The following is a 65,112-nucleotide window of genomic DNA, read 5'->3' on the forward strand; positions in this document are numbered from 1 at the left end:
GGCGGCGCGTTCAACTCCTGTTGAAGGCGCCTCCAACAGCTCTATAGCTCCATTTTAGCTCTTCCACTGCTCCGATCGCCTGAGTGATTTCGACTAACCGAAATAGGGCTCACCCGAACCCAATTTCCGGCCTTTTCCTCAAGCAGGCTTCTACTCTAGCTTCTCGCCCCTCTAACATCGCGCACGTCCTCATCCACCTGTGTACTCTTTCGTAGCATCTCGTCCCTCGGATGCATCGAGCTCGATTGACTCCCTTCCTGTGCCATCCTTCTCGCTAGCTGCGTCTTCTGCTCGACTTCTTGTGTTTCTAAGATCCTGTACACTTAGACACAAGGGTTAAATACTAACAGGACCTAACCTGACTTTGGTTGATCATATCATAACTATCACGGGGTACCTTCCAAATAGAAGCTCCCAAAAAATGTTTCTTTTCTTGCACAATCAAACAATGTATTTATTTATCTCATCAGAATTATGCTGAGATACTAGTAGGAATCTATAACTGTCTATTAGGTCAATAATTTCTTCACCTGACTTGTTGGCGGACGTTTCTGACTACAATATTCTTAATGAAAATTTTCTTATTTCGCTAAAAAGAGCGTTCAATTAGTAAAAAATTACGGTGATTATCAAACCAAGATACCTTTCCACTGCAAGGTAATAAAAATACATATGACTCTATCATGTAATGTGGATATGCTAATTTACTAGCGGTGCTCTATCCTAACAATATTAAGTATGCTGAAAAATCACTTATCACCCATAATAAGACAGCATGTAATGTAAAATTAGTTTTATTTGCAACATTATAGGTCTGCCTACATTCCATAATTCATTCAACTCTACAATCAGAGATTGTAGGGAAACAAATATCTTTTCTTTTGAAGTCGTTGGCCTAGAATAAATACAGTAAGGAACATAAATTATCTTTCATACACATCCATGGCAGTAAGTTATAAGGTGTTAATATAATTGACCAAGATAAATATTACTATATTGACTGACCAAATGACTAAAATCCATCTGCAGAAAGTCTCAGTCTCACATTACTTAGTTCCACTGCAAAGGAGAGAAATGCTGTATCAAGATGTGTTCATTCCAAAGGCTAGTAGTCGCCCGTGATTTTCCTCCTCCATGTTGACTCTGAGACGGGTTGGCGGGGGCGTTGAGGGCGAGTGTATTCACCTTTTGCCACTATGTTACTACCTCATGTGGCTTGTTGTTGCAGCAGATGCATACAAGCGTTGAAGTCTAGCAGTTAATGAAATAATACATAACTTTTCATGCAATCTTTTTCTTCTTCCCTAGTATGTGACTACTATGCTTATAATGAGGATAAATACAAATTCTGCATTCAATCATTTCACAATCTTTATTTCAAAATATCATGCAGTTGTTTATGCAACAATCAATGTTTTCTATAGGCAAACCTAAATCTCTCACTAAATGTTTTATACTGTAGAAGTTATCAGTTATTAGATGATCATAGGGAACAACTCTGACATCAATTGACAAATATCATTATAATACCGTTTTGAGAAATGATGCTCTGCTTTGATATTCAATAACCTTGTAGTAGCTGATATATAATTGAGAATGACCAGACGGAATATCTTCTCACACTTTTCTTTTATTAGCCTTTAACATGCTATACAGTTATTGAACTTCAGGTGTTGGTATTTCATCCATATTAAAATATTAACTACATTCATCCCGACATAAACCATTGATTGCAATGCATTCTTATTAGACGATGATTCCTCTAGAGGAGTTGTGCCAGATGAAGAAGCAACCGAAGTTCCAATACGATGAGGCAAATAAGGCTCTCTGTAACAGTACCAGTTGTAGTAATTTTGAATAAATCCATTTTTTACATAGATGTACTTTTAGTGTCCTCATCACGGAAAGCTTTATCTCTACATCTGGAATAATTACATAGATACGTAACTCAACACTATCCATACATTATGGATGAATCTTTGTAAAGTTCACAAACTCTTCGACTCTATCAAAATATTCATCTAATTTTCTAATCTATTATACATTCAATCTTTGTTCATGTACATTGTATCCTAATAAGTATAAAAATGACAACATTATGAATACAAGATTGATTACTTAGCAATTATGCAATTAATACCAGAGATGTACTATAATATGATTCCATGTATAAGCGAGGTAACACAAAGCTTAGCATATCATTAAGCATACATCCATCAATATAAGAAAGGTACTACACACATTATTCAATGTATTAGTTAAGCATGCCATGAACACAAAAAAAAAAGTATACAAGAAGTTGCTCAATGAAAGCAATGAAATTAGGTTAAAATTCTACAACTTATCAAATTAGGTTAAAATCATCAAGAATAGAATTTAGATTTGTATCCTAAACCTTACTGCCAACTAGTTGGCGGAGGCCTTGTGGCCAAGGCTGACGTCGCAGCCGAGGTAGATCTGGCCAGCCAAGCACGCCAAGTTCTTGGTTACGAGCTCAAGGCCGGCCAAGTTCGCGACCGCGAGCTCAAGGCCGGCCAAGCTCGCAGTCGCGAGCTCAGAGCCGGCCAAGATCATCGTTGTTTGGTTAAAAATGAGAGGAGAGAAGATCATACTTGCACGATCGCTGGAGGAGAGGACGTCGTAGATGGGAGGGCACAGTCGCCGAAGGAGAGGACGTCGGAGATTGGAGGCCATGATTATCGGAGCGATCCAGAATCGCCAGAGTCGGAGAGCACTTTGGGAGATCAGGGCCAAGCGATGCCCTAAATCCCGATATTAGCGACAGATTATTTATTCCGTTGTTATATAGCGACAAATTAATTTATGTCGTCACTAATATTTAAATACAGTAGTAATATTAGCAACGGAATTTGAAAATTCGTCACTACTTAGTGATAGATATCTTATTTCCATCGTTATTAATTTCAGATTAAATTATTAACAATCAAATTAAAGATAAAAATATAATTCCGTCTATTCAGAGATGAACCTTTAAGTCCGTCTCAAGCTTCAGCCAAAGAAGAAGAGTGAGACTTTGCAGGGAACCATGTTGACCAAACCTCGCTCCACAAACTAAAACTATTCCAAGACTAGCATACTGAACCCAAACTCGGAAACCCTGTCAAGGGCAGGCACAATCACCTCATTCATGTCTAATAGAGAACAAGTATTAATTTCCAAGGCCGATGTGCTAGTTGCATATATTAATGTTTTCCATAAAATTAAATTGCTCTTTTTTAGTGAATAGATTTATAGATTTATGGAAGGAAACGGCTAGCAGAGGCATCACAAAGAATGAGAAAAGTCCCATGGAAGAAATTGGTCCACGATTGAACAATTGAATAAGACCCCCAAATGAAAGCCATCTTTTGCACAGCTTGAGCTTATCATCGCCCACAATTAAGCTGCATTACAAGTTGCAAAGTCTCGCATTTTGACCAGTAATTTGTTTCTAGTTATCAAATTGTTGTCTCAAGTAGAAGTTAACTATTCAACTATTCTGAGTGAAGCATTAATTTTCTGATAGGAAAGAAAATAAAGCCTAGTTGCAATTGGGACCATTTATTGTTTGACTTGGAGCACGCAGCCATTAACTCTTGTGATGGTGGAAATCTGAGAAAAAATATTGTCCATTGTTATTAGGCAAGAATTGACGGAAACCAACCAGTGAAATTTATGGTGACTTCTTGAATTATTCAAATGGTTGGATATTTTTTCCCCCCGATATTTTGTGGATGAGAAATACTGGTGCAATGGAAACATGGGCAAATAGCAACTAAAGGTCTGACGAATCTGAAAGTAATGGGGAGGAATGATGCACAGGGAAAGCACCTTGAACTTGATTGCTGACTGCCGAGTGCTGAGATAACATCAAATCGTTAACCAGTGGAGAAAACAAATAAGCATCATGCAAAAAGAGAGGAAAGAGATCAATACACCAAGTTGAATCCGTCGTTTCTTATTTGAAAATTGAAAGCCTGCAAACAATGATTCGTGTTATTCACATGGAGTCCAAGGTTGTCCTTCATGTCTAGATCATATGGTCCATGTTATCGTCCATTGATACACCAACGTGATTCAGATGTAGCTTTTGCTGCTTTTAGTTGATCAAGATAAGCATTGAATTCTTTCTCCACGGGACCTACAAACTTCTAATGTCTTGAATTTCTCTCAACTAAGAGAGGAAGGAAGCCCTTGAGTAAGTTGTTTCTCTTTGATAGGGAAACCACAGCTTTGTTACACATCCTGCGAGCTCACAGTGTGCAAGTCATGTGTGTTTTTAGTCTATAATTTATCACTCTAGCAAAACAAATATTTGTTTGATGCATTCCAAACAGCAATAGGATCACTTCTATCAGATGCTGCTTCCTTGGAATTCAACCACAACAAAATTGTCAAGGTTCAATGGGAAGAACAAACTATCCTTCACTTTAGCCACCATTTCAGTGGCCTTTAGGCATCAGAAAACGACCCTTGATCGCAACTCCAAAATTGGAGGAGCTAAATTACTTTCCTGAGCTTCATATACATCATTTGTAAAGGAAATGTAACCTCAAGCATTATTCTCTTGTCTCTATATATTTTACAGAAAAAAGTAGCCAATTAGATTTGTTTATCTCTGCTCAATATGCCTCCAAATCTAGAAAACTTTCTTCATAAAGAATTTGCAACCTTTGACCAGCTGCGGTCACTGTTTTTCATTTAATTTGAAGCCACTGGCTCAGAATCACGTAGACATTTCTGGCCATTCACGAAGAACATGGAATCAGTCAATCAATGCCTTCCTTGCCCTGCGCACCTGGATGTGAAGGATATCTAACCAGAGACAAGTTTAAAGTGCTCAGAAAGATTCCAAAGAAACTTAGATTTCTTTATCAGTGTTGGAAAGCATGACACATACATCATTCACAACTCATCAGGATAAGGTTCATCATCAGTGCGTACTCGAGCGAGCGAAAAGAAAGCATTTTTATTCATAAAAGTAACGAAGCTTCCTCCTCAATTAATCTCCAAGCTACACCAGTGTCAGATCAATTTTACAGTTTTCAAAAACATAATTCAGGGAACAGAGTCCTATATATATTTTTGCATATATATATATATATATATATATATATGAAAAGATTGAAAAGTAGTATGGAGCTCTAACAAAGTCATGCTTTAATTATTCCTGAAAGGGTCTCTTTTTCTTTCATTAATGTGATTTTTCTTTTTCTCAATGGTCAGTAATTTGGCATACTTTTCTTTTGAATTTGTGCAGGTCCACTCAATCTATTGCTGTCATAGAAATTATGCAGGAGCACAAGTTGGTACCTGGCTGAGTTCCTCTTCATGTGATGGATGAGGATGTTCAAGTTTATCCTCTTCCATGCCACGCCATGTTTATTTTGTGGCAATCTGTGGGAGGTTCAAGTACAATGGGCCATGGCCTTTCCATGTGAAAGAATGTGGGGAAAGGAGTGGAGATCTTCCTCTCATGTGTTTGCCTCAGATATTGTTCCGAGCATCATCATTTAAACTCACTCCCTGTAAGAAAATTAGATGAACTTGGCATCTCGCAAGTTTATGGTCAAAATAATTACTTTATTATCTCAAATATATATCATTAGTTATGTCCTAAAAGTGAGTGACAATTGCATTACAAGATTAAACATTCAAAGTAATGTCTGGAAGGATCTATATGTGAGAACAGGAGACAGGTCCCCATTCAGATTCATTACTGCAGAAACGTGAGAGAGAGAGAGAGCGCACCACCAGCCACTGCACCAGCAGCAGCCATGTCTGGAGCTCAGGGGGGATGAACTTTAAATAGAGAAAGCATGATGGTCCACACTCTTCTCCACCATTTGCTCATCAACTTGCCTCCTCATGTTCCCATTCAAATCATTCATGTGATTAATACTCTTCTCTCGCACACATACACACGTATATAAATCTAAAACTGACCAGTCGCCAAGTTAACGTAGTGTGGAAGAAGATTCTTCTTCTCACAACCAGATGAGCTCGAGTTGACCCACAGCAACATCGCCCATGCCTTGAGATGTCCAGTATATATCGCACCAGTCCAGAATATGATTAAATAAATCCACTGAACAACAAGTTGCCAATGGCTATATGTAGATTACTCCGCATCAGGCTCGTCTGTTAATTCCAAGTCTTTCTTGGCCTTTTGATCTCTTCCTTGCTGGTTGGAGCTCATGGAAGTGGCGGGTAGCGGCGGGAGCGACGTGATTGATCCGGAGACTGGCATGGAGGTGCATTCCGCGCGCGGGAAGCTGCCGTCGTCGCGGTACAAGGGCGTGGTGCCGCAGCCCAACGGGCGGTGGGGTGCGCAGATCTATGAGAAGCACCAGCGCGTGTGGCTCGGCACCTTCAACTACGAGGATGAGGCGGCGCGCGCCTACGACGCGGCCGCGCAGCGCTTCCGCGGCCGGGATGCCATGACCAACTTCCGGCCTCTCAGCGACGCCGACGACGACGACGCGGCGGAGCTGTGCTTCCTCTGTTCCCACTCCAAGGCCGAGGTCGTCGACATGCTGCGGAAGCACACCTACCTCGACGAGCTGCGGCTGAGCAAGCGCTCGATGAGCTGCCGTGGCAAGAAGGAGGCGCTCTCTCTCGGCGCGGTGTCGGCGGCGGCGGCGGCAGGGGCGGGGGCTGAGCGGCGGCAGCGGCTCTTCGACAAGGTGGTGACGCCGAGCGACGTGGGGAAGCTGAACCGGTTGGTGATACCGAAGCAGCACGCGGAGAAGTACCTGCCTCTGCCGAAGGCCGGCGGAGGCGACGACGGGAAGGGCCTTCTCTTGAGCTTCGAGGACGCCGGCGGCAAGGTGTGGCGCTTCCGGTATTCGTACTGGAACAGCAGCCAGAGCTACGTGCTGACCAAAGGCTGGAGCCGGTTCGTAAAGGAGAAGGGCCTCGAGGCCGGCGACGTCGTCTCCTTCGAGCAGTCCACCGGCCCCGACAAGCAACTATTCATCGACGCCGTCTCAACCGCAAACCGCCGCTGTAGCGCCGCCGTTGCGGCCGTCCAAGTCGTGAGGCTTTTCGGCGTCGATATTGCAAGGAATATTCCGGCGCCGCCGCCCATCGGAACAGGAAAAAGGAACAATGAGCATACGGAGTTAATTTCCTCGCCGGTAATCAATAAGAGACAATGCGTAGAAGCCTCGTAGCAATATTTTGCTTAATTAACCTATAAATTTCTCTCCTTTCTCAAATGTTTCATTTCAAGATCTTGTGCATAACAAAACAGAAATGGAAATTTCCAATCTTGAAGAATGAAACCACAGCATCAGAATTTTTGTCTCCTGCTTATCCAGTTCCTCTGTATTGTTCTTCACCCACTTCACCACTTAACAAGAACGAACAAGTGGATGAATCTGATGCTAAAAATTAAAGTAACTCGATGTTAAACTATAAGAACCAGCCAAATTGTTGAGCAAGAACAATTGGACCTTTCTGCTAGGCAAATAACTTATACAAAAAGTTTTATTTTAATTATTTCTTTGTCGGCAATTTACTGCTCCTTGAGAAACGAATGAAACAACTGCTGAGATCTGAGAGTTATCTCAGAAGTAGGTTGTGGTTGGTTGAAATGGCCAAGTTCACATGCATTATAAGAAAAACAATAATAAAATTGAAGGACTGAAGAACAACTGCTGGCATTCATGGAAGCCATTGACAATAAGCCTTGGAGCATTTTAAAAAGACCAGGTCTCCCAAGTACACATATATTTCCTGTAGCACTTATGATAATTTAAGAAATTTGTCGATAGCAGTGCAAGTGACTGCTCGTTGGCTGCTTCAGGAAGAGCTGTCAGTCTCATGGCCTACGTCAGAAAAATCAGAGCAAGAAACTTGAAGCCCCTGCTGCTAGTTGAGCAAAATATCATTCAGGTTCTTATTCTATTTCATGAGCAACAGAGTAGAAACACTATGGACACACTACGAAGACTAAGTAGATGCTAAGCTGAACAGCTCAAGCTCAACCTGGAACAGCAATGAGGAGCTTCATGTCAAACAAGATCTTTTTCCTTTGTTTTTCTGGCACCTGCAATTAAATCTTCTCTGAATTGTGTGCAATAGTCTTTTTGTGAGTATATTTTCTTATTTGAGTGGCAGATAGACTTCCCAAAGTCATAAGCATTCTTTTATACATACGACATGTGATAAATATTACAGCCATTCTTTTTGAAAGTAAACTCCTGAGTTCCCAAGCCAACACGTCAATGCCATAGAAAAAACAAAGAAAAAAAGATTCACACTCAAGTTTAGCATTATCAACTAGTTTTCTTGGCACCATGCTCATTTCATGAACATGACCTATTCAATTTATAGATTAACTAAATAAAAATGAGCAGTAATTCTTCCATCTGCATTTTCTTGACCTCTTCTTGCAAGTCATAGCCAGGAATTGTAGCCATCCTTCTTATATTATACATATAAAAAAAAGTGGAAACACCAAGAAACTATCAACTCAAGACTATGATTGAATTGAATTGAATACTTTAATAAAGAGATACTAAGCTTTTGTTGGCCATTTTCAACTCCCATCATAGCTCACACAAGACTAATTACAAGTCTGCAAGCCTCAAAAGTAGTAATAAAGTAATGAAGAAAGTGTACAACAAATAAATAAAAAAACTTGAAAAAAAAGAGCTATGAAAATAATTAAATACGAACTGTATTTAATCCTTTTCTTTAACTCTATGAAACAAAATTCTGTCTGAAGGAACATATTTGGGCCAATAGAAGCCCAAATTGGGCCGACCCATGAAGCCCAATTTAAACAGTTTAGAAATGTGAGGTAACATTATTCTGAAGTAATATAACGGGCGTTACGTTAATAGTAAACCAGTTGTTGGTCCAGATCTATCTATATCGATTCGCGGTCGCATTTCGTCTTCGCTTCGATCTCAACGGGGCACGATCTCCTCCTCCGCAATTTTCATGTGATGCGAGAAGATCACCGAGGAGCGGATCCGTTTCCATTTGAAGAACTGAGACGAGGCGGCGGAGGGCGGAGATGGGGGATCCAGCGACGAAGCGGGCGATGGACGTGGATCGCTCGTCGCTTTGCAACTGCGTGGTGAACTTCCTGCTGCAGGAGAACTACCTGCTCACCGCCTTCGAGCTGCTTCACGAGCTGCTCGAGGATGGGCGGCACGACCAGGCCATCCGCCTCCGCGACTTCTTCGCTGACTCTTCCCTCTTCCCCCCGGATCAGATCTCCCGCTTCAACGCCCTCCGAGGTTCGACCCTCCTTTCATCGCGGGATCGATTGTTTTTGAAATGCGCGCGGTTGTGTGACAAGTTCGTTGATCATTAGGGTTATTGGTAGGGTGATGTGTGAGAATGGATGATTGATATGTTGTAACTTTTGTATTTGTTAAAACAATTTAGGTGATCATATTGCTATTTATGCTGCAATATTAATTTACTCTATCATACCTGATAATTAGTTAGTCAGTAGTTTGATTCTTTCAAGCAAAATAAAAAAGAATGTTTTGGGGGTTCAAGCATGCTTATCTGGTCACCAGATTTACAATGTCGTTGCATTCTCTGATTCTTTGCAACTCATTAGCTGGACCTTTTCGTTTCTGTTACAGTAGCTAATTTGAGTTTAAAATTTTATGACATCTTAAACATTCTTTGTCTAGGAGAAAGTTTTAAGTTACCTAAATTTTGTTCTCACTTGAGTTATATTTTTCATGCAATTTTCATTACTGATAGGAAACTCTTCACTTTGTTATCTTCTTCTTCTTCTGTATATTAGCTCCCATTAAGAATTAGATGCATATTTATACCACTAAAAGTATTCAGATCTTTATTCTTCCAATTGAATTTTCTCGCGAATAGTATGGAACTGGTTATATTTTCCACTTTTTTTCAGATGCAGATCCACAGAGTATGCTAGAAGAGAAAGTAATGGTGGAAGAAAAATTATCTGTCACTGAATATGAGCTTCGTTTAGCTCAAGAAGACTTGTCAAGACTGAAGGAGGAGTTTGCAAAGCAAAAACAATTTTCTCGTGATGAATTTAGTGGTTTGTATTTAACATTGCCATTGGAATTGAGACCATTATGATTTATTCATTATCTGAAATTGTTTATATATATGTGTGTGTGTGTATGTGTGTGTGTGTGTGTGTGTGTGAGAGAGAGAGAGAGAGAGAGAGAGAGAGAGTATATAAATCCTACTTTCAGCAAGCACTTAGATCTTTCCTGTAAGCTACTTCTACACAGCTAGCAGGAGAGTACAACATGTTATGTTTGTTCTTGTGTAGAAGTTGAATGCAGATAACTATAGTGAGCTCAATAAATAAAATCAACATGGTATTAGAATGTTTTTTGTTTTTGTGTTGTATTACATTTTGTTTCATGCTAAAGTAAATTCGTTATCCTTGTTCTGGATAATGCATAAGAATCCTGGAGGTTTTGGCATGCATGATTGTGCAAGTTTCATGGGTTATATAGCCTTTTTTTCTTCTTCCCCCTATCATCAGACACATATTGTGATAATTGGCAAGCCATAAATGAATGATCTGGAAAACTGAATGAATATTGGAACATATATCATTCGTTTATTTTGTCCCTTGGATGAACATTAAGCTTCTTTTGCATGGTCTATCTATACCTGTTGTCTCTGTATTACATGGCATAGTGGAAGATGAATTATATGTTGGTAACTGTTTTGTTTCATGCTTGAGATCCACAACACCATTTTCATATTTATTTTACATTTTTTGTGTTTTAATTTTAAGTTATTTTGCTTACAAAAAAATCATATTGATGGTTTTATGTTCTAGTTCAGGGTCCACTTCTGATTTGTCTGTCTCTGATGACCCTACAAAACAACAGAACAAGAGGCAGTTCTCTTATGTCTCTTTAGGACCTTTGAAGGACACTGAGCGCATGGATATAAATTGTGCTGTGAAGGAATATTTGCTCTTTGCAGGGTATCGTCTTACAGCTATGACATTTCTTGAGGAGGTGAGGAGGATGTTGTTTGTGTTATAAACTAATATTTTGCTAATGGAGTAGTTTTCTTATTCATTTCAATTTTGATGGTGCAGATTCATGATAAAGGTCGTTGTGGTCCCTTTTTGCTTATTCTTTTCTTGTCTACTCATGTACTTCTGTCATTTGGGTTGTCTCTATTTTCTGCAAACTGACAGTTTATGACCAACCTAGTGACGATTAGTCTAAGAAATTTGTATAACTTTACTAGATTCATCTAAGATACATACTGATAGTATATGAAGCAGTATTTTTTTCATCTTAATTGCTTAAGAAATTTGAACTATATGATCATGATTTGCTATGATTGCTAAATTGCAAGAAATAGCTGTATGCAAATATAGTGATCTAAGCTTTAGTTGGATATCAACGAGGCAGACTTTACCCTCTAAATACACATTTTTTAATTTAATTTTGGTATTTTTAATTTCAAAGGGGGAAACTTTTCCCATTGGCACAATGCCTCCTGTTTGAGCTTTAACATGATTTCTTGTACGTAAAAATTTTCAATTGTATGACATTTCAGTATTTTGGTATCACTTGACTAATATTATGTTGCAAAAAATTGTGCTTGACAATATTTATCTTTTTTTCTTTGCCCCTTATCTAGCTGTACTTCTATGGAGGTAGATTAGTTTCTTAAATTCATTTTATATACATATTAATTGGCCTATCATCTTCTTCAAGTTTTCTGTTTTCTGTTTCTGGGAAAAATGAAAATTGAATTAAAAATTAAAAAAAATCCTTCAATTTTTTGGTACTATTGTATAATTTTTACACACTAGATGCTTGATCTTTATTAAATATAAGAAAAAATATTATGACAAACATTGGGAAATAAAATATGAGAAAAAAACAGGAAATAGCAAGCTGTTTCCATAATGAAACAACTCTATCTGTGCATTTTGAATTCTTCATTGCTGATAAAATGCTTAAGTTCACTTTATTTGCTTTGTCATTTTGTAGGTCACTGATCAAAATCTAGATGTGTGGCCACAAAGTTCAGCTTGCGTTTCTGATGCTTTGCGTCGTTATTATTATCAGTACCTTTCATCCTCCTCAGAGGCTGCAGAGGTCATTTTTCCCATATAGCTTGAACTGAAGTATTCAAGTTATTTGATTGTGGAATGAGAACATGGATGACAAAATAATTTTTTATATTTTATTTATAATCTTTTCTGCCAAATACTTTATTTGGTCTTGTACTCTATAGATGGCTTTAATTTTCTCACACTTCCATTCTTTAACATAATTGTTTTATAATCTGCAAGTTTGTATGCCAATTTACTTTTGATACCATTGCCAGATATTTTTTTACAAGAACAATAGCCCAATAGTTGAGAGATATTGATCAATTGCTTGATTCATGTTTATGTGTGGAACACCCACCCCTTTGCATCTGTTACATAACCACTATATAACACATTAACACTACATCCTCCAAGTTCCACTTCATCAACCAACCAAACCATTAAAGTTCATAACATGAGTTACAGTGTGTTTGTCTTCAAGCACCAAGGATAGCAAGTCTGCAGCAGATTCTTCAGAATTCACACTGTTGGTAAAATTTACATGAATATTCACCAGCCAAACAACCTATGTTTACCAATTAGTTAGGTAACATAAATCAATTTGATTTAGGCTTGAAGTACATAGAGTGATAGTGTAGCACCAAATACTTTGTATATTATGCATAAAATTTCACCATATCTATTGAGCAGCATTCCCAGTTTGGTCCTCTAATTCCTATGGCCATATTATTTATTAAGTTTTTCTTGTAAGGCTGCTGGGGGAAATGCAATAATGTATCTTCCTGTTTCTCTTATTAAAAGAGTTCTAAAAAGGAATTTATCTTCATAATGATAGTGATGCGTTAGGATCCTGTGAAGATTTTGATGCTTTAATAGGCTGCTCTCTCTCTATATAAGCATATGTTTGTAATTTTGCATGTCTACTCTCAACCAGAAATAAACAGAACAAAAAGCTTAGGCACTTATTCCACCTACTTGTGCTTGTAAGCGTTAACATGGAAACAAAGTCAGTATCTAGAGTTGGTGAGAACAAGTGAAAGATTAAGATTTGTATTTTCAGACCATGTTTTTCAAAATCTCCAATGTCTCCAGTTTCTGGAAGTCGTGATGAAGATTAAATCAACAATGTTTATGTGGGAAACTTTGAAAGCAAAATGAAAGGTTTTAAAAACAATGTATTCATGGTGAAGCTTTGGAAGTAAAAGAAAGGTTTTAAAAAAGATTTCCTCTACATGGCTTTGGAGATAGTTGGATGCATGCTATTGTAGTTCAATTGCTGGCATGGCTATGACACTGTGATTTTGGAAAACAAGAAGAATCTTCAATCACTTCTTTTAGATGTAAACATATTCAAGCTTACTTTTGCTATTTATCTATTAATTTAATAACTTTGCAATAGAAGGTTCATGTTGGATTTTTCTTTTTCTTTTTTTTTTCAAGTGACAGTGGAATCTTGTTCTTGGTCACCAAGTTGTATTCCATGATTTTGTTGGATTTTATAATTTTAATTGTAGTTTATGTTGATTTGCTCCATTCCTTGTTCCCAGCAAATGAAAAGTGTTTATGTTTCTTTTCAAACATAGAAAGAAAGTTGGTGTCATTGAATGAATCCTTATCTCACTGCAGGAGAAAATTTCCCTTCTTCAAGAAAATGAACAATTGAAGAAAGACAACAAAAGACTTATTGATGAGAAGGAATCCATGCGTAAAAACAAGGAAGTGACTGATAATCATATAGTAACTCTAACTAAATCCTTGGAAATTGCACATAAGGATTTAAAAGACAAGGAGAATCTGGTATTATTCCATCCATAGTCTTTATTGTAATTACCTTCATAGAATATAGCTGACATCTGTGTGATTTGAAGGTACAAGATCTTAAGCAATCTGTGGATCTGCAGAGAAAGCAGCTAAATGATTGCAGAGCTGAAATCACGGCCTTAAAGATGCACATAGAAGGAGCCCAAGCTAGCAGAGGGTGGACAGTCAGAGAAAATGAAAACACCAAAACTTCTTACAGTGGCAACTCTAAAGAAGCAAATAAATCTTCTTGCAGTGAACTAGAAGAATTGAAGAATGTTGATTCTATATCAAGAATCCCAGAAGCTACTATATTTGTCAGCGAGGATGCACAGACAGAGGAAAAAGTAGTTGAGATCAATCAAGTTGCTGTTGTATCAAATTCTGTTGAATCAACATCTACCAAGTCTGATGAGAATGGTCACCAGACTTCTGAGAATGTCAAACATCATGTTACTGATTCAACAATAGTTTCTTGTAACGATATTGCTGAATATCAAGATGATGCTTATAGTCTCATTTCCGATCCACAATCTCAGAATGAAGTATCAAACCAAAATCCAGGGAGTCTCAAGAGGGAAAGAACTGCTGAAAAGATGGTAATACTGGGAAATACATGTTTGTATGGTGCTAGCATTACTAGTTTTCATTATGTGGAAGTTTTGTGCTTCAAAGGTGACTTCTTTCTTGCTAGGCAATGGAGACCATCCAAATTCTTTCAGATGCGTTACCTAAGATTGTTCCTTATGTTCTGATCAGCTATCGTGAGGTTCAAATTGAATCTTTTTGCATTTACATTATCTTGAAATGCTTGATTAAATTAGTTATTCCATATGGATGCAGGAACTTCTTCCGTTGATTATGTGTGCAATTGAGCGTCATCCTGATAGCACAGTGAGAGATTCCTTGACACATACATTGTTTAATCTTATAAAAAAGCCTGATGAACAGCAGAGACGTATTATAATGGATGTGAGTTTTTGAATTTAATTTTGCTCTTTAATTTTCCTCATCATTGAAGAATGTAATTTAAGAAGTTGCTTGTTTACTTTTTTCCTTTTGAATTTAGTTTTGCTTCTTCAAGTTTCCTCGTCATTGAAGAATGTAGCTTAAGAAGTTACTTGTTTACTTTTTTCTCTTTGAATTTAGTTTTGCCTCTTCAAGTTTCCTCATCGTTGAAGAATGTAGCTTAAGAAGTTGCTTGTTTACTCTTCTTCCTTCAGGCATGTGTAAGCCTAGCTAGAAATATAGGACAGATGAGAACTGAAACAGAGTTGCTTCCTCAGTGTTGGGAGCAGGTAATCAGTAGTAGGCTTAATTTACTTTAACTGTTTTAGTATGCTTTCTCTTTCTTTCATGTTTTGTTGATGTAATGAAATCCATACACAGATCAACCATAAATATGAGGTGCGAAGAATCCTAGTTGCTCAATCTTGTGGAGAACTTGCAGAATTTGTTCGACCTGAGATTCGTGATTCTCTTATTCTCTCCATCATTCAACAATTAATTGAAGATTCTGCTACAATTGTTCGTGAAGCTGCTGCTCATAATCTGGCGCTGTTGCTACCACTCTTTCCAAATTTGGACAAATATTTTAAGGTCAGCCTCATTAATGCTCAGAGGACATCATGGAGCAGAAAATTGAGTTCACAGATTTGTCTAAAATGTAAGCTATATGATAGGCTGGAACAAATGGCTCCAAGGATGGCTGAGGGGCTTACTTCCTGGTCAAAGAAAATTCACTTATCTGAGATTCCTATCTGATATTTGCCCTTTTGTTTCTAGGTTGAAGAGCTCATGTTCCAGTTGGTATGTGATCCTTCAGGAGCAGTTGTTGATACTTCAATCAAAGAACTCATTCCTGCAGTGATAAATTGGGGAGGCAAACTGGATCATGTTCTACGAGTTGTTCTTTCCCACATCTTAAGTTCTGCTCAGGTATACATGTTAGACCATTAGCAGATTTCTTCAACCTATATTGGATATGATCGCTAACACACTTGTTAAGAATTTGTCAGCGGTGTCCACCTGTATCAGGGGTTGAAGGTTCTGTAGATTCTCATTTACGAGTTCTTGGAGAACGAGAACGCTGGAATATTGATGTACTACTAAGAATGCTGAAAGGTTTATTGCCTTTTGTCCATCAAAAAATTATTGAAACATATCCTTTTAGTCCAGCGCTGGGATCCTCTATCACTTCAGAAAAACAAAATTCCTCCATTTCTCTTTCTTTGCTTCAATTATACGCAGGGTTAGCTCCTACGACTTCATGTTATGACTATTGGCAAAATATTGCTTTATACAATTCTTACCTTGATTAAACATTATCTTATTTATGCATGTTTGCTAAATGACAAAACTACGCTTGGATAGAGGCCACACTACACATACAATTTGGCCTATGTTTGATTGGATGCACACGGATTGCTTCCCTGACTTAATTCAATTATCATGCCTCTTATCTAACAAGGAAGACAATCTAAGAGCTCGAATTACAAATGTGAGTTTGTAGTAATTTTTATTTGGTTGATGCAGTTTGGACTATAATGTCTCTCATCTCTTTATTTCTTGGTCTGTCTCTCCATCTAGTACCTACTTGACGTAGCAGAATTATTTGGGGAGCAATATCTTACACACATAATGTATCCTGTGTTCTTGGTGGCTGTTGGCGATACTGAAAGTGCAGATTTGTCATTTTTTCCTTTGACGATGAAGGCTAGAATCAAAGGTACTAGAACCTTCCCACTTGTATGAATTATCCTTTAATTATTTGCCATTTGCCTATCTTATTTTTATGCTTTCATGAGGTTGCATTAAGACAATTAAGAATATCAGTGACTACTCACCTCATGGGATTCCTCTCTTTGTTTAAATGACATTGGTTAAGAACCTAAGAATGTGTTTGCTGAAGCTTTGATTAATGGAAATTTTGATGACATCATCCCTGGAAGATTAGTGTGTAGGCAATTGCATTGTCACTGAATGAATGAATTTGCTGTTTTCTTTGTTGCAGCACTTCGGCCTAAAAATCCTGTGGCAGAGAAGCTTTCCCTCTTGTGCATTCTTCCCTTATTGTTGTCTGCTATATTAGGCGCACCAGCCAATCGTGAAAAATTGCCAGATTACTTGAGAAAGCTGCTAGTGCAGAACAATAACAATGAAAGTTCTTGGTTTGTTCATCGAAATGCTGAGTTGATTGAGGCAGTCCGCTTCCTTTGGTCAGTATTTAGTTGTTCTAGCTCCTTTTTAAAATATATCACATGATTTGACTAACTGGAATTATTCCAGCATATTCGAGGAGCATCATGGAGTCATTTTTAACATTCTTTGGGAGATGGTAGTTAGCGCCAATGTGAATATGAAGACCAATGCAGCACTTCTTCTGAAAGTCCTAGTATATTACTAACAATGTTAATGCTAGTACTACTCTTTTTGCATCTATTTCTGGTTACAACTCCATCTATGCAAATCATAGGTACCATATATTGATGTGAAAGTTGCCTCAACCCATGTTTTGCCTGCCCTTGTCACTCTTGGTTCTGATGCAAATACAAATGTGAAGTATGCAAGTATAGAAGCATTTGGAGCTGTTGCACAACATTTCAAGAATGACACGGTATTAAAGGATTGCTATAACTATACAATATTCTTTTGGTTCCAACAAATACTCAGATAATCAAGCATCTCTTCTCAGATTGTTGACAAGATACGAATACAAATGGATACTTTTCTTGAAGATGGATCACATGAAGCTATTGTTACTGTGGTTCGTGCACTACTTGTTGCTGTGCCACATACAGCAGACAGGCTGCGAGAATATATCCTTTATTTTCTGAATATCATGATCTTTTTTGTTTGTTTGTCCGAGTCAGCATTTGTCCTTAACATTTGATACATTTGTTGTCAAAGATTTTCCAACTCACTTCCGTCTCATCTAATGGAAATGATATCACATGCCGCCATGAGAAAGCAAATGTATTTTGCGAAGCTATCCGTGCTCTGGATGCCACAGGTTTGCTCTATTCTCGACTTTGCTTTGTTTATTTCCTTTGGAGGGAAGTATTTGATGCATATGCTATTTAACATTATGTATTGATAATTATATACCAAAGTGGACAATCACATAGCCTTTTACTTGAATTTATTTTGGTTAAGCTAATTATCTGACAATCATATTGACCTTTGTATAAACTATCTGGGAACTGTTTGAGATCACATCATATGAATATATGAGACACTTCAATGATCTTATATACATATATAAATACAATTAAGGAACTCATTCTGGACTGTTTTTGATTCGTTTAGATCTGTCTTCAACCAGCATCCATGATTTCCTTGTACCAGCAATACAAAACCTTTTAAAAGATGTAGATGCTCTCGATCCTGCCCACAAGGAAGCACTCGAAATTATACTGAAGGAGAGATCAGCTGGAACATTTGAAAGCATCAGTAATAAGGTAATGGGTGGCAATCTGGGCATTGCATCCACTGTAAGCAATTTCTTTGGTGAAAGTGGCCTTCTAGGAAAGAAAGAAAGCAGCGACTTGCATGAAACTCCTGCTTCTCCGAAACCTACTCCACCACCAGTGCAGCAAGATACAAGATTTCAGAGAATGATGAGAGGCGGTTTCAGTGAGATACTGCGAGGTAAAACCAAAGGGCCCGACGAAACAGGCTAGGACCTCTCTGCCCGTGTAGCTATTGTTTTTTTCTTCTTTCATGGTCCTTGGAGATGCTTTTGATCACTAGGACATATTTTCTTCTGTCAATCTTTCGATCCATGTCATCTCCAACCAAATTCCTTTCTTTGATATAGCAGTCCTCTCAGAGACCATATCAAATGTTGACCCTTTTTTTGTTAGAGAAAATTGACTTATTATTGGTTGTGAGTATTTGATTAATGGTTAAGACCAGCTGCATTTATTCTTGGATAAATTACAGTATACTCATAAATGTAAATCTTTGTCATTGCTCCTACGGGCATAGTAGACGAGTTAGTACTCGGTAGTTGATGCTTCCTTTATTTTTTTTTTGGCTTTATTTGTATGCACTGGAAGCTAATTACTATCATCTTCATTATTACCATCCTTCTTAGAATTCACCTCAATACTTATCAAGATGGTCATAAATCCAGTGAGTTAAAATAAATTTAACTCGCAGAGTCTGCCCTTGCATTGAAGTTTTTCTTCCTTCCGATCATTTCTAAAACCCAGCCTTATTGGAAGAGATCACTCTAAAGCTCTGATGATTTTAGTTCATGGCAATATACCTTCTCGTCTCTCCTATAGCCATAGTTGAGTTAGTTAATACTGACTTTTTGCAGGCATTCAAAATTTTGGAGCGAAAAACTAGCTTGATTTCTTTCGCAATATCATACAACTTCTTATTTGAGTTTATTACACAATTTAGAACCCTCATTGATCCCTCCAAACAAAATCCAAGAAAACCAACAATGTTGGCATGGGAAGTTCTATTGATGCTGGCTACCTCATTCATGAACTCTTTTCTCCATTGCCTTTAGATCAACTTAGGATTCCTCCAGCAACCAAATCGCCATCTGGGTGGGAACCCTTGAACATGAAGCCATAACCTCCTTGCCCAAGCACCCTTGAACATGAAACCAAAATGGCCTCAGGTTCGCCCACACCGACCACCTGAGGTCTCTCAGTCAGAACAATTTCCGGTGGTGTCCTCCGTCCAGTTAAGCTTCAGCCCCGGCAGCAATACTCCTGCATGCTCTCTCCGGCTGGCTTAAGAGTTGAACTTATTCTCCTTAAAGTCGAATTGTCCGGTCTAATTGCTCGCCAATGGATGCCGATTATCTCTCAACATATAACTCCCTTGTGAAAGCATTCCATCTATAGTTTTCCCTCTCAAATAAACAGGAAAAGCATCAGTATTCCACCCATTTCTAGTTATACTTTTTTTTCATCTTCAGTTTCTCAACTGTAGAAAACAGGGCCTAGATCAAAGGTTTATTTCTTCTCATTTTGCAACTTCCAAACATGGATTAATTATATATAATTTCACTACACATTCATGGTTACTAGAAATCAATTAGCAATTGCAAGTCCAATAAGCACTCAAGTAAATGAAGTGCAAGGAATATGTACATCAAAACACTAACACTTATCAACACTATAAACACATGTAAGCTACGCGCGTCTTCAAACCTTAAATTTTTCTAGTTGAGCGCAAGGAGTTCTTTAGCTTAGATTGTTTGGAATAGTATTGTAGGAACTCACATCCATACTCAAAGAACATTCAACATACACAGTGGGATCAACTTTTCAATGAGACTCAGGAGAATTCTGGTTTTGGTGGCATTTGCAAGACACTAATGCCGCCTTCCAACATGTCGACTACCAAACTAATTGAAGGCCTATTTTCTGGTTTTATCTGTATGCACCATAAGCCAACCACTATCATCTTTCTCACCATCTCTTCAGTCTCAGAATTCACCTCAGGGACTGTCAAGTTACAATAGTTATCAAGATTATCATAAATCCAGTGAGGAAAATGGATTTCACTTGTATGATCGGAACTCACATTGAAGTTGTTCCTCCCTCTGACCATTTCTAACACCAACATTCCGTAGCTATAAACATCAGACTTGCTCGATATCGCCCCGACACTCCTGCAGGAGACTTCTGGGGCAATATACCCTGGAGTTCCTCTCACAGTCATTGTTGAGATAATACTATCTTTTTGTATGCACATCTTAGCCAATCCAAAATCTGAAATCTTAGGACTGAAGTCTTGATCAAGCAAGATGTTATGAGGTTTGATATCAAAGTGAACGATCCGAGTGTTGCATCCTCGATGTAAGTAATCGAGACCTCGCGCGATACCAAGCACAATATCATATAACTGTGCCCAACTTAGTTTGTTATTTTCTGTATTTGGTTTATCATCAAAAATATACTTTTCCAAGGATCCATTGGGCATGAATTCATAAACTAGAACCTTCTTGGATCCCTCCAAGCAAAATCCAAGAAGACCGACAATGTTGACATGGGAAGTCCTGCTGATGCTCGCTACCTCATTCATGAACTCTTTTCCGTTGCCTTCGGATCCGCTTGGGATTTTGACAGCGACCGAGCGGCCATCTTCGAGTGAACCCTTGAATACAGAACCATAACCTCCATTCCCAAGCTTGTCACTGAAAGACTTGGTCATTCTTTTTATTTCAGAATAAGTGTATCTCTTTGGAATTGTAGACTCGTACTGAAGAATGAAGTCTTCAATATCTTGTTCATTTTTCTCGTGTGGCTCTCTAAGACATAGAAGGTAGCTCGAGATGAAACATGCAAGTGTAACGCCAATCATTGTCCCTGCAGTTTACCATGTTTATCTTGATTATTGAAAATGGAAAAAACATTCAGTTTGAAGTAATTAACCCAGAAAATAAGTGTTTTAAACAATATAATTCTTGTAAAACCTTTTTTTTAAATACACATCCTGTCTTATTTTTTCAATTCTAAAGAAGCAAGAAGGAAATTCAAGTAAAATCAATCTTGTGCTTTCCAAGTAATCCTAAATGAAGAACAAAAATTCATTGAATAAAAGGGTATTTTATTCACAAATAAGAATATTGAGCAATTTTTAACCAACTTATTACTTGCCTATTGCAACTCCAATTTTCAATGCATGCTTCTTCCTTCGAACACCTGCAACAGACAGCAAGAAAAAATCTTTGAGAACATCAGAAATTTGATTAATTGAACAGCAGCAGGGGAAATTCTAAAATGCTCAAGTAAAAAAAAAAAAAAAACAGGGTGTAAGATATGTAAACGTACCTGAGTTCTTGCAGTGAGAACAGTTTGCGTTGATGTCTCCCGTCCAATGAAGCTCGAACCCCTCACACAACACTGCTGCATATCCTTCCACAAGCTGATTACCCACATGGGATTCCATGGCCGGCCAAATCACGACTTCACTGCAGTCTGTAGAGGAATCGAATTCGTTCGGAATGCCCAGGAAGACATAACTACGCATGATGTCTGTTCCGGATCGATTAAATTGAAAGCAGGGGATCATGTTACTCGACCATTTACTGTCGGAATTACTGCAGTTGAAGAAGAAGGTGAGATTGTTGTAGGTGTGAGCGTAGGATAAAGCTACGTTGGAAGGCAAGGTGACATTTTGGCGGAGTCTGGGACAAGACTCCTGCGCGGGAGAGAAGACATCGTCGTCGGCGAGGGAAACGACTGTCCCAGTGTAGTTGATCTGTAAGACCCTGTAGTTGTGGTCACCGAGGCTGAGGATTGGGATGCCACTTTGGCAGGTCAACATGAAGCCGTGGTAGCCGCAGTAGGGAGAGGTCTGGTTCGCATCATTAGACAGCCAGAAGGGGTAGGAGATGCTGGCGTTGCCGCAGGGCGCCGACTCCGAGTTTGGGCAGGAGGAATCGCCGCGAGAGGGAACGAGGAAGAGCACGAGAAGGCAAAGGACGAGGACGTGAAGAGGTAGAGACACTGCCGCTCCCGACATGCTTGAATCTAGCTAGTGGCTATTTTGTTTAGGAAGGAATTGTTGTGCGAGTACTGAACTTGAACACCAAAGGCATTTCATCTTGGATCGTTGACTTGAGCTTGGAGTTGACTAAGGAGTAGAATTGGATTAGGAACTGATGGCGGGCGTGAATTCGGTGGTTAAATGTCAAGGGGCCGTGGATAAAGATCAGTTAGCAATTTCCAATGGTGGGTTAGTTATATATTGTCATTTATTTTCATACTTTATTATAAGGAAAAAAATTTACATGCAGTCTCTATTAATAAAGAAATCTTTTTATGCAGCCCACGTCTATAAAATTTTTTGTTTCCGTTCCCTAGTCAAATATATTTACCTAATTACTCATTATACTTTACATATAAAAAGTCCAAAAATCAGTATAATTCCTCTTAAATTCAGTATATTAAATTAGAATCTAGTATATTTTCTATTAAATTAAGTACGATTTTTTTTCACCTCAATTGGATGAAAAATATACTAAATTTTCTTTAAATAATACTCAATTGGATGGAAAATATACTAAATTTTCTTTAAATAGTAAATGATGCTGAATTTATAAGAAATTATATTAAACAGGTGAAAAGGCGTGCTCAATTTAATAGAAAATATACTCAATTCTAGTTTAATGTGTTGAATTTAATAGGAATTATACTCATATTTAGATTATTTGTACTGAAAAAATATGAGAGTTAATTTTGATAGAAAATATACTCGATTCTAGTATAAAGTACTGGATTCTAGTGTAAAGTGCTAAATTTAACCGGAAATATACTCGTTTTTAGATTTTTTATACCTAAAAAAACTGATGGCCAATTTAGGTAACAATAGTTGCATGAGGGAGTTGAAACAAGTAATACTTTACATGCAGGGAGTGGAAACAAAATTTTTTATGATTAGGAACTACATGTAAAGTTGTGATTATGATTAGAGATTTTTCTAATTATGATTAGGGATTTTTCTTTATTTTACCGTTATTATAATCTCACTGCACAAGTTATATATTGTCATTTATTTTCATATTTTATGGTGGGTTAGTGATCCATTTGACATGAACTCGTAAACCAAAGCCCTCTTTGATCCCTCCAAGCAAAATCCAAGAAGAGTAACAATGTTGACATGGGATGTCCTACTGATGCTTGCTACCTCATTGATGAAATCTTCTCCATTGCCTTAGTTTCACTTGGGATTTTAACAGCAACCAAGTGGCCATCATGGAGTGAACCCTTGAATACAGAACCATAACCATCATTCCCGAGCTTATCGCTGAAAGACTTTGTCATTCTTTTGATTTCAGTGTAAGTGTATCTCTTTGGAGTTGTGGGCTCCTACTGAAATATGAAATTTTGAATAGCTTGGTCTTCTTTCTCGTTTGACTCTCTAAAACATAGAGAGTAGCTTGAGATGAAACATGCAAGTATAAAGCCAACCATTTTTCCTGCAGTTTACCATGTTCATCAGGATTATAAAAAATGGACAAACTATATATATATATATATATATATATATATTTTGATCCTGTCCGAACGCTGAATCAACGGACGCTTTGCACGTGGCGCTCTTCGAACTGCTGACGTAGATCTTCGACACGTCGTATGGACCTCCGGCGAACCTGTAAGAAAGTCGGGCCGGGAGGGGATTCCCGGCGACGACCCTCCAACGCTCAAGTCAGGCAAGAGGAAACTAAGGAAGTGGCTTCGAAGATCCAAGATTACGTACCTCCGGTGAAGAATGAGGACCCTTATATAGAGCCAGGAAGAAGCTCATGCACACATACCGAGGTGAATACGTGTCCTCTTACCATACCTCAGTATGGGCTTGTCAGAGGAGCTTGCCTGACACTATACCGCTACAGTCCGAGCACCTCTCTGATGGGACGACAGAACCTTCTGTCGTAAGGTTTAGTGTATGACTTGGTTGCTGGACATGCTTGTTGTCAGAAGATATTTCCCGATGTTTTTCTTGTCCTTTTGTCCCTTCTGTTCCCGCGCCAAGCGTCCGGCCGCTCGGCAGTCCCCTTGCGTCCGACCGGACATATGTATGGATCCGTTCGGGAGATTCCCGGTCATGTGCTAGGCTAAGACTGTTCACAGCATCGCTGCTTTGTGTCTCGGCCGAGCGGGCCATCTGCTCGGCCCAGCGACCTTATTCCCCATGAGCGTCGAAAACCCGACTCTTCGCCGGGTTATCTTTGATTCTGTTCTGATCGGTCCGGTCGGTTGATCCGACCCTTACCCGACCGGCCGAACCTCATCTTGCCCTTGGACTTTGACCTCTACGTATCATTGACTTCCCTCAAAAGGGGTCCCCGTTCTTCCTGCAGGATCATATATATATATATATATATATATATATATATATATATATATATATATATATATAAAAGAAATTATAGATATGAATGATCTATTTTGGAAATTCGCTAGTTGTATTTTGTCCATAAGTATTGATTGAATAAAAGGTTTTTCACATCTACCAGAACTTAAATAAGAATACTGATTAATTTTGAGCCGACTTGTTACTTGCCTATTACAATTCCAATTATCAATTTTGTTTGCTTCTTCCTTGGAGCACCTACAAGAGAACCTGAAAAATTCTGAGAAGATCAGAAACAAGAATATCTATTGAGAAGATTGTCAAATCATTCTGAACCTGAGAAAGAAGAAATCATGGGATCCAAATACGTGAGCTTATCTTGCAATTGAAGTTTATATATAACTATATCAATGGCCATCTCCATATGCTTTAAACCACATAATATGTTTAACTATAGAAATAACTGTTGCTACTTGCTCAAGCCTTTAGCATGTTAACGCACTGATATAGATACCAACATGTTGCTTGTAATAAATATGTTATATGAAGTTTTGAAGGATAAATCATTCTTATCGAGTGAATAACAATGGTAAGAGGATCTGTTTTTTCTGTTTTGATAGTGGAAGTCTAATAGCTGGATCTGTTTTTCAGTTTTGATATAATACTAGAAGGCTAAATTATCTAAGACAACAGCCAGACCCCAAAACAAATGTCATCATACACTCAAATGAATAGAATTTATGGTGATTAATTGTTCATCTCAAGATCTCCAAGGTGAATTAATTCCTTGCATACAACCTTCGTCTCAGTCCAGTGGAACAATCAAAGCTGTGAACGATACTTAGGACTTGAATTCCCTTTTGGACTCATCAAATTCATGGCAGGGGGTAACGGAACTCGGCCATCCACTGAAAGTGCTGCAGTTGAAGAAGAGGGTGAGTTTGGCTTCAGCGACAGCGTAGGATAAAGATACGTTGAAAGACAAGGAGACATTTTGGCCTCCTCATTTTCATGATACTAAGAAACAACTATTTACAAAGGAAGTTGTGGTCCTTGAGACACCTGCAAGAATCTACTCAGAAATGATACAGATAGAAAGATTAAACACTCAAAAAGCAATCAAAGAATCAAAATTTGAATTTTATTTCTAAATATTTATAAATTGTAGTTCGAATTGATCCGAACTAATATTTTGTGTTTACGATTGAGAGCATTGTCATAAGCACTTACATAGCTCCTCTAAGCTCAATGTAACTTCATCATAAAACACATTAGAAAAAAAACACAATACTGATTCGAGGTACATATAATGGAAGCCTTAATGTTCTTCAAAGGCATGCAACTCAATAAAGTTCTGGTTTCGGTGGCATTTGCAATGCCCTAATGTCTCCTTCCAACATCCCCACAACCATGCCAATTGAAGGCCTATTTTCAGGCTTTGTTTGTATGCACCATAAACCAACCACTATCATTTTTCTTGCAATCTCTTCAGTCTCAGAACTCATTCCAGAGATCTTCAAATTACAATACTCATCGAGGTTGTCATAAACCCAATGTGGAAAATATTTTTGACTAGAAGTGTCTAAACTTGCATTGAAGTTCTTTCTTCCTCCAACCATTTCTAACACCATCATTCCGTAGCTATAAACATCAGACTTACTCGATATCGTCCCAAAGCTCCTGGAGAAGAGTTCCGGGGCAATGTACCCTGGAGTTCCTCTCATAGCTATAGTTGAGATAATGCTACCTTTTCGAAGGCACATCCTGGCCAATCCGAAATCTGAAATTTTGGGACAAAAGTTCTTGTCTAGTAAAATATTATGTGGCTTGATATCAAAGTGAACAATCCGAGTCTTGCATCCTCGATGCAAGTACTCGAGACCTCGCGCGATGCCTATTGCGATGTCTTGTAACTTCTCCCAGCTCAGTTGGCTATCCTCCATGTTCAAATTCTTGTTAAAAATGAACTTGTCCAAGGATCCATTCGACATGAACTCGTAAACCAGAGCCCTCTTTGATCCCTCCAAGCAAAATCCAAGGAGAGCAACAATGTTGACATGGGAAGTTGTACTGATGCTGGCTACCTCATTGATGAACTCTTCTCCATTGCCTTTAGTTTCACTTAGGATTTTGACGGCAACGAAGCGGCCATCGCGGAGTGAGCCCTTGAACACAGAGCCACAACCTCCTTCCCCGAGCTTGTCACCGAAACACTTGGTCATTCTCTTTATTTCAGTGTAATTGTATCTCTTTGGAATTGTGGATTCGTACTGAAGTATGAAGGCTTGAATAGCTTGGTCTTTTACGAGGTAGATTAGGAAGAGACATGCAATTACAACGCCAACAATTACCCCTGCCCTGGTTATATATCACAGTTATTGAAACAACAAATGTGTGTACTCACATAGCAAAACCAACATTATATTACTCATCCTAATCTTTAAAATATGAAAGTCTTAATTAGTGTTTAAAAGATCAATTAATGTAATTAACATTATATTTAAACTTACAAATGACATCTCCGATCAGCCATCCTTTATATTGTTTCCTTCCACCACCACCACCACCACCACCACCACCACCTGCACCATATACAAATAATTTCCTTTATGATGTGTGTATCGATTTAAAGCAGTAACCACGCAGAAGAAAAGGAATCGATCACATTAAGAGGTTGCTGAAACTAATTTATCTAATTAGCTAAGTCTAGACCTAATATATATGTACATACATCAACCATTACTAGGCCCGAGCATGGCTCGGCTAAACAAGAACCATGATCTGGGTCAAGCATGGACTAAGTGTAAGCCTATCTGTCCCAAGGCGATCTTTTTATTTTATTTTTTCCATTTTGAAAAGTATGAGAATTTTTAAGTATTAATGTTTGGATGAAATTAACTTTTAAACTAAATTCAACAGCTTTTTTATCGAATCTAAGTTTGTAAATTTTTAAAATTATCAAATCACGTAGGATAGTTTTAAAATTATCAAATCATGTACTTATTTCCTATTTTATTCTTATCAATCGATTGATATTTTAGAACAGTCAAATTAATTTAGTTATGTACAGAAACGTCAAAATTTTAAGTGTTGATTGAGTATTTTAATCAGTTGATTGATTTTTTTTTTTATCAAAATTGGTTTTAGGTAAAATTGATTGATAGACTAAACAGCTTCAAATTGACATGGAATTAGTTTTTATGTGTTCGGCTATCTCTTCTCATTATATTCATTTCCTTAAACGTCAATTTAATGTTTAGTACATCACTTGGTTTTTGCATAAAACTGGCTGATTTACCTAATGACATTAAACTAATTTCTATGTGCTCATCCATCTCTCCTGATTATATCTATACTCTTAAATATCAATTTGACTCAATATACTGAGAGCAATGATTTTTTGAACACGAATATATTTGAAAATTTTTATTTGTGTTTAAAAAATCTGACTGATGGACCAAATGACCTTGGATTGACATAAAACTAAATTCTATATGTTCGGCTAGTTCTCCTGATTATATTTATACCCTTAAACATCAATTTGACCTAATATATTGAAAGTAATGATTTTTTAAATATGAATTAAATTTTTAAACATATTCGTATTAAAAATCATTGCTCTTAATATATTGAGTTAAATTGAAGTTTAAAGGTATGGATATAATTAGGAGAACTAGCAAAATATATAGAATCTAGTTTCATGTTAATTAAAGATTGTTTGGTTTATCAGCCAGATTTTTTGAATATGAATTGAATTTTTTAAATATATTCGTGTTAAAAAAAATCATTGCTTTTAATATATTGAGTCAAATTAAAATTTAAGGGTATGAATACAATCAGAAAAACTAACTAAACATATAGGATCTAATTTTATGTCAGAGGTTGTTTAGTGATTTTGTCATATCAATTGATTTAGCTAAATTGATTGAACTATTTCAAAATATTAGTCCACTTATAATTGTAAAATAAAAATTAGATATACAATTTAATAATTTTAAAATTATCCTACTAGATTAGGTGAAGAGCTATAAACCCAATAATACGACCAAGTCAAACGCTGCCTTTGGAAATTGGAATTGTAAGAGAAGTTGGGCACGAGGACCATTTTGTATAGAATGGTCAAAAAAAGTTAGATCAGGCTGATCAGCCATACAAGTTAATTAGAACAGCCATCTCCTTTTTAATTAGTGCAAAAAGGAGATGGTTGTTACCTGAAAATTAACTTGTCACGGTCGACTTTGATTATGCACAGTCTGTTCAAGCGGAATGATTGAAGAAATAACAAAAAAAATTAAGAACAGTGATCATATATACGTACACGAGGAGGCACCGATCGTCCCGTCAGGACAGAAACAGGCGGAAGCCAGAATCCCATCGCCGATTTTGTTATACCCACAACGGCCACCTGACCTCTCGCAGTAGGCACAGTCGGTGCCGGCGTTATCCCCCGTCCAATAAAGCTCGAACCCATTCTTCAAAATTTCCGCGTACTTAACCGCCAGCAGAGTCGCACTTGAGTCGGACACACTGGATTGCAGGGCCGGCGAAACCACCACTTCAGCGCAGTTCCGAGGGAGAGAGTTTTCGTTCGAGATTTCCGAAAAGATATAACTCCTATTTCCCTTAGCTCCGTCGTGTTGAAGGCAGCGAATCTGGTTATCTGACCACCTACTGTCGTTGTCGTTGCAGTTGAAGAAGAAGGTGAGATTGGCGTCGGCGTTGGTGTAGGCCAAACGCGTATTAGGACCCAGGGAGACGTTACGCCAAACTCTGAAACAATAATCATCTAGCGCACGAGAGTAGGTGTCTTCGTCGACGAGGGAGATGGATCGGTCTGCGTAGTTGATGTCTAAGACTCTGTAGCTGTCGTCGCCAAGGCGGAGGATTGGGATGTGACTTTGGCAGCTCAACATGAAGCTTTGGTAGCCGCAGTAGGAATTCATGATCTGGTCGGGCTCGTCGGGGAGCCAGAAGGGGTAGGAGACGGTGACGTTGCTGCAGGATGAAGACGGAGAGCTTGGGCAGGAGTAATCGCCGCTCGATGGGATGGGGAAGAGCGCGAGAAGGCAACTAAGGACGAGGAAGGCCAGAAGGGGAAAAGATACTGCCGCTCCCGGCATGTCTGGCGATCGATTACTTTGCTCAGGTGCAAAAAGTTGTAGATTAGGATACTTGGATATGGATTCCGACGTACGGAGGGATAACCAAAGATCAAAAGCAGGAGGAAGGACTGGTGGTGGCCATGGATTGCGCGGTGAAGCTGCAATGCATGCACTTGACTATGATTATGTCTAAAAGCCGTGAAGATAATGTATTGCCCGGATGACTTTTACGTTGACTTAGAAGATAGACTCTACTGGGAAAGACGACACTCTTTTCAGCTCCTTTCGCCACGCACTCGGAAGAGTAAACAAGAGATAAGGACGAAAATTAGAAAAGGGGTTCGATCCGGTCTTCTGATGCTCTAGAAGATAAATAGTAAAATATAAGTACATGTTCTAGAAGATAAATAGTAAAATATGGTGTATCGTTATCGTATCAACGAAGAGAATCTTCCGTTATTACTTCTCATAATCTTTGTAATATTAAAGTGATAAAAAATATTCGATGTCATAAGCTATTCGGTATTGGAAGATGTACGGTTTTCTTCTAAAGAATTTTCCATTACACATATATAAAGAGTCTGTTGTAACCTCCTAAAAGTTGAGTAGTCACTCTCATAAGAAGGTTACATTGTCTATATGTAACAGATATCAAAATATTCCTTGATGAATAACTTATCAGATTTATTGTTGTGATTTCCTAACAATATTTTCTCCTAAAATAATTCGGTTGAACCCTTATCCGATTGACTATATGTAATAGGAGACCAACAAGGATGGGAAACTAAGTCCCTCCAGTTCGACCGACAATTAGGATGACCGGGCTATATACTGAACTGTATTATAATAGTAAAAAATGAGTTGTCCTCTAAGTTTGAACGACGTTGCATCCAACCGGCTGTATATTGAGAGTGTTTTTACTGAGAAATGAGGAGCTCAATGGTCTGTCCGGTAGCTTAGACCAAGCAACCATATATAATAAGACTTGCCCCTACACTGCTATGCTAAGATCTAAAAGTCCGACTGAAACTCATACTGACCGACACTAAACCCTATTCACCCACTGACATGAAGGTCATTCGGATTTAACTTGTATATCTTAGCATCAAGTGGAACGATAAATCCTCCCAATCCATCCGGTCTTTAGGGTTGATCATCTTTATACTGAGAGTCATATGTAAGACTGATAAGACCGAGCATGTAGCCTGAAAATAATATTGCAAAAGTGACGAACTGAGACTAAACAAGGTTATTTTGACCAACGTTGCAACCGACCAACTTATGTAGGAGATAGGGATGTTGAGCCCTCTAAACCTGACTAGCTTTATGACTAATCAATTGTGTGAAGAAGGACTAACATATGAGGAATACACTAAGGCCCATAGGTTCATCCAACTACATACTAAGGGAATACACTGTAGCAATGGAGAACTATATCTCATCTACTCGATCGGCTTTGCGGTCGTTCGGTCATATATTGAGAGAGTGAATACTAAGTTTAGTTATGCTCGGCTAGTCTTTGAGATAACCGTTTATATAATAGAGTTATATAGTATGGGTCATAATTTCGATCAATCTTTGTGTCGGTTGGTTGTTCACAAGCAGAGCACTAGATCCTTCAAGTTCCACCTGCTATGAGTTCAGTCGTCCTTATACTGAAGGCCTTAGTGCTGAGTGAGGAGCTAAGCTCTGATGAGGGTGACGCTTTAACTGTTATCTTATCTTAACTTTGATCATCATCTTATATTGATTTTTAACTTCCACATCATCTCTGGATCCGCTCATAATATCCCATATCAACTAAGTTTCATATACACGGTTGCAGGAAACACCAAGTATTGTAAGACAAGTGTAGTAAGTTTGGGTTCAGTATTAATGAATATTTACAATAATGGATGGTTGGGATTTTTTTCCTCTAGATAATTTCATCCAATATTAGTCAACAGATTTAATAAACAGGAATAGGAAATTACACAGCCCCCACGCACCAGTACTTCATCTTAAAACAACCACGTTAATTATGGTGTTATAGCAGGCTAATTGAAAGTATTAACAAACACTAGAACACACGAACCTGGACTTCAATTAAGGGCAGACCATAGCAAAATCGTATTCCGGTTAAATATTGAAGATAACTAAGCCAATCTAACACGCATGCGGAGATAAAGAGGATCCATCAAACACGAATCCAATATAAAGACAGCAGTTAAAAGTTAAAGTTCAGACGGTGAACATGATCAATAGTGGTCATTAATTTCATCCAAGTTGACCTAGCGAAAATCAATTTCAACCGTTGATCAGACCTGAAGTGTTTGATCTGTCAAGCGGTTTGTCTGAGCGGATAGCCATCTTGTTAGGAGCACTATGGCAATAGCATCATACGCTTATTACGGATTGAATGAACACTAAGATGATCGAAGCTTTTGTCTGATCCGACGGAAACAATCTACTGAATCAAGTCACTACGAGGAAAAGTAGCAGAGGTCGATCGAGCGGATGAGTCTCGATCGAGCGGCTACCCCGCTCGGTCGAACAGTGGAACCCTTCCCATATCTCTATGCTCTCACAAATTTCTCCGGAATTGATTAACCAGTCAATTCCAACTTCCTCTCACCTTTGCGAGAAAATCTTTCCCAATCGATCGGCTGTTCGATTGGAAAACCCTCTATGCATTTTTGCGATAGCCTCCCAATCGATCGATTGAGCTTGGGCCAATCGATCGATCAATCGTCTAGTCCTATTTCGCCAAACACAAGTCTAGGGTTCCACTTCCAACATCCGGTCAACTATGATATGTTAGAACTCCTTATTGCCTAGTGTCTAGTCAACCTTGACCTACTAGGACTTCGCCACCAAATGTTCGGTCAATCCTTTAACACACTTGGACTTTTCTCCTTGTGCTAAGTGTTTGATCAACTTTGATCCATTTGGACTTACTGTCTTGTGCCAAGTGTCTAGTCCTTCATAACCTAGTTGGACTTCAAAACATCAAATGTCCAATCAACCTTGACTCACCTGAATTTCCACATACTTGGCTTCACTCACCAGGACTTCCCTTCTGCACAACTTCACTTACTAGGGCTTTTCTAACTATCTGGCTTCACTCATTAGGACTTTCGTACTGTCTGACTTCACTTATCAGAACTTCCAAACTGTTTGGCTTCACTCAACAAGACTTTCAAATTGTCTGGTTTTACTTACTAGGACTTTCTCACTACTCGGCTTTACTCATCGAGACTTCCACACCAAGTATTCGATCAGCACTGACTACTTATATTTTCATCTCGTCAACTTTGACTTACTTGACTTCTGGTCAAACTTTGACTATCAATCTTTCATATGAGCAATCTCCATATATTGTCAAATATCAAAGCTCAAATATCACAACTCAAAGTTGGATCAACTCAAGCTTAGTCAACCTGATTAACCTTAACCTAAAAAAATTATACTAACAATCTCTCTCTTATAATTTCTACATATAAAATATTTTTTGCGATATGATAACTAGTAATCTAATAAAATAAAATTTATATTTTACAATTTTCTTTCCATTAATAAAATATTAAAAAAAATAGAAATGAATAATTTACTTCATCTTGGATCGTTGACTTGAACATGGAGTTGACTAAGGAGTATAATTGGAACAGGAACTAATGGCGGGCGTGCATTCAGTGGTTAAATGTCAATGGGCCATGGATAAACATCAGTTATCAATTTCCAATGGTGGGTTAGTTATATACTGACACTTATTTTCCTATTCTATTATAATCTCCCTACACGAGTTGGGAGAACTAGAGATCAGTTAGCAAGTGCAAGTCAAATGTTTACTCTAGTAGACAAAGTGCAAGGAAAATGTTTTGACCACAACTTACATAGAAACTTGGTAGCTAAACATTGTGTTCTAATAACATTCATAACTTCTAAATGAAGATTCAAGAGAACTCTGGTTTTGGTGGCATCTGCAAGACACTAATGCTTCCTTCTAGCATGTCGACCACCATGCTGATCGAAGGTCTATTCTCTGGCTTTATCTGTATGCACCATAACCCAACTATTATCATCTTCCTTTCAATCTCTTTACTCTTAGAACTCACCTCAGAGGCAGAGACGGAGTCAGAGGCTGTCAAATTGCAATACTCATCTAGATTATCATAAACCCAATGGGGGAAATAAGTTTCACTTGTATGGTCTGCCCTTGCATTGAAGTTCTTCCTCCCTCCAATCATTTCTAACACCATCATTCCATAGCTGTAAACATCAGATTTACTCGATATCCTCCCAAAACTCCTAGAGAAGAGTTCTGGGGCAATATAACCTGGAGTTCCTCTCATAGCCATCGTTGAGATGATACTTTCTTTTTGTATGCAAATCTTGGCCAATCCAAAATCTGAAATTTTGGGGAAGAAATCATGGTCCAATAAGATATTATGAGGTTTGATGTCAAAGTGAACTATGCGAGTGTTGCATCCTCGATGCAAGTACTCAAGACCTCGCGCGATACCTATTGCAATATCATATAACTTCTCCCAACTGAGTTTGCCATTTTTTGTGTTTGATTTATCATCAAAAATGAACTTATCCAGTGATCCATTTGACATGAACTCGTAAACCGGAGCCCTCTTTGATCCCTCCAAGCAAAATCCAAGAAGGGCAACAATGTTGACATGGGATGTCCTACTGATGCTTGCTACCTCATTGATGAAATCTTCTCCATTGCCTTTAGTTTCACTTAGGATTTTAACAGCGACCAAGCGACCATCTTGGAGTGAACCCTTGAATACGGAACCATAACCACCATTCCCGAGCTTATTGCTGAAAGACTTTGTCATTCTTTTGATTTCAGTGTAAGTGTATCTCTTCGGAGTTGTGGACTCATACTGAAGTATGAAGTCTTGAATAGTTTGGTCTTTTTTCTCGTTTGGCTGTCTAAAACATAGAAGGTAGCTTGAGATGAAACATGCAAGTATAAAGCCAACAATTGTCCCTGCAGTTTACCATGTTTATCATGATTACAAAAAATATATGTAGGTGTGTCTGATAGAGAGAGAGAGAGATTGAACCCAATATAAGAAATTCACTAGTTGTTTTTTTGTACATTAGTATAGTATTGATTGAATAAAAGGAATTTCACAGTTATTAGAAACTTAAATAAGAATACTGATTAATTTTGAGCCAACTTGATACTTGCCTATTACAATGCCAATTTTCAATGTTGTATGCTTCTTCCTTGGAGCACCTGCAAGAGACAACCATAAAAACTTCTTTGAGAACATCAGAAACAATAAGGTCTATTGAGAAGATTTTCATATCATTCTAAACCCGCAAATAGATAACCAAACAAGAAGAAGAAATCATGGGATCCCAAATAGTCAACCCAAGGACGTGAATCTCATCTGGCAATTGAAGTCTATATACAACTCTATCAATGGTAATGCTCGTATCCTTTAAATCAGTTATTACGTTCTTTGATCTCTCTATACCCACCCATCACAATCAGTCAAGTTCAAGCTCAAGGAAATTTGTATTTGTTAATGAAATAATGATCAATTTGGAAGTCCAATAACTGGAAGCTAAATCAACTCACAATCCCACCCTTTCATGGTGAATTAATCTCTTGCATATAACCTTTCATGGTGAATTACATCAACTGGAACGATTATAACAATTAATCAACTTGTGATCCATATTCAAAAGGAGGCCCTAAGGGTAGTTTTGCTAAATTTTCTACTCGTCCTTTTTGTTTCAAGACATCAAATTAAAGTTTCAATCCACAAAGCAACAGAAGATGGTTGCATTCCTGAATAGATCTTGTTTGGTGATGTAACCTTATATCCCAACCTTCCACTTTCAGCTTCTCCACAAGGAATGCAGGGCTCAAGTGATTGGAATCCTAAGAACAACTAAAGTATATATTGTGCATCAACTTGGAGTTGAGAGTGGCATGGAGAATACAAAATTGAACTATTATTTGTGCTTTTAGCTTTGTGAACAAAAGTAACACGCTTCCACAATAAAATACCTATGAAAAGTGATCCCGTCCGAAGGCTGAGTCGGACGGAGGCTGGTCGCGGTGGCCTGGTTGTTGACGGAAAAAGTCGTAGGTGATCCGGCTCCCACGGGTGGCTGACGCTGCTGCCGGACCCTGCGCACACTCAGACAATCTCCCCTCCCACGTTAGAGACCAGAACCCAGGGAAAAAGTCCCCGGATCAGGCCCTCCGACGCTCAAGTCAGGTCCTTTTTCCCCAGAAGAAAAACAGAGAGACTCCAAAATGAAAAGTTGTGAAAGGAAAAAATGACGAGAGTGCGCGTACCCGCGTACGAGGAATCTCCTCCTTTTTAATTTTTATGCACCCGCCTTGCTTCCAGAACCTGCCATCCTGTCAGAAAACGTTAGACGTTGGGCTTTGTCATCTATCCCCGACACCTGTCGCGCTGCTATTGGTCGTGAAGGCATCTTCTTATTTAGGAACCTCCGCCTTTACACAGGGGTTTTGTCTTGTAGTGAAGGACACCTGTCAAGCCGCTATTGGTCATGAGAGCATCTTCTCCTTTAGAAACCTCCGCCTTCGCACATCCCCCTGGTATGTAATGATTACCCTTGACGGACAATTGTGATGCTTCAACTCTTGCACAGCTTGGCTCATCCTATTTATCGCGGTCTGCATCTACCTCGCACCCTCGACCAGATCCCGCCTCTAAGCGTTATCTGCCATTTGGGCTGACTCCGACCAGCCCTGCTGCTTCCGATCTATGAGTCGTGACTTGCACTCCCGGACCTTCGAATCGCAGGCCTGTAAGTCGGGCTGCCACTACCCAGCTCTGCCGCGCCTGACCCATGAGTACTTACTGGCCCTCGACCGTAAGCCCGTAGATCAAGTTGTCTTTACACAGCTCTGACGCTTCCGATCTATGATTTGTGACTTGCGCTTACGGGCCTTCGAATCGCAGGCCTGCAGACCGAGCCGTCTCTACGCAGCTCTGACACTTCCGACCTCTGAGTTGTGACCTGTCCCTCGATCATGGGCCTGCATATCAAGCTGCCTCTGCCCAGCTTTGCCGATCCCGACCTGCCTCTGCCCGGTTCTGCCGATCCCGACCTGCACCTCGTATCCCGCCTGCCATCTTCCTTTGTTTTCCAACGGCCTCGCCTGCTTGAACAACAAGTTTGTCTGACCTCTGCTTATTCCTTATGCTAGCCTTTTGACTGCCTAGTCAGCTTGACTATTGACCGCCACGTCTTCTTGACTTTTGACCGTCATATGGCCTTGACTCTTCTCACCCTTTCCTCTTGGGCCCCTCCATTACCAACCGTATCACAAGTCTCCCCCGCAAGTCTAGTCGAAGGAGGACGACAGTCTGACTGACTAGACCTCAGCACATCTCTAAGATCTCAGCATATCTTTGTGACCTCAGCCTATCTCTGTGTCTCCACTTCAGCATATCTCTGCGCGCTCTGATTCCCGCCTCACGCATCAATCTTTGTGTCGCGTCGCCTGGGGTACCATGCCTCCTTAATTGCTTCGCCAATCGCTTGGGGTACCGTGTCTGCGTAGTTGCTTTGACTTGGCCACTGATCCTCTTTATAAAGAGCGTCACGGTCACTCCTTTACTCTATCCTTCTTCATTCCTGCTCTCCTACTTTCTTCTGCTAACCCACGTTCTGCCAGCTTCCTTCCCCCGAGATGCATTCTCCTTCCTCTGACGAAGTTGATCAACCGCCCTCCCAAATGCTGATAAATCAACTCACCTCGCTGCTTGCCACGAGAGAACGCGAACTGGAGCGTGTGTCCCAGGATTGCGCTCGCCAGACGGCTGCCCTGCGCTCCATGGAAGCCCAGTATCGTGTTGCGAAGTCTTGCGTGCATTCTGAAAAGGCGAGGAAAGAGGAATGTCAGGCTAGCCTGCAACGCCAACGTAGCCTCCAAGAACGTTTGCAGCGAGAGCATGAGGCGGAGTTATCTCTTCTCCGCACGTGCCTTAACGTCAAGCAAGACACGATTGCCCAGCAACAAGCAGTCATCGACTCCTTACATGTGGAGCTGGCTCAGGCTTTGAACGCCCTAGAGGCCCCTGAGTCCCCAGACATTTCTTCACACGGCAGTGCTCATTCTCCATGACCAATCATTTCCCCGAATTAAGGCTAGCTCGGGCCATAGTTGTCTCAGTGGCTCCTTCTCCGCAAAACGTTCCCTCTTGTAGCCTTAGCTGTATCGTCTGCTTATTGAACTGTGCTGTTGTACTTGTATGTCTGTCCCCTTCCAGCATAGTCTTTCCTGCTCAAATTTCATCTAGCGAGCATTTTTAGAAACTGACCCGTATGTGAGAGCCAAGAGTTGCTTCATGATTCCTTTTCATGTATGAATTTTGGATAATAAAACTGACACAGTGCTTGAGACTTAAAACTGTAATGAACGTGCAAAACCTGATTTCGTAGTTAATATTGACGCTCTAGGAGTAGAGTAGACGACCTTAGCAAATATTGCCCTGTGTATTTGCTGCATATTTGCAATTTGCGTAAAATAAAGCCAGATGTAGCTGACCTGATTGTTGAAAATGCTCCGCGCAATGCGAGGCATATCCCTCAGAAAGGTAGTCAGGTGTGGGCGCCGAGCTCACTTATGATTTTCGCAGGGGAGTTGACTTTTGATTCCCGCGTGGGGGCCGACCTGAAAGGTCGTTGGGCTTGAGGACAGAGCTCACTTTCGATTCTCGCATGGGAGCCGACCTAAAAGGTCGTTGGGTGTCACCACAAGGCTCACTTTTAATTATCGTATGGGAGCCGACCTGAAAGGTCGTTGGTCGTGAGAACAGAGCTCACTTATAACTCGCACTGGGGCGAGAGTCTGGGACTACCTACCTAAAAGGTCGTTGGGCGTGAGCACAAGGCTCACTTTTAATTCTCGCATGGGAGCCGACCTGAAAGGTCGTTGGGCGTGAGAACAGAGCTCACTTATAACTCGCACTGGGGCGAGAGTCTGGGACTACCGATCTAAAAGGTCGTTGGGCGTGAGCACAAGGCTCACTTTTAATTCTCGCATGGGAGCCGACCTGCAAGGTCGTTGAGCGTGAGAACAGAGCTCATTTATAACTCGCACTGGGGCGAGAGTCTGGAGATACTCCGGTCCGAAACCGGTGGCGATGGCGCTGGTCTGAGACCAGTAATGATACTCCGATCCGAGACCGGTGGCGATGGCGCTGGTCTGAGACCAGTAATGATACTCCGGTCCGAGACCGGTGGCGATGGCGCTGGTCTGAGACCAGTAATGATACTCCAAACGGCAAAGGCATAGATGCATTGCTCTTCTTCGCCTTCATTCGTCTCGCCTTTGCCGACCTGATTGCTTTAGTTGATCTGGTCGTTATTGCTAGCTTTGGGCTTACTCATTTGCGTCGCATTTCTTCCTGCAATTGCATCATGTACGGTATAGAATTAAGAATAGAGGAGGGAGTATAAAAACCTTACTCAACCCCTGGGCCACAGTGCCCTTGCAGCTTATGATGACCCCGCAGTTCTCGCGATGCGCCTGGTTAGTCGCTCAGATCCGGGGCTGTCTGGGCAGAGCCACTTGCCCAGCCGGTCCGAGCGAGGAACAGCCCCACAGGCCTGCTTGCTACTTGTCTGACCTGGCAATCACTTCCGCTGACCTGCCCTGTCTTATTTGCGACCTTTTTGAATTGCCTGGATTCTGGGGCTTCATGAAACTTCCCGCCTAGCCTTGAGCCTTTTACGAAGAATGCTTCTTTTTTGAGGTCACACCCCTCCATGATTACCTTGCCTTGTCGATCTTTAATGCGTTTCTTCTCGCGATGACACATGTCCGACGCCTTTACTGTGCACGCCTCCTGACGCCAGCCTCTGACCCTTTTTTGCATCCTTCAGCGCTTATTTCCCATCAGACGGCGCTGGGGCGCGTTACCCCAAAAGATACTCGGCTCGACTCTCGATGTTTCCTAGGAATGAATGGACTTTATAAACCCTAAAGGCAGTCCGCTTTCCATACTTCGACGCTTCGCTATCCTCCTCCCTTCGTTTGCGGCCGTTTCTTGCAGTGTAACTACTCGTTCTCCTGCATGCGCCTGACCTATGACCCCTCTCGTCTTCCTTCCCCTCACCTGCTTACTCCTCGTGATCATGGATGGTAAGGAACCCTTCTGGTATTCCCGTTATATCTCTGATTTAGACCATCACGACCTGTCTTCACGGCAATCCAATCTGGGGCTAGGCGCCGCATATGAGTTTCATCTTCCCTCGCCAGATGAGCATCCTTCTTCTCCTCCCGAAGGGTTTATCACTGTTTTTAGGGACCAAATCTTAGGTGGTATTCGCTTTCCTTTGCATCCTTTTTTCTCCGAGTTGAGTTAGTATTGCGGTATTGGTATCTCTCAGTATGCCCCCAATGTATTCCGAGCGGTCTGCGGAACCATCATCTTATGCCGCATTTATCAAATCCCCTTGACCGCTAGACTATTCCATCACTTCTATTCCTTCCGGCGAGCCGAAGCAGGGGTATTCAATATTCAGGCCAAGCCGGGCCACAAGTTTTTTGATGACCTACCTTCTTCCAATAAAGGTTAGAGGTCTCGCTTTTTCTTCCTCAAGCCCCCCGTCCCCTTAGCCGAGCCTTCCCAATGGCGTCCCCTCCTCGCTTCGAACTTCCCTTCGCATGTCCATGAACCTGCCTGCTCCGCGGCTGTGGACAAGCTGAGAGGTGTTGTTGTTCGTCTGTCTGTGCTGATGCTAGAAGGCATTCTGCACGCTTTTGGCCTTAGTCCTGTCCCCACAGAAATCGGAGCTCCTTTTGGTAAGTTGTTATCTTTTTGTATACATCTCTTCGCTAACTGAGGTGCTTTTTCTTCTTATTTTTGTAGTGGCTGTCATCCTCCGTTCCTTTGCCAGTCAGGAGACACCCTCGGTGCTCGTTCTGCAAGCTCTGAATGATGAGCTAACACCGAGTCTACCTTCTGATCTCGCCGTCGCCGCCGGTCCGCAGCTTTCGGAACCCCGGGCTTCTGATGCGGAGGACGCCCCGAGGCTTATTGAGCCACCAGCCCCCAGCCCTGCAGACTCAGCCCTACCCCGCATCTCTGATCAACCTGCGGCTGAGCCATCGCCTGCAGGACAAGTGTCTTATCTCCCTCCAACTATGAAGCTGCGCCTTACTCGGAAGGGCAAGAGAACGGCCCTGGTCACCGCAACTTCTCCTCCACCTCCTCGCCGTCAACGCGTAGTGAGCATCTCCTCTCCCACCAGGTCCTCGGACACGGGCTCGACCCAAGAGACAAGCTTGGCCCGAGAGAAGGCCTCTGATCTGGAGGTGGCAGACCCGCCATTGGACCTGATCGCTCCGGTGCCAATCCAGAGTGTATTACCTGCCCCGCCTTCGTCCTCTGTCGATCAGCCCCCGGACTCGCTGGCTCGCTCAACTTCTCCTCCTCTCGTGCCTATGAGCTCAGCCGTGCCGACTTTGGAGCTGCCATCCGCGGACCTGGCCTTTAAGGCTTCTTGGAGGCTTCCCTCAGAGACCGACCCGGCCTACGTGCCCGCTGCCGACCTATCGCCTATCTTTGGTAGGGTCGACTTCTACGGGGACTTGGCTACCTCCTGGCAATTAGCCAATCGGCAGTTCTGGGAGAGCAGTTCCCCTTTGGAGGAGTTCGATCAAATTGCTCGCTCCCTAGTTGCGGTAAGCTCTTTCTCTTCTTCTTGCTGGTATCCGTGTGTTTCTGTAACCCCCTTTCTCTTCTTCCGGCCACTTGCAGACCTGCTCCGCGAGTCTGAGCGCCGTGCAATGAGCGGCCGAGCTTTAGCGGGAGAACGCGGCGCTCAAGGCGCGGCTTCGGGAACTAGAGCCCCCTGCGGCTTCTTCAGCTCCTCATGAGCCCTCTCTCGGAAGCTTAGATGCTTATCTGCGTGTCGTTGGAGAATCTGCGGCCTGTGCTCGGGCCATTTCCCATGCCGCCTTCGATAAACTTCAACAGTTGGAGACGGCTTTGAAAACAAGTGAGTCTTCCTTGGCTTCAGAAGCGGATCGTCATCAGGTGACGGTTTCTGTGCTGAAAGCCAGAGAGGCAGAGCTGCTCTCCCAATCAGAGGAGTTGACGCTGCTACGGCAAGGTCAGGAGCTTCTACAGACGGGGTTGGCCGATGCCCAGGCCCTGGCTAGTGCTGCCGCTGGCCGAGAAGCAACCATGCGGACTCAGTGGGAAGCTTGCCAAGCCACTCTTCAATCTTTGCGAGCGGAGTTGTCGAAGGCCCAGGAAGCGGTGTCTCAGGGCCAGAGCGACTTGTCCGTGGCACGCGCTGAGGCTGCGGAGAAGAAGAACAGTTTGGAGGTGTACCAAGCTGGTGAATCAGAGCGGCTAAAGGCGTACAGACTGGCCTACGTCCGCTCTTCCTTCTACCTCCATAAGCTGGGACGCTGGATGGTCTTGTTGCTCTGTCATGGGGCCGCTGGTGGGGTTAGGCAGGCCTTCGAGCAAGGTTTCCTACGCTCGGCACCTCCTGCCACCTTCTTGGACACAGCTCGCCTAACCAGGGAATTGCCGCAGGAAACCTTCCCTTCCTTCGAAGCAGATGAGGGATTTTTCCTCTTGGAGGCTCCTCCCCCTGCGGCCGATCCAGCTCCCGGGGATATTTCTGCCCAGGCCCCTCCTGTTGCTGCATCTGATGCGTCCGCTGATCCTGCGTCTTCCGACATAGTGCCAGCCGACCCCGGGCTCCTTCCGCTGGCCTCCGTTGATTCTGCACCTTCTCCCCCGGATGTCGTATGATGAGCGATGTGTTGTAATGTTCACCTCTTATGTGTTGACGCCGATCCTTCTGTGATTGTACTCATTCGCGTGGTCTTACTGAACTTTGAATGGCTGTACTTAGCTTGCTCTTGCTTATTTTGCCTTTACTACGTCGCTCTCCTCCCGATAGTCGCTTTCATACCAAGCCGGGCGAGGGCCTGCTTTTACTTTTTGTCTTTGACGCATGTTCATGAAGTTCGCTGATCTGCTCCACCCTTCTCTCTGATGGCCGCTTCCGCCCACCTTTGTCCTTACAAAGCAATCACTTGTTCGGCGAAAAGTTGGCCGAACTGAGCGTGCCCCTTTTCCCCCTTTTTTCTCTTTCCTCTTTTTTCGTACCTCATGAGGCGCCTCGTGCCTCGAGTCTTTGCCTTTCCTATAATACCCTTTGGTTATATTCTCGAGGCTCATCGCAGAGCGCTCCCTGTCTATTTCCGCCCCTGTATCCACCATCCGTTGTTAACGTACGAAAATATCCTTCCTCCACCATACCTATAAGTATCTTCTTCCTCTTGCCTTCCCTTAGGATTCGCCGCCACCACGGAGCACCCAAACGTCGCTGCTGCCGACTGACTTCCTCCGAGACTTTGCAGCGATCCTTCTTCTTCTCCAAGCCTCTTCTTTTCGTTTGTTCTTTCTATCACCTGAGAGAATCTATTTTGCAATGACTTCTCCTTCTTGGATCTCCTTGTTGGCGGAGCACTTCCCAGATGTTTCGTCTTTCGCTGAGTTGGATTGGGATGACCTACGGTACACTTATGAAATCCCTACTAGCTTCCAACCCATCATCCCTACTGGTGTGAACCTGTACTTCGATCCTCCGCCTGGTTATTGCACTTTCTTTACTGAACAATTTGTATGTGGCCTCCGTTTACCCCCACATCCTTTTTTGTCTGGAGTGTGCCGCTACTTCAAGATCCCCCTAGGTCAGCTAACTCCCAATTCCATAAAGATTTTATGTGGCTTCGTCATACTCTGCGAAGTTTGTGAGATTTCCTGGTCAGCCCCCCTTTTTCACTGCTTCTTTGCTCTTGCTCGGCACGCCGACGGTCTTTTTTATTTCCAATCCCGCAGTCACACTGCTTTCTTCTCCTCTCTCCCTCCTCCCACTGCTAACTGGAGGAAGAAGTTCTTTTTTCTCCGGTTTCCAGAGGAAACAGACTGACCCATGTATTGGCAACCTAAGCTGCCTCTAACTCCGGCGCTGGACGAATTCCACATGGACCTCCCCTATGCTACGGCTGCCACTCGAATGGAGGACTGGCGCTTGAATCTGACAAGACTGCTCTCTGAAGACCTACTTTCTTTCTTCAGGCTGAGCCACTCTACCTCTGACACACCGCGCTCCTTAGGTAAGTTCGTGTTGAGTGCCTCCTTTCCGAACACTTTCCCTGTGAGAATGACTTCTCGTGTTGGCGCTTTCAGCTGAGGCTTTGCATCATGCGTCGGAGGTTCTGCCTCTACCCCTCGATGACCTGGAAATACTGCGGCGTGGTCGGGCAATCTTGGATAGGAGCCTACTCCCTGATCTTGGATCCGCATAATTCGGGGCGGCGACTCAGCCTGCTCCCAGCCCTGCCTCGCACGTCGCTTCTCCTTCGCCTGCCGCCTCGAGCCGAGGTCGGGGTCGTGATCCAGCCGGCTGTCCGGCCAGACGCGTCTTCCGAGGAGCCCCCCGGGCCTCCAGACGTGGTCGCGCAAGGCAGCCTCTTCACAGGGTCAGCCTCGCTCTGATGACTCTGACTCTGATAACCAGCGCCTGCTTCACAGGCGGCGCCGAAGACCAGGTTTGACCTTATTAACGTGTGATTCTGTTCCTTATACTACCACATTGCCCCTTGCTGCCGTCGTGACTGGCTCTGACATCACTTCCCTCTTTATTTTTGTTTTCTTTATCTGGCAGCCTCTCCCAACCCCTACAGGGGACGACCAGCTGCGTTCCGCTCTGCCCCTACTACTGTAGAGGAAGACAGCCCGGGCGATCATTAAAATCCCGCGCCAACTGAGCCCGTTCCCGAGCCACCTCCCGCTCCTCCTGGTGCTGACGCCGGCCCTTCTCAACCTTCCTCCTCCACCCGCCATCGTTATAGGACTACCATCCCCTCTGAAGCTGCTCTAGGTCGGCGGTCCGACGCCCCTACGAGCCTTCTGATGATGAAAGGCTGCCTCGGCAGTTTGTGGGCAGAGAGCATGGATCAAATGGGTAGTTTGTCACCATTAGCCCAGATGGATAGGTTCTCCAAGTCCTGGGCTAAAGTAAGTACTTCTCACCTCGCACTTGCCATTAATTTACCTCAGCTGAAGGTTGTTTCTTCCGTCTAGACTCATGCAGAATCTTTGGTGCTGAACCAATCCTTCCACACCCTCCATCATAAAAGTAAAGAACTCAGGGAGAGAGTCTCCGAATTAGAGCTGCAACTGAACGGCCCTGCCCAAGCCAGTTACGCTTTACGGGCGGAGATTCAAGCCCTAACCAATCAGACCGACCGTCAGAAACGGTCCTTGATACAGGTGAAAGATGAGCTCTGAGCTATGAGGGAGGAGAGGGCTGCATCTGAGGCAGGGTATCAGCAACAGCAAGCCCATCAGGCTCAGGAAATATAGTCCAAGGATACTCTTCTGCAGGAGAAGAACAATAAACTGGAGGCTCAGGCGGCACAGTTGGAGACTTAAGGGGCTGAGCTGGAGGCCCTCAGGGCGGAACTATCCCAGTCTCGGGCGGCTTTGACAGGAGTATCCACTGCTCTGGCGGTCTATCAAGAAGGAGAGGTTGATCGTTGCCTGCAAAGTCGAAGGTCCTATCTGAGCTCTCCTGAATTTTTATCCCAGGCTGGGGCACTCTTTGCGGCGTCCGTGCCATACACGGCGGCTGGAGTTATCAGGCAACTGCACGCACAGGGCTTCTTGAGGTCCGTCCCCTCCGCAGACTTTTTGAATCACGACCAAAGCATTCAAGGCTTTCCGGATGAGATTTTTGCTCCTTTCAAATGATCTGTACCAGCCACTTAAACTGAGAAATTGTTACATGTACACATGTCTTTTCGAATGTTTGCTTGGCTATCCTACTGTCTCCATGCCCCTCGCCTGACCCGGCCTACGTCAACAGAGTCAACCCCCCTCAAACTCGATAGGGCTGTAGGTAGTTAGCACTCCAAGGTCGATCCAGCTTCCTTCCTTGGGCGTCCTGTAAATAATAGGCCCCCGATGTCAATTTCTTGATAACTTTGTATGGTCCGTCCCATCTAGGAGCCAACTTCGTCACTTCCCCTAAGGGCTTCATCTGCTTCCAGACGAGGTCTCCTTCTCCGAAGAATCGGAGGATCACTCTTCTATTATAGTTTTGCCTCATTCTTTGTCTATAGGCCTCCAACCTGGTAGCTGTTTGTTCACGGATTTCGCTGATGAAATCTAGCTCAGCCAGCCGTCGCTCTGCGTTCCCTTCATCATACATCATTCTTCTCACGGACGGTAGCCCGACCTCCAGAGGTACCACTGCTTCATTACTATATACTAAATGGAAAGGTGTCAGACCTATACTTTCTCGGGGTGTCGTACGATAGGCCCACAAAATGCTCGGCAGCTCGTCCACCCAACTGCCTCCCGTGTGATCCAGCTTGACTTTGAGCCCCCGCACTATTTCTCGATTGACTACCTCTATCTGACCATTGCTTTGCGGGTGAGCCACCGAAGTGAAGGCCTGAGTTACGCCGAACCCCTTGCACCAATTTTGTATTTTGCGTCCTTGAAATTGTTTGCCATTGTCCGACACCAGTTTGTGAGGCAAGCCGAATCTGCAAAAGATGTTCTTCCATAAGAACTGGATCATCGCATCTTCAGTGATTTTGGCCAGAGCTTCCGCTTCCACCCATTTGGAGAAGTAATCTACCGTCACCAGCAAGAAGCGTCTTTGCCCTGTAGCCATCGGGAAAGGTCCCACGATATCCATACCCCATTGGTCAAATGGGCAAGACACTATAGAAGTCCTCAGCAACTCTGTGGGTCGATGCGTCAGGTTCTGGTACCTTTGGCACGACAAACAAGTATTCACCAGCTTCTGTGCGTCCTTCTGCAGGGTAGGCCAGAAATACCCTGCCAATAGCACTTTCCAGGCCAGCGTCCTTCCACCTGTGTGGTTGCCACAGCATCCCAAATGTATCTCCCGCAAGGCCTGATCCGCTTCTTCCATATTCAAGCATTTGAGCAGAGGTCTGGAGAAAGACCTTTTGTACAGTTGATCTCCAATCATAATATAAGAATGGGCCTGTCTCCTGAGCATATGTGCCTCTTCTAAGTTGGTGGGTACAATTCCCTGCTGGAGGAAATTCATTATGGGCGCCCTCCAATCAATTATTTCTCCCAAGTTATTCTACAGGTCGATCTGAGCTATAAGGAAGGTCTGCGCTATAGATCTGTCAAGTACCCAAGTGGTCAGGGAGCTGGCCATTTTAGCTAACTCATCTGCCCTTTCATTTTCAGACCTGAGAATCTTGGTGACTGTGACTTCTTTAAAATCTTTCCTCATCTTCTCATAGGCTTCCTTGTAAACTTGCATTTTTTTCGTTGTTTGCTTCAAAATGTCCGGTCACCTGCTGAGTTACTAGCTGCGAATCCGAGTATATTACGACTTTGCTTGCCCCCACATGTCGAGCTGCTTGCAAACCTGCTAATAGGGCTTCATACTCTGCCTCATTGTTGGTAGCTCTGAAATTTAGCCGTACAACCAGCTGTATAATGTCTCCCTGCGGAGATATTAGAAGTGCACCTACACCACTTCCCCGATGGGTAGCTGATCCGTCTACATAAATTTTCCAGACCTCTTCCGAGTCTGCTTGATAAACTTCTGTCAAGAAATCCGCCAGAGCCTGTGCTTTGATCGCGGTTCGGGGCTGATACTGTATATCATATTTCCCTAGCTCGGTTGCCCATTTGATAAGCCAACTTGCTACCTCCACCTTGGTGAGAGCTCGACCCATGGTACTATTTGTCAGGACGGTGATGGGATGCGCCAAAAAATACGGTCGAAGGCGCCGAGCCATGAGAACAAGTCCGTAAACCAACTTTTCCAGGGCTGTGTACCGAGACTCAGCCCCCTTCAATAGGTGACTGAAAAAATACACTGTCCTGCTCTTTCACTAGCACGGCCCCCACGGCCTCGGGGGTGGCTGACAAGTAGACCCAAAGGGGTTCTCCCACAACAGGCTTAAACAACGATGGCAAAGACTCCAGGTATTGCTTTAGCTCCTCAAAGGCCTGTGTGCATTCTTCCGTCCACTGGAACTTGGCCGCTTTCCTGAGCACTTTGAAGAAGGGCGCGGCTCGATCTGCAGATCTGGAGATGAATCGAAACAGTGCTGTTATCCTGCCGACCAGCTTCTGTGTTTCCTTCAGATTCTGAGGGATCTGCATGTTCCGAAGTGCTTGCACCTTCTCAGGATTGGCTTCTATCCCTCGTTCAGTCACCAGGTAGCCCAGAAACTTCCCTCCTTTGGCCCCGAACAGACATTTCAGGGGATTCAGCTTTACCCCATATTGCCTCAGAGTCCCACAGGTTTCTTCTACATCTTTTATTAGACTGGACGCCAGGGGGGACTTGATCAGGATGTCATCAACATAGACCTCTATGTTCCGCCCGATCTGACTCCGAAAGACTTTGTCCATCATCCTTTGGTAGGTAGCCCCAGCGTTCCTGAGTCCAAATGGCATGACCGTATAGCAAAAAGTACCGTCGGCGGTTATGAAGCTGACTTTCTCCTGATCCTCCCTAGCCAAGGGTATCTGATGATATCCTTGATAAGCGTCCATCATGCATATCCTTTCACAACCAGCAGTTGAATCCACCACCTGATCTATCCACGGGAGAGGATAACAGTCTTTGGGGGTGGCCCTGTTAAGGTCGCGAAAGTCTATGCACACCCTACACTTGTTGTTGGGCTTCTTCACCAATACAACGTTAGAAAGCCAGGATGGGAATTGCACCTCTCGAACATGTCCTGCCTTCCTGAGCTGATCCACTTCAGCTCGGATAATCTTATTCTGGTCGGCAGAGAAGTTTCTCTTCTTCTGCTTGACTGGCTTGGCCTCGGGTATAATATGCAGCTTGTGCTCAGCTACTTCTGGTTTGACCCCGGGCAGCTCTTCTGGTGACCAAGCAAAAACGTCCCTATTGCGGATCAGACACTGTATCAGCTCCGACTTAAGCTCCGGCGGTAAATCACTGGCAATGCAAGTGATGCTCTCTACTCTATCCGCATGCAACCGAATTTCTTTCCAAGGGATAGACTCCTCGGCAATAGGCAGAGGCTCCTCTTGGATAGCGTGTAATCCTCCATCCTGCGTCCTCCGTCTCTTGCGCACCTCCACACAGACCATGTCAATGTAGCAACTGCGAGACAATTTCTGCTCTCCCTTGACTTCCCCGACCTGCTCGCCGACCGGGAACTTGATCTTTTGGTGAAAAGTGGAGACGGCAGCCCGGAACTCATGTAGAGCTGGCCTTCCTAGGATGACGTTGTAGGAGGAAGGTGAATCCACCACTATAAAGGTACTCCTTCGGGTGCGCACCAGTGGCTCGGTGCCCATGGAGATAGCCAGCTTAATCTGACCCATGGGCTTGACTTCGTTGCCTGTGAACCCGTACAAAGAAGTGGTTACGGGCTAGAGCTCAGCGGCGTCAATCTGCATCTCCTCGAACGCAGCTCTGAATAAAATGTTGACCGAGCTCCCTGTATCCACAAAGACCCGAGCCACTCGGCTGTTAGCAATAACGGCCTTGATTATGAGGGCGTCGTCATGGGGTAGTTCCAGACCCTTCAAATCTTGTGGCCCAAAGCTAATGACAGGGCCAGACACCTGCTCATGGCTGCACCCCACAGCTCCCACATACAATCGCCGACCGTGTGACTTACGGGCTCGGCCTGAGTCCCCGTCAGTGGGCCCTCCTGATATCATGCCAATCTCTCGCACAGCAGCGTTGCCCCGGTTGTCCAGTTTTCCGGCATCTCTTCGGTATTCCCCGAGGCCAGCTTGGTTAGATGGGACAGCTAGGTCGGGTCGGGTCTGACGAGCACGTCCAGCCGTGGCTCGTTCCTCCTCCATCCTCTGTATTTGGGGCGCTAACTCCGGGGGGGGGGGGGGGGGCAGACCCTGCTCGGCGGCTCGCCTAGCATCACGCGCAAATTGAAAGCAGTTGCTGAGATCGTGCGTCCTGGACCGATGGTAGGTGCAATATGTGCTCCCCTTGGTCCAGGTATGGGTGCGTGTATAGCAGCAACTCGCGGAGATAGTCTGACTCCCTGAGCGGGCTGAGGGGCAGGCCTGGGTTGACCGCGCTGGAAGGGCTGAGCTGGTTGTGGTGCTCTCCTTTCAGGTCGGTTGTCAGGAGTCACCGTCTTTTCAGCCTTCCGCCTGGCGGCCTGAGCTTCCTCCACCTTGATGTAGCAAGAAGCTTTCTCCACCATATCGTCAAAACTCCGGGCGGGGTTCTTGATGAGGTTCCTAAAGAACTCCCCTTCTCGCAATCCGTGGGAGAAGGCGCTCATCAATATTTCTGAGGTGGCAGAAGGGACGTCATTGGCCACCTGACTGAACCGGTTGATGTAACTTCGCAAGGGCTCGGTTGAATCCTGCTTGAGAGCAAAAATACAGTGGTCGGTTTTTTGATACTTACGGCTACTGGCGAAACGGCGTAGGAAGGACGTTTTGAAATCCATGAAGCAATTGATGGACTCTGGGGGCAACCCATCGAACCACTTCTGCGCCGACCCGGACAGGGTGTGCAGGAATACTCGGCATTTGACAGCATCGCTGTATTGATATAAGATAACCGCATTCTTGAACTTCCGCAGGTGCTCTTCCGGGTCCTTGCTCCCATCGTATTCTCCAATGTTCGGGGCTCGGTACCCCCTAGGCAGGCTTTCCCTCAGGATTTGAGCCGAGAAAGGTACCTTGTCGTCCGGATCTTCAGGCAGATCTCTGGCAGAGGCTATAGCTTTTCCCTTTCCTGCATCCCGGGGTGGATGTAGAGAGCTCTCTGCCACCGATGCCTGCGGCTCTTCTTTCTTCGGACTATGCTCGCACGGTCCAGGCTGATGATAGTTGCGGCGAGGCTCTCGGAATGAAGCACGAGGGAGTTCTTCCTGCTGCTTCCTCTTTGAGCCCCTGTCGGAGGCAGGAGCCGGTTCTTTAGACGCTTCGGGCGCCAAGCGAGGTCGTGAAACCGTTCCTTGTTTTTCAGAGGCGGCTTGCTTCCTGACATCCTTGAAGAGCTCGTACTCCCCCGCAGTCATGGTGACATTAATCCTCCTGCTGGAACTTCGGCCAGAGTCCTCCATCTTCACGCTTCGGATCAGGCTATTGTGTTTCCCACAGACGGCGCCAAATTTGATCCCGTCCGAAGGCTGAGTCGGACGGAGGCTGGTCGCGGTGGCCTGGTTGTTGACAGAAAAAGTCGTAGGTGATCTGGCTCCCACGGGTGGTTGACGCTGCTGCCGGACCCTGCACACACTCAGACAATCTCCCCTCCCACATTAGAGACCAGAACCCAGGGAAAAAGTCCCCGGATCAGGCCCTCCGACGCTCAAGTCAGGTCCTTTTTCCCCAGAAGAAAAACAGAGAGACTCCAAAATGAAAAGTTGTGAAAGGAAAAAATGACGAGAGTGCGCGTACCCGCGTACGAGGAATCTCCTCCTTTTTATGCACCCGCCTTGCTTCCAGAACCTGCCATCCTGTCAGAAAACGTTAGACGCTAGGCTTTGTCGTCTATCCCCGACACCTGTCGCGCTGCTATTGGTCGTGAAGACATCTTCTTGTTTAGGAACCTCCGCCTTTACACAGGGGTTTTGTCTTGTAGTGAAGGACACCTGTCAGGCCGCTATTGGTCATGAGAGCATCTTCTCCTTTAGAAACCTCCGCCTTCGCACATCCTCCTGGTATGTAATGATTACCCTTGACAGACAATTGTGATGCTTCAACTCCTGCACAGCTTGGCTCATCCTATTTATCGCGGTCTGCATCTACCTCGCACCCTCGACCAGATCCCGCCTCTAAGCGTTATCTGCCAGTTGGGCTGACTCCGACCAGCCCTGCTGCTTCCGACCTATGAGTCGTGACTTGCACTCCCGGACCTGCGAATCGCAGGCCTGTAAGTCGGTCTGCCACTACCCAGCTCTGCCGCGCCTGACCCATGAGTACTTGCTGGCCCTCGACCGTAAGCCCGTAGATCGGGTTGTCTTTGCACAGCTCTGATGCTTCCGATCTATGATTTATGACTTGCGCTTACGGGCCTTCGAATCGCAGGCCTACAGACCGAGCCGTCTCTACGCAGCTCCGACACTTCCGACCTCTGAGTTGTGACCTGTCCCTCGACCATGGGCCTGCAGATCAAGCTGCCTCTGCCCAGCTTTGCCGATCCCGACCTGCCTCTGCCCGGTTCTGCCGATCCCGACCTGCACCCCGTATCCCGCCTGCCATCTTCCTTTGTTTTCCAATGGTCTCGCCTGCTTGAACAACAAGTTTGTCTGACCTCTGCTTATTCCTTATGCTAGCCTTTTGACTGCCTAGTCAGCTTGACTATTGACCGCCACATCTTCTTGACTTTTGACCGCCATATGACCTTGACCCTTCTCACCCTTTCCTCTTGGGCCCCTCCATTACCAACCGTATCAAAAAGTATCCTCAACAAGATAAATGAACCAGTGCATCAACTAGGATCACTGAACACCATCCTTCTCAGCCTAGTATACATACATGTGTATATTGCATAGAAATATGACCTAGTTTCAAACACCAACTAATTTCCATAATTACCAGCATAACCTCGACCTGATGACTAAGTCTAAATCTGACCAGGTCAAAAGCTACCTCTGGAACCAATTTTCTATGTGCATGTCGCATTACCTTTCTAAGTCTATGGGAGAATAACGAATTCTCACCCTTAATTGGCCATTAAATTCAGTAACGATAGGAAGGGCAAGGGCAACCCACTTATTTTAAATATCACACAGAAACTGAAGGTACCCTCATCATCGATTGTTTGAACCCACCATTTCTAGCCATAGGTTCTAGGGGAGTATTCCGGTGACCAGATGAGACATTAGTTCTACGAATAAATTTCATTAATTGAACAATAGCAGGGGAAATTCTAAATGGGTCGATCGAGCGCAGAAGAAGTAAAATAACAAGTAATAAGATATGTAAACGTACGTGGGGAGACTTCAATCTTTCCGCCCGAACAGAAACAGTCGGGAACGAGAGCTTTATGATACCCACAGCGGCCACCTGAGCTCTCGCAGTAAGAACAATCGCCGCCGTTGATTCCCTCAGTCCATTGAAGTTTGAACACCTCACGCAATATTCGTGCAGATTCTTCCTTAAACTCATTCCCCACGTAGGATTCCAGGGCCGCCAAAAGGCCCGAATCCGTCTCATCATGGCAGTCGTAGTCGTAACTATACTTGATTTCCCATCCGGACTCATTAAATCGAATGCAGGGGGGCACGAGACTTGGCCTTCGGAAATTGAAAATACTGCAGTTGAAGAAGAGGGTGAGTTTGGCTTCGGCGTCAGCGTAGGATAAAGATAAGTTGGAAGGCAAGGAGACATTTTGGTGGACTGTGGGACAAGTGTCCGGCACGCCACCGCGGTTAACGCCGTCGGCGAGAGAAACGACTGTATAATTGTAGTTGATGTCTAAGACCCTGTAGTCGTCGTCACCGAGGCGCAGGATTGGGATGTCACTTGGGTGGCAGGTCAACGTGAAGGTTTGGTAGCCGCAGTAGGGAGAGATCTGGTTTGGCTCATTAGACAACAGCCAGAACGGGTAGGAGATGCTGACGTTGCCGCAGGGTACCGACGTCGAGTTTGGGCAGGAGAAGGCGCCGTGAGAGGCGACGGGCAAGAGCATGAGAAGGCAATTAAGGATGGGGAAGGCGAGAAGAGGCAACGATACTGCTTCTCTAATCATGTTTGGGCTCCTTCGTTTAGGACGAGCAGGAAAAGGCTAAAGATGAAGAGGGAAGGATCGATCGGAGGAAATTAAAGATACTGCTGCTGCTCCAAGCATGTCGGTATTCATTATTCTGCATGCGTAGGATGGAATTGTGGATATGAACCGTAGGAATTACTGCACCAATAATTATTCTCATCATTTTTTTTTTCATCAATAATTCTATAAATTTATACTTTCTCGTTCAAATCTTGTGATAAAAATTCGATTTTAACTCGAATCGAGTTTGAACCCGAATATAATTTAAACGAATCGAACTCGAATCCAATACTATTCAACTCAATTCAACTCATTTACATCCCTAAGAGGATCTGGTATCGAAGAAAAGACATAGAGCAGGAACCAACGCTGAGCGTGCATTGAGATGAAATGTTCGTCCATGTTCCCCGTCCAACACGGGAGCAGATTACATCAAGATTTGTCAATTTGCACGGTCCGTTTAGAAAGGTCCTGGAAAAGACAAATGCTTTGCTTAGGCACCTCATTTTAGAAATATCTATATTGCATGCATTTCTATATTGCATCATGGGTATTTTATAAAAATTCTATAAATCTTTTATTATCAATCATTTGATAATAATTTATTATAAAATATACACCCGATGAACTTAATATATATCATGATGAACTTAACTATGTCAAACATGCCCCTAGCTCAAAAAGATTTTTCTTTATGACAATTGTGTAATTAATCATCGTCCTCGCCATGGACTCAACTCTGTGTTCTCCAGGCCGGATCAAACCAGTAGGAATCTTCTGGTCCGTAAATCACGGATCAGGGAATGGTTCATTGCATGAGGACCATTGATTTAGTTGAATCCTACCTTTAAATAGGTGGGGTCCATCCAAATCAATGATCTAAAAAGATGGATCATCTCCTGGTCCGCAATTTGCGGACCAGAGGATCCGTGCTCGGATCAAACCGTCTGAATCAACATGTTAAATTGGTTTTCAAACGCTAAATTGGACCGGATAATTATATATAACAACGCGACAAAATTAAATAAACAATTATTCAATTGAGGAATTAATCAAAACGAATGATTCTTTAGTATATTGCTTTATTTTTTGAATTCAATTAAGGGCAAATTGCCCTAAACTCTTACTCGTTAGTTTATGTGTGAAAAAAAATATTCTAAATTTTTCTTTACACTGATTTAGTTAATTATCCTTATTTTTTAGATAACAATTTTAAAATAATATATAATTCTTCCTAAACTAAGTAACATTTAACTTAGAATCTAGTATATTTTTTATTAATTAGGGAACTCCAATCGATTAAGAATCGATCAGTAACTGATCAATTTATCGTAAGGGAACAAAAGTCTTCATTATTTTTTATAAGTACAAAAAGTTCAAAATGAGATATAATACGTCCTAAATTCAGTATCATTTAACTAAAATCGAATATATTTTCTATCCAATTGAGCATAACTCTTTTTTCATCCAACCAATCAATTGAGAGTCATATCAATCACCAATCGATTCAGCTTAAGTCAATCGACGTGCATTAGGGAGTTAAAGGAAGTTGAAGGAAAGAAAACTTTACATGTAAGGAATGAGAAAATTTTTTTATATGCAAGATAAGGTGGAAGTTAAGTTTGCTATTAGAGATTTTAGGACTAAGGATTGAATTAAACATAATGGTATTATTTAATTATTCTTTATTATTTGAATTCATTTAATGATTGAACATAATTGTATTATTTTACTTAGTTCGTCAATCATTTTTAAGATAAGAAATAAGGTGGAGTACGTCGATCTCCAACGTCTCCGCTAATCCGTCGAAGGTTAACACAGAGTAAGATAAGATAAGAAACAAGTATTTACAAAAGGAAGTTGTCGTAATGATAGAGATGGACATATTGTGTTGAATAATCGCTTGGCACAAATAGTGACAAGTCTTAATGCAACTAAACATAAGTCTCATAGGCGTGATGTAATGGTAAAATACTCAAAGAAGTAATAAGCGAATCAAAATTTAAATTCTAAATGAAGCGAATATCTTAAAAATCAATTTTTAAATGTGCATAAATTATATTTCAAATTTACTGATAGACAAATTAAAGGATTATAATACAAAAGCATCATTTTGTGTTTACTGTTGAGAGCATGATCATAGGCACTTCTAAGATAAATGTAGCTTCATCATGAAATAATTAATTAGAAATAGCCATACATATAATGGAAGCATTAATGTTATTCAAAGGCAACTCAATAATGTTCTGGTTTTGATGGCATTTGTAATGCCCAAATGTGTCCTTCCAACATGCCCACAACCATGCCAATTGAAGATCTATTTTCTGGTTTTTTTTATGCCTACAACTGTGGTAAATTTGAGTTCAGTGTTAATGAATATCGACAATAATGCATGGTTGGCAAGGGCGGAGCCATGTATTCTCCTACCCTGGCTTTAGCTCGGATCCTGGACGACGAGTTGAAAAAGAGAAGAAAGGAAGAATGTAAGAGAGGGAGAAAGAAAAAAATTATTCAGGTAATCGTGTTGTTGTATGAGAGCACTAACACAGTAATATATTTATACCAAAATAACAAACATGTAATAAACAGGTAAACAAAAGGTCCAGAAATTGTTATCCTCCGGTTCACTGTCTTTAGAGAATATATTGCCGCACACGGTACAGAGACTTTTCGACAAAATTCTCCCAAGATCCGACAACCACTCGCGTCGTCCGTAGGTGCACTCCAAGACGAACGTCGCACTCCAGAGAAGGAAGGAGGCAGCGCACGCAGACACAGAGGGAAGGAGGAGAAAGCAGACTACTCGAGAGCACACGTGAAGTCTGCTCGAGAGCAACGACGAACAGAGATGTAGCATGCATTTATTTATTCACTCTGAAACACTGCTTCGTTGCTTCCTCACGCACGCGGGATAGAACTAAACCAAATCAAAGTCTGGCAAAAACAAACCAAGCCGTCTGTAAGCGTGAGGCCCACGAGATGGGGATTTGCACCTCCACCCGGTTTATGGATTTCCAACTAGAACCCCCAAAACCATCTGATTTGAGCTCGGCCCGCGCATGTGTGTAGGTCACATTAACTTTGCTAAACAAAGATGGAAGGGCTCCATATATAAGGTCTTTCAATCTTCTTAACTTAGCAATATGGGACTAAATACATACACATATGCATTACCAAAATAACAACAAACAAACAAAAAAAAATAATTTAAATTTAAAGACACAGAACTTAATAGATCCTCAGTCGGAAGCTTTTATTTTCAATCAGCCAAGGTAGATCAGTCCAAATAGATCAACCCTTCTATCATTAATGGTTGAGATTGAGCTAAATTTCCCCTAGATAATTTCATCCCATATTAGTCAACTAATTTAATAAATAGGAACAGTAATGTCGGAAATAAGAGCGATTAGTTTATGGGCTCATTTCCTAATAGGAATTGTAGAGAAAGAGGTAGAAAATTTAGTAAACGAAGAAGAGTCATCTCTATCTCTGGAGTTAAAAGGAAAAAAAAAATTAAAACCAAAAGAGAATGTCTAACAATCTAAACAAGTATTTAAATAGATTCAAAACTTTAAAATATAAAAAAAAAAAACTAAAACAATTTTAAAATAGACCCAAATTAAATGACGAAAAACAGTCCTAATAAAAAAAATAAAATAAAATCTTCAGAGTCACTACCAGTCATTTCGAATTGAAAAAAAAAAACTCGTGTTAAATAGTAAGAGTAAGATCCTCTCTTCAACTTGATAATTATTTATCTACTTCTTCAAGTTGGTAATCGAGTGATAGTAAAATAGTAGCAGCAAGCTGAGTAGTAAAGAATGTCTAAAATCTTAGAGCATTGGATACGTGTATTTGTAGATAGGGATTCTTGTTTAGAGTGTCATTGTTATGTCTATGCATACATCATAAATTGATATTAAGAAATAACTATGACACATTTTCTAAGATGAGGCCATAAATCTATGTGATTTGATAAGTTGGAAGCTTCGAATGCAGGATTTATCTACGGGATATTCTCTATTCTTTATGATACAAATTTCCAAAAAAGAGTACGAAACTAAGTCCATGGGGCCCACGTTAGACCTGTTAGGATCGTTCGTACTCGGCTAGAGAGGGGGGTGTGAATAGCCGACCCCAAATCGTCGTTTCTTTCTACAAAACGTGTTAGCGCAGCGGAAAATAAACACAGAAACGAAAAGGAAAGAAGACAAACCTCAAACAAACCAATGTAACGAGGTTCGGAGATAAACTCCTACTCCTCGGCGTGTCCGTAAGGTGGACGAAGCCTATCAATCCGTCGGTGGATGAGTCCCCGGAGAACCGGCTAATATATACTCCTTGTGGGTGGAGAAATCTCGCCACAATAACTCTTGCAACAACAAGATAGAAGTATACAAAATACAAAGAAGCACAAGACAATATGAATGTAAAACAAACACGCTTGCCTTCTCGTCGACTGGTTGAAGCAGCAACTTCACGAGACGCCTACAACAGCAGGAACCCAGTCGAAGAAGCTCACACGAAGCTTCGGAACTCAACAAAGCTCAAAAGCACAGCAGCAGCTCAGTAGAAAGAAGAGCAAGAAGAAGTTCGGCTCGCAGCAGCAGCCCTCCTTTTATAACCTACGAAGAAGAAACAGAAGAAATCTAGCGTTGTGTCGCAACGGTTAGTGCCTGATCGGCGTCAGGACCGATCAGGCTCAATGGATCGGTCCACGACCGATCCTATTTCTAGCCTTCGCTTTTCCCCGATCGGTCCATGGACCAATCAGAACCTCTGATCGGTCCACGATCGATCAGGAACTCCTGATCGATGCCGGGACCGATCAGGCTTGATCGGTCCCCGACCGATCAGCCCCTCTGCGCCTCGCTCTGTTCGGCTTCGATCGACTCGATCGGTCACCGACCGATCGCTTATCACATGAGGCTATCGATAGCGATCGGTCACCAGACCGATCAGAATATTCGAGGTATCACTGGATCGATCACCAGATCGATCCAGTTCATGGTTTTCGCCCAAACCAAGTCCAAACCAACATCCGGTCAATCTTGACCTGTTGGTACATTGCGCCTAGCATCCAGTCACTCCCTTGACCTGCTAGGACTCCCCGCTAAGTGTCCGGTCAATCCCTTTGACCCACTTAGACTTTTCCCTCCGTACCAAGTATCCGGTCACTCCTATAACTTACTTGGACTTCCCATCACCAGATGTCCGATCACCCTTGATCCATCTGGATTTTCCCTTGCCCGGCTTCACTCACCAGGACTTTCACCTAGTTTCACTCACTAGGATTTTCACCTGGCTTCACTCACCAGGATTTTCACACTGCCTAACATCCCAGTTAGGACTTTCTCACTGCCTGGCTTCACTCACCAGGACTTTCACACTGGCTAACATCCCAGTTAGGACTTTCTCACTGCCTGGCTTCACTCACCAGGACTTTCCAACTGCCTAACATCCCAGTTAGGACTTTCTCACTGCCTGGTTTCACTCACCAGGACTTTCCACCTTGCCAAACTCCCTGTTTGGGCTTTCCCCGTGCCAAGTCTCCATACTTGGACTTTCCGCGTGCCAAGCTACCTGCTTGGACTTTTTCCCGTGCCAAGTTTCCGTACTTGGACTTTTCCAGTGCCAAGTCTTCATACTTGGACTTTTCGCGTGCCAAGCTCCCTGCTTGGACTTTTCCCGAATCAGGTCAACCAGGTCAACCTTGACCTAAGGTTGCACCTACAATCTCCCAAACACCTATTCTTGTCAAACATCAAGAATACAACTCTCTTCTCGTCAAACATCGTCAAACATCAAAACACAACTCGAGTCAGGTCAACTTGAGTCAGGTCAACCAGGTCAACCTTGACCTAATGTTGCACCAACAATCTCCCCCTTTTTGATGTTTGACAAAATCCAAAATCAAGTTAGGTTAACCCGATAACCTAACTTAGGTTTTCCAATGTTCTTCCTTGAACATTCTTCCAAAACCTACACTCTCCCCCTTGGGACATCTCTCCCCCTTTTTGACACACATCAAAAAGAGGGAATCAAGGTCAAGAGTTTCTTCCTAATGAAAGTCTCATACCTTTCATTGAAACCCTTAATTTCCCCCTTGATACTAAACTCAATAGTCAATTTAGTGATAATCCCATATCACTCAATTCTTTAGGAGTAAAAACTTCCCCTAAAAGTCAACTCCCCCTTGACTTAATAGGTAAAACTCCCCCTAAAAGTCAACTCCCCCTTGACCATTGCACCAACAATGTCTTGGAGAGTTTCAAACCTTTAGAAACCCGAAACTCAACTCCCAAAAACTGAAATTTCTGACATCCAGTCGAATTTCAGCACATTGGCACGCTATCAGACCTCACTGGATCGGTCACTAGACCGATCCACAGCACTCTGGATCGGTCCAGTGACCGATCCATCCCTCCCTGGATCGGTCCAGTGACCGATCCAGACTCTGATCACAGGGATTTCTGATTTTTCTTCTCCCGAAATTCAGAAACCCCTAATAAATTCCATAAAATTCCAAAAATTGTGAAATTTTGAGGATACATTCCTCGTACCATATACTATCAAGGAAAAATAGTTTTCTATGAAAATAACTTCCATTTTTCAATCTTGATACAAAGTTCAAAAGACTTTGAAATAGTTCAAAGTTAAGTAAACTTTGTATCACAATGTTCAATGATGAATGCTATCACTAGAATGGCTTCATCAAGGTTTTTCAAACCAATTTTGAAATGATTTTCAACCCTTTAATTTAGGACCACAATCTTAGGGCTAAATGTACATGACTTGTACATAAGCTTTTCCTATGATCCTCCTTCTTGAATTAGTCTCATCTAGGTACAAGAACTATGCACCTTGATCCTAACTCATGATCCTAATATCTCACACACATCTAAGGTGTATCAAACACATCCAAGTTAATTTTGATGTGAGATATGGGTTTAGGTTATCTTAGGCTAAATTCTCATGCATTTTCTAAACATCAATTTGATCTCAATATCAAATTGTGTTTCTATCCTTAAATCAATTTAAATTGATCATTAATGCAAGAGATGATGACATGACATGAAATAATATCATAAATAGAAGCATGTGTCAATGTCATGATGTCATGGCATAAAGTTTGAAACTTCAATAAACATGACATAAAACTAACCTAAGCATTATCATGACATTTCAAAAGACAAACTTAAATATGATGTCATGACATGTGAGGGCAAACAATCACGGCAAGATTTAGCATGAATAAGACATACCTAGATTATCTATCTAAGTATCCTTAGCCTTAGCTAATACTTAAGCTTTAACCCTTGATTGCCCTAATATGCCAAAATCCTAATTTTGACACTTCTTGAACTCTAGATTCATTCATGCCACTTAAAGATCAAATTTATCCTCAAATCTTGGCATATTTCATTTTTCCTCAAGAGTTCTCTAGATTTACCCAAATTGTGCCAATTGAAATTAACATCATCATTTTTTCATGATGACACATTTTACTCTTCCAAGGAGTAAATATTCCATTTCATTTTCAAAGGTTCCCAAAAACCTTGAAAATGCTCCTTGAGTGTCAATTTCCTCAAAGTTGGGTTAACTACCCTTCTAATCGGAGTTGACACTCTCTAACCCATCTATGGGGTAGAGAAGATGCTCCTACGAACCCAATACCTATTAGAGCTCATTGGGTTCACTAAATATTCACTAGGGATAACTTCCCTAGCAACCCTCCTAATGACCCTCTTAGGCTTTAAAGCCTTGGCCATTTGGGACTCATCAAGATCAACTCTAGGGGTGACTCCCCTTGTGACCTTGGTGTTGGTCTTCCTAGCCCTAGGTTTTGTTCCATAATCGAATGGAACATTATGATAAGTGGGCTTGACCACTTGAGACTTAGGTTTGTGACCCAAACCTTTTTTGTCCTTGGACATTGGTTTTTGACCCTTAAACCCTAGAGATGACTTCTCCAAGTTCTTAAGAGCCTTTTCCAAAGCATCAAGTCTTGACCTCAAGACTTGATTCTCCTTCTCTAATACCTCAATTTTTAATTTTTCATTTTTCTTTGAGGTATTCCTAGGCATATGTCTAGATGATTTGGAATTTCTATCTAGGTTTCCCTTAACCTTAGATGAGTTAATCCTAGGGTTAGCTTTCCAAGTGTTATCCTTATCTAGACTAACATCTTTGGCACCTAAGCACATATATTGGTTCCTAGAATTATCATGCTTGTCATTCTTGACAATTGCAATAAAACTACTAGCATGAGTCTTATTATTATTGCAAGAGTGTGCCTTAAATGTTACCTTAGGGTTTGCCTTAGCTCCCCCTATCGACGTGCTCGGTCTCTTGTCCTTGTGAGATTGCCTCCCCCTCGGACATTGACTCCGATAATGTCCCCTTCGCTTGCATTGGAAGCACACCACGTGCTCCTTGCCTTTGCGTGTTGGGACTCCGACTTCCTTAATCTTTGGCACCGGTGGAGTCTTTCTAACCCTCTTTGGACACTTACTCTTGTAGTGCCCAAACTTCCTACACTCAAAACACATTATGTGTAATTTGCTTGAAATCACAGTGTTTGAGTTACCTAGGGTTGTGGATGTAGATGAGCTTTCTTCTTCATCCCTTCCGGAGGTAGATGCCTCTTCTTGCTCCGATCTTGAACAAGAGCTCTCCTCCTCTTCTTCCTTGGATGTTGAATAGCCCTCAACTCCCAATTCGCTTCCTCCATGATGTGAGCTTCCTCCATGATGTGAGCTACTTGGCTCACTAGGCTCCTCTTCATGGAATTTTGCCAAATTGTTCCACAATTCCTTGGCGTTGTTGTACCTATCTATCTTGCAAAAAACATTATTAGGTAAAGCAAATTCAATAATTTTTGTTACCTCGTCATTGATTTCGGATTGTCGGATTTGCTCTTTCGTCCACTCCTTCTTCTTGATAGGTTTTCCTTCCTCATCCATCGGAGGGGAAAACCCTTCTTGTACACAAAACCAATTTAACATATTAGTCCTAAGAAAATACATCATCCTTACCTTCCAATATGTGAAGTTGTCGTGAGACTCGTAGAAGGGTTGAATCGTGACATCTTCTCCATAGAGATCCATCTCTAGCCCGTGCTCCCCCAGGTGTTGATCCGTCGAAGAGCGGCCTCGCTCTGATACCACTTGGTATCAGAGCGATCCTGTTGTGTCGTTGTGTCGCAACGGCTAGCATCCAGTCACTCCCTTGACCTATGTGATTTGATATGACTATGACACATTTTCTAAGATGAGGCCATAAATCTATGTGATTTGATAAGTTGGAAGCTTCGAATGCAGGATTTATCTACGGGATATTCTCTATTCTTTATGATACAAATTTCCAAAAAAGAGTACGAAACTAAGTCCATGGGGCCCACGTTAGACCGACTTGCCACTAGTAAGGGGGATCGCTAGTCCGACCTTACGGAGTGCAATCAGTGACTCGTTCTTCACTCGGCCTCCTCCTTTGTCTTGAAAGCACAATATGCCCGGTCAGTCCTTAGGTCCGATCGAGCAAAGCAGTGAACCAGATAAATTATTACTTAGTCTCAAGCCTCGTCTATACGTCGTCGGTAGATGCACGAAGTACGGCCGATCGGGAGGTCCAGTCGGCCATTCACATTCGACCGACGATTCGAGGCCCGCTCAGCCGTCCAAGCTCGGCTAGTAGTTCCAGGCCTGATCAACCCTGTAGCTGGTTTAAGTACGTCCCTGCTCTTGTTAGTGACTTTGACCACTTCTTGACTTTGACCTCTACACCAACCGGTCTTCCTTACTTTGACCCGTTTTGTGGGGGTGGGGGGGGGGGGGTACCTTTATCACCGTATCACAAGTCTCTTCTTCAAGTCTAGTGGAAGGAGGCTACAAGTCCGACTGACTGGACCCTTAGTATTATTTGCAGCTTTCATTTCCAGCAGGGCGCTTTGCTTTCTTGGTTGCTGCTAGGCTTAAACAACTATTGCACTTATTTATAGTTTCTCCGTGAATTCTTTACTCCTCGGTCGAGGATTCCGGGTGTGACGCTGCTTGGTTTGAATGCCCACGACACTTAGTTGTTTGCCGCCTTATGCTTCCACTTTTTCTTGAGCGGACTTTAACAGTGCTGCTTGATCATGGCTGACATCATTCCCCTTTCTCGGAAACTGATCAAATCATTTGTTATTGATACAAAGCACGCTGAGCATGTTTTTTCATCATGAACTTGCTGATGACTCTCATCCGTTATAAATGCTCCCTATGCCTTGCCGCCACATGTCACACTCTCATGCTGCCGAATGTTCAATGTGATAAGTGATTGTTGGGATTCGATGTGACTGCCACTTTTTAAATTTTAATAGCCTAGATTAAATCTTGTTCTCCTAAACCCTTGATCAGACGACCATGAATAACCGACGATAGGATTTTTAAAGTATTCATTTTTCTTTGCACTGTATCATTTCATTTTTACCTTCGCCTTCTTCCTTCTTGATGTGATTTATTATTTGTTGTTGATGACGATTTGCACCCAGTAAGTTTCACCTTCCTTTTCTCGAATTTTGATCTTCATCTTCTTCTCCTTATGGCATGCCCACCTTCTCCTCCCCGCCATACCCGGCCTGTGGTATACTTCCACTTCATCGAACTTCAATGGGGATGAAGTAGACCAAATGAAACTAACCTACAATATTCCTCACAATCATCAAGTTGGTATCCCCTCATGCTACGATCGCCCCCACACACCCCTAGTTGGCTTTCTCACTTTTTTTCAAAGACCAACTTTATGTCGGCCTCAGTTTTCTGATACACTTTTTTTTTTATCGAAGTTTATAGATATTTCTATATTTCCTTACAGCAACTAGTGTCCAATTCTTTTAGGTTACTAAGTAGAGTTATGGTACTGTTTCGTTTGTACAAAATCTCTCTTCATCCATGTATTTTTTATTTCTTCCATTACCCTAAACAATCTGCGTCGGGCGTCTTTCTTTTCCAAGCTCGAGTGGGCATCGTATACTTTGATAAAATATCCTTGTCCAATAAGGGTTGGAAATCTTACTACTTCTATGTTAAACTCCCCGACTGGGCTTCTTTTTCGACCGATTGGCAAATGGAGTTGCCCAATCCCCTTGAGATGGGTAAATATAGATGGGAGCCGACCTATCTTTAAGCTGTCGCGGAGCTGACCAGGCTAAAGTACCATATACATAAGTTGTTGTTTGAGGGCGTGTTGTACATGTTTGGGTTGAGTCTCATTCATGCTCTGCTACCCAACCCCTTTGGTGAACAATTTTTTCCTTCTATCGTTTTTGGATCTAATTGCTTTTCACTTCTTTTTGCAACTAAAATAATGTTGAAAGCCCTGCTAAGTGAGTCTACTAAGTTAACCGATGAGGAAATTGAAACTCATGGTGCCACTGAGCTGGAGAGTCACAGGCTCCTACCGGTCAGACCCTCTGAGGATCAGACTGGCGAAGAAGAGGCTAGTCGAGTGGCGAGAAGTAACGTTGTTGCTAACACTAAGAAGTTACCTCCATAGCGCCCTTCTCTTGTG

At 42.3% G+C, this 65,112-nt stretch overlaps 4 protein-coding genes across 6 annotated transcripts; 2 read left to right on the forward strand and 2 right to left on the reverse strand.

Moving 5' to 3' along the window:
• The first annotated feature begins 5,772 nt into the window (after window positions 1-5,772).
• LOC122053228 (AP2/ERF and B3 domain-containing protein Os01g0693400-like) lies at window positions 5,773-7,308 on the forward strand. The gene has a single exon (XM_042615172.1). The coding sequence runs from the start codon at window positions 6,198-6,200 to the stop codon at window positions 7,173-7,175; it is 978 nt and encodes a 325-aa protein (XP_042471106.1). The 5' UTR covers window positions 5,773-6,197; the 3' UTR covers window positions 7,176-7,308.
• Window positions 7,309-8,865: 1,557 nt separating this feature from the next.
• LOC122053229 (RAB11-binding protein RELCH) lies at window positions 8,866-18,763 on the forward strand. 2 transcript variants are annotated; one of them, XM_042615173.1, is made up of 20 exons: window positions 8,866-9,254; window positions 9,896-10,048; window positions 10,816-10,994; window positions 11,988-12,095; window positions 13,679-13,849; window positions 13,921-14,451; window positions 14,547-14,621; window positions 14,696-14,824; window positions 15,076-15,150; window positions 15,242-15,451; window positions 15,638-15,790; window positions 15,871-16,103; window positions 16,226-16,352; window positions 16,442-16,580; window positions 16,866-17,070; window positions 17,141-17,246; window positions 17,328-17,468; window positions 17,547-17,670; window positions 17,748-17,864; window positions 18,161-18,763. In XM_042615173.1, the coding sequence occupies exons 1-20, from the start codon at window positions 9,029-9,031 to the stop codon at window positions 18,532-18,534; spliced, it is 3,576 nt and encodes a 1,191-aa protein (XP_042471107.1). In that variant the 5' UTR covers window positions 8,866-9,028; the 3' UTR covers window positions 18,535-18,763. The 2 variants fall into 2 exon arrangements, with proteins under 2 accessions (XP_042471107.1, XP_042471108.1); XM_042615174.1 differs by lacking the exon at window positions 8,866-9,254 and having other exon boundaries at window positions 9,916-10,048; window positions 10,811-10,994.
• A 1,139-nt stretch (window positions 18,764-19,902) lies between these two features.
• Window positions 19,903-22,484, reverse strand: LOC122053231 (LEAF RUST 10 DISEASE-RESISTANCE LOCUS RECEPTOR-LIKE PROTEIN KINASE-like 2.5). Of its 2 annotated transcripts, XM_042615176.1 has the most exons (4): window positions 21,655-22,484; window positions 21,481-21,525; window positions 20,405-21,189; window positions 20,168-20,325 (listed from the first exon to the last, which is right to left on the reverse strand). In XM_042615176.1, the coding sequence occupies exons 1-4, from the start codon at window positions 22,346-22,348 to the stop codon at window positions 20,314-20,316; spliced, it is 1,536 nt and encodes a 511-aa protein (XP_042471110.1). In that variant the 5' UTR covers window positions 22,349-22,484; the 3' UTR covers window positions 20,168-20,313. The 2 variants fall into 2 exon arrangements, with proteins under 2 accessions (XP_042471109.1, XP_042471110.1); XM_042615175.1 differs by having other exon boundaries at window positions 19,903-21,189.
• Window positions 22,485-25,799: 3,315 nt separating this feature from the next.
• Window positions 25,800-53,615, reverse strand: LOC122050862. Its single transcript, XM_042611732.1, has 7 exons — window positions 52,779-53,615; window positions 34,973-35,020; window positions 33,727-34,768; window positions 32,088-32,146; window positions 29,001-29,942; window positions 27,193-27,264; window positions 25,800-27,035 (listed from the first exon to the last, which is right to left on the reverse strand). The coding sequence occupies exons 1-7, from the start codon at window positions 53,536-53,538 to the stop codon at window positions 26,026-26,028; spliced, it is 3,933 nt and encodes a 1,310-aa protein (XP_042467666.1). The 5' UTR covers window positions 53,539-53,615; the 3' UTR covers window positions 25,800-26,025.
• Between the last annotated feature and the right edge of the window lie 11,497 nt (window positions 53,616-65,112).

This window comes from Zingiber officinale, chromosome 3A, assembly GCF_018446385.1.
Source record: "Zingiber officinale cultivar Zhangliang chromosome 3A, Zo_v1.1, whole genome shotgun sequence".
Lineage (NCBI taxonomy): Eukaryota > Viridiplantae > Streptophyta > Magnoliopsida > Zingiberales > Zingiberaceae > Zingiber > Zingiber officinale.

Coding starts and splice junctions, on each gene's coding strand:
- LOC122053228 (XM_042615172.1), top strand. CDS start 6,198: ATGGAAGTGGCGGGTAGCGGCGGGAGCGACGTGATTGATCCGGAGACT.
- LOC122053229 (XM_042615173.1), top strand. CDS start 9,029: ATGGGGGATCCAGCGACGAAGCGGGCGATGGACGTGGATCGCTCGTCG. Junction 17,469..17,546: donor AACATTTCAAGAATGACACG/GTATTAAAGGAT, acceptor ATCTCTTCTCAG/ATTGTTGACAAGATACGAAT. Junction 17,865..18,160: donor CCGTGCTCTGGATGCCACAG/GTTTGCTCTATT, acceptor TGATTCGTTTAG/ATCTGTCTTCAACCAGCATC.
- LOC122053231 (XM_042615175.1), bottom strand. CDS start 22,348: ATGTCGGGAGCGGCAGTGTCTCTACCTCTTCACGTCCTCGTCCTTTGC. Junction 21,526..21,654: donor TTCTCACTGCAAGAACTCAG/GTACGTTTACAT, acceptor TGTCTGTTGCAG/GTGTTCGAAGGAAGAAGCAT. Junction 21,190..21,480: donor GAAAATTGGAGTTGCAATAG/GCAAGTAATAAG, acceptor GGTAAACTGCAG/GGACAATGATTGGCGTTACA.
- LOC122050862 (XM_042611732.1), bottom strand. CDS start 53,538: ATGATTAGAGAAGCAGTATCGTTGCCTCTTCTCGCCTTCCCCATCCTT. Junction 32,147..33,726: donor CAGATGCCACCAAAACCAGA/GTTCTCTTGAAT, acceptor CTATTGCCATAG/TGCTCCTAACAAGATGGCTA. Junction 27,265..29,000: donor GACGATCGGTGCCTCCTCGT/GTACGTATATAT, acceptor TATATGGTGCAG/GTGGTGGTGGTGGTGGTGGT.